Consider the following 72,089-nt stretch of genomic DNA (forward strand, 5'->3'; position numbering starts at 1 on the left):
ACTGACCACCACATAATGACTCTATATACAGACCAATATTACCGCCATAGACTGACCACCACATAATGACTCTATATACACACTATATAAAGACCAATATTACCGCCATAGACTGACCACCACATAATGACTCTATATACACTATATACAGACCAATATTACCACCATAGACTGACCACCACATAATGACTCTATATACAGACCAATATTACCACCATAGACTGACCACCACATAATGACTCTATATACAATCCAATATTACCGCCATAGACTGACCACCACATAAAGACTCTATATACAGACCAATATTACCGCCATAGACTGACCACCACATAATGACTCTATATACACACTATATACAGACCAATATTACCGCCATAGACTGACCACCACATAATGACTCTATATACACACTATATACAGACCAATATTACCACCATAGACTGACCACCACATAATGACTCTATATACACTATATACAGACCAATATTACCGCCATAGACTGACCACCACATAATGACTCTATATACAATCCAATATTACCGCCATAGACTGACCACCACATAAAGACTCTATATACAGACCAATATTACCGACATAGACTGACCGCCACATAATGACTCTATATACAGACCAATATTAGCACCACACCGTAACCGCCACATAATGACACTAAACATTCTATATACAGACCAATATTACTGCCATAGAGTGACCGCCACATAATATAGTTCTGTATATAATACATACATAGTCATTATGTGGCGGTCACTCTATGGCAGTAATATTGGTCTGTATATAGTATGTATAGTGTCATTATGTGGCGGTTATGGTGTGGTGCTAATATTGGTCTGTATATACTGTAGAGTCATTATGCAGTGATCAGTTTATGGTGGTAATATTGGTCTGTATATAGAGTCATTATGTGGCAGTCACTCTATGGCAGTAATGACTGTATATAAACACTATCTACAGACCAATATTACCCCCATAGACTGACCATCAAATAATGACTCTATATACACTATATACAGACCAATATTACCGCTATAGACTGACCACCACATAATGACACTATACATTCTATATACAGACCAATATTACCGCTATAGACTGACCACCGCATAATGACACTATGTATGCATTATATACAGAACTATATTATGTAGTGGTCAGTCTATGGCAGTAATGACTCTATATACACTATATACAGACTAATATTACCACCATACAGTGACCACCACCTTATTTTTTTCTCAATAAAATACACGGTGTTGCCTTAGTGACATCATCATACAATATACACAGGAGCTGCAGCCAATCAGCGGCCTCAGTGGTCACCAGAGAACGGCTGCAGCTCCTATATACAGTCTATTCACTTCTACACCTCTGTTGGACAGTGGAGTCAGCAGTGCTGATACACACACACACACACACTATACAATATATATATTTATATACACACACTAACACATCCATGAAAACACATACAAATCAAAACCATACAGTACACAGACATGTAACACACACTACATTCATCCCTCATACACCTACATTTATACACACTACATACACAGTATACTTACTACCACTAGCAGCATGCTGGGAGTAGTGGTGCATCCACACATGTCCATGCAGCAGCAGCAGCAGGCTGGGATCCTCACACTGCAGCCTGCGGCCCTCTCCTCCATGTCCCGACTGCTGTAATATTACACCATGTGACACAGAGGAAGTCACATGGTGTAGTGAAGCTGGAGGGAGGGGGAGGGGAGGAAGCACACTCCGGAGCAGAGCGTCCTGCAGCCTCTATGTGACCCGATATCAGCCATCAGCTGTAGCCAGGGATCACTGCCAGAGCCTGCAGGACGCTGTCTGTGCACTCCTGCCCCTGACACATACTGTAACTGCCGTAGGGGGCCCCCAGGGCATGGGGGCCCTGGGCATTTGCCCTGTCTGCCCCCCCCTAACGCCGGCCCTGCCCCAGGGGGAATAACCCTAACCCCAGGGGGAATAACCCTAACCCCAGGGTGAATAACTCTAACCTCAGGGGAATAACCCTAACCCCAGGGGGAATAACCCTAACCCCAGGGGGAATAACCCTAACCCCAGGGGGAATAACTCTAACCTCAGGGGAATAACCCTAACCCCAGGGGGGGAATGACCCTAACCCCAGGGGGGGAATGACCCTAACCCCAGGGGGAATAACTCTAACCTCAGGGGGAATAACCCTGACCCCAGGGGGGCTTCTAGTATAAGTGTAAAAAAAAAAAAAAAAAAAGGTGTCATAATAAGAAAAAGCCCCCTCCCCTAATAAAAGTCTGAATCACCCCTCTTTTCCCAGGTTATAAATAAAAGTAAATAAATAAATAAATATATAAATAAACATGTTTGATATCGCCGAGTGCGTAATCGCCCGAACTATAATTAATCACATTCCTGATCTCGTACGGTAAACGGCGTCAGCGCAAAAAAATCCCAAAGTGCAAAATTGCGCATTTTTGGTTGCATCAAATCCAGAAAAATTGTAATAAAAAGCGATCAAAAAGTCGCATATGTGCAATCAAGGTACCGATAGAAAGATCACATCATGGCGCAAAAAATGACACCTGACACAGCCCCATAGACCAAAGGATAAAAGCGCTATAAGCCTGGGAATGGAGCAATTTTAAGGAACGTATATTTGTTAACAATGGTTTGAATTTTTTACAGGCCATCCGATACAATATAAGTTATACATGTTATATATCGTTTTAATCGTAACAACTTGAGGAACATATATAACCAGTCGGTTTTACCCCAGGGCGAACGGCGTAAAAACAAATACGCTCCAAATAAACAAAATGTTGTTTTTTTTTCAATTTCACCACACATTTATTTTTTTCCTGCTTTTGCAGTGTACTTTATGAAAAAATTCATTGCGAAGTACAATTAGTGACGCTAAAAATAAGGGCTCATGCGGGTCTCTAGGTGAAAAATTGCAAGTGCTATGGCCTTTTAAGCACAAGGAGGAAAAAATTAAAATGCAAAAAACAAAATTAGCCCCGTCCTTAAGGGGTTAAAGAGCTGTTCTGGGCTTCTTAGTCATAACTCACCTGGAGGAAGAGGAGGAGTAATTCTTGTAAAAGATACTATCACCGTCACTATTAGAGGGGAATTATTGTTGTCACCGGGGGGTCTGTAGCTATTACAGACACTCATTGGCTGTCACTGTATGGGGGATATATAGCTGTCATTGTTAGGCTGTGTTTACACACACACACACAGATTATCTGACAGATTTTTTAAGACAAAGCCAGGAATGGCTTTGAAAATGACCTGTTCTCTGTTTATAGTCTGTTCCTGGCTTTGGCTTCAAAATCTGTCAGATAAATTGCTAAAGCTTTGACTGTTGGAGCATGATGGGAGTTGTAGTTGCAGGTGGGGTGCCTGAGTTTGACACCTGTGAAATAAGTGATAGCGTGGGTCACCACCATCCCGGCATATACTGATCATTTGTCAGGTCAGGCGACGGGCTTTCGTGGAAGTTGATTTTTATCTTTTCAGCAAATAAGCTCCTGCATTGAACCTCACATGGCGATGGGAGTCCTCAGGTCGACCCCAATACATATCAGTTCCATCCCTGTGAGGAGTACATAACAGGGTGGGGCACATATGTAATAGGTAATGGACGATTTGCCCTAGGTCTTAATTTGTTTGTGAAGATTCGCTCTTGACACACAAACATAATCCTGAGAATATATTATAAGCTCGGTAAGCAGCGATCAGCATTAAGATTCCCTTCTTGGCACGCTACTTTGGGAGGGTCACATTCCTGACACAGCCGTTCTCTCCGACTTCTCTGAAGTTCTTCCAGTCTTCTGTACTTGTATCATTTACAGGAGGAAAAAAAAAAATACTGTTTTCTACATTAACTAAAATTCTGTTAGCAACCTCAGCACCCTTTAATTAGGCTGAACTGCAGTACCAGAGACGACCTATATACAAGGGTGGCGCTGTTTCATACTATATCTAAAATCCCATTTCAATCTGGCTGCTGCTCAACCGGTCACTTGCTAGATGATACTGTGACTCCACTACTGTGGTGGTTGGCCGGTAGAATATAGCTCAGCTGGTTAGGAGGTTGTCGTGACGCCAGTGTTAACTCAGCACACAGGTGTGGTGGTATACCTGCTTGTTGTATGTAGCTGGCTATACCCTTCCTTAATGGTCGGTGACCTGCCCGGTTGTGATGAGTCCCTTTGGCGCTTATCACAGTGTTCCGGAGTTGAGTTAAGACCCACCCGGACTGTCAGTACCACCACCCACACAAAGGGTAAATGACCCAAGGATGGCGTAGCTTGTGTGTAGGTGCTGGTGCAATCATCACCGAGTCCCAGAAGAAAAAGTAAACTTCTACTATCAAGTCTCTGGTAATGCAGGAGAATATGTGACTTTTGAGGTCCAGACTTTTGTTCACTGAATCGGTGCTGAGAGATACTGAGTAGAATAGCAGTGCTGACTTGGTTACGTGCTGAGAACAGTAGAGAGTTCAGAGGAGTTTGTCTTGAGAGTCCCAACCCAATGTGGTAATATTTGTGCCCGTTTTTACTTTTATCGCTATACCTTTTGCCCCGCAGTGTTGGGGTACCTGTCCTATCAGGGGGACACAAGCCCCAGTTTTGGTTACCTGAGTTGAGCTAAGTATCCAAGGGTGTCTGGTGTCACCTGCGCTGCGAGATAGAGTATGTAGGCTTTATGCTGCTTTGCTCTATCCGGATCAGTTTCCCTGCTTTAGGATACTGTCCTGCCCTTTTAGGGATGTTCATGGCGTGGGTTGGGGTGATCCCTGACTTGTCCTCTCTGTAGGTGTTTAGCATTGCATTGTAGGTAGAAGTGTTGCTTTAGAAGAGAAAGTCTCTGTATTCTCCATAAGTGTACACTACAGCTGGTCTGTCCCAGACAGGAAACCTGGCACAGCCAGGCTCCTGGCTAAGCTCAGCAGAGATGCCTGATCTGTGTGTCTTGCTCCTCAGAGAAACAAAAAAAGAACCATCTCCACACTTCCTCTCCCCATGTTACTACTTCCTACAGGGTGTATGTAACAGCGCCTGTGAGTGGAGGAGAAGAGTGTGAGAGAAGAAAGGAGGATAGAGATAGGTAGAAGAAAAGATTCTCTCTCATTGGCGCACAGAGCCATAAGATACAATATAGTAAGCCTTATATGACTACAGCTGTGCAATATATACATAGTGACTAGTGGAAAACGTATGTGGGGATGCCACACTGTTATAACACTTACCCCCACCTATCTGCAGTGCTAAACAAGTGATCAGGGTACTGTCATTTACCTAATATATGAGGGTCTTAATATGAAATACCCCTGTTAATAAGTACTCTGGATCAAGCTGCACATCTGATCTAAATGGATTCTTAATGTTTTATTAACACATAAAAAAAAGTAAAATGTGATGCCAAAAAAATGTCAAACTCACAATAAGAGACAATTCTTTATTTTACAGGATATCATATCAAAAGCAAGATTTTATATAAAAAAAAAAAAACATTAAGGAAAACTCCAGGGGAAAGTAATTTATGGTGTTTTGCCTAGTGCAAGAGCAGAGGGGAGGTGTGTAACACAGATTCTCTCTATAGTATTCTCTGCACTGCCCCCTCTGTACTGGGAATAACACAAGGCATCAGTTTTGCCTATAGGGTTCCATTAAAGTATACCGCCAGTAATTCACTTTAAATCCTCCTAGGTTATGTGGAAATAGTCTAGAATCTAAAAAAAAAAAAAAAAAAAAAAAAAAGGAGTACTCTATGCGATTTATAAGCTTCATGTATTTCAAGAGGACAGATTAGGGAGATACTGCAGCCCTTTACTTTCTCCTCTCCAAGAAAGATACAAGATAGTTACAGACAGATGTCTAGCTGAAATAATATATGTAATGTAATAATGAAGCCCTGTGATTACAGCAGCATCAGCACTCATCCAAGCAGACAGACTCTTCTTTAGGAATCAATGTAAAGAAGAGTTCTGGAGAACAAACAGCTGACCACAAAGCGGAAAGGTCAGTGACCAAGAACCAAAAAAAGCCAAACCCTCTGTACTGTGAGTAGGTAACAAGCACTGCGCACACTATTAGCAAATAATACAGGTTATATGAATGTGTAAAAAGAACCATGAAATGCAGTATCCTTCAAGGTCACCATCACAGGCTTTTGAAGTAAATCCTTCAGAGTCTGGCCACCCACAATGATAAGAAGATGGCAATGGCGGTTAGAATGGAGGCCGATGGAATGGAAGCTGAATTGCAGAGGTCGGTATAACAGCACGAAGGTGTGGTCGTCACCTTTATGCCCGCGTATGTGGTCTCAGATGATTTCAAACAGTTGTCGGGTGATGAGCAAGACTTCTTGTCCAAGGTGGCTGGACCTAAGGGACAGAGATAAGAATGAGTGGAAAATGTGGCAAAAAGTTAGAAGGAAAAAAAAAAAAAAAAGTTTGTTTTTTAAGGTGTCTGACATGGTCAAATATTTCAAAACCTTGGAGGGTTTCATCTCCTTCGCTACCAGTGCTGTGGGTGTTATGCAGCAGATACAGCAGTGTACTCTGCCGGGATCAGGGTGAGGATAGTAAAGCAGAAGGGTACTCGTACTCACGTATAAATAAAGTTTTCTGAGCACCTTCTGTCCAAACAGTTAAGAGAGCCAGGTTGGGTAGTACGAGCACCAGGCAAAGTAGACTTTCCTGGATAACCATGCTAAACCAGTAAGATACTTTGGCTTAACTGCGCTTTGTCTTACTGAGGATCAGTCCTGTGACTTCTTTTGACTGTCCTGAAGCTTTTAGAAGGATCCCTGGCATGGACAAGATGTTCCCTAGAGGACGGTTACCCCTCCTGTGGGTTTAGCAGTGCATCTTCAAAGGAAAAACTGACAACAAAATATCTTGGCTGTGTCTCTCCCTCCAACCGACCCCATTCCTGCTGTATAGATAGGAGCGAGCAACAGACAGCTCTGGTACTAGCTTATACCTCCAAGAACAAAAGGGTCAGAAGGTGAAAAAAGGTCTGTGCGTAGGGGTTTGTATATGCTGGGATTATTGAACTGTTAGGTCCTGGTAATTTGGGACCATGGTTTGGCCTTATGTAGAGGTATCATGGGTAATACTGGTTTTGGCAATACCTTATTTTATTCAGGATCAGTAGGGCAGCATTATTCCGTAAATAAGCAATATGTGGCCATGCTGTAGCTGTATTATTTGTCTCGGTATAGGAGTATTATTGGTAATAGTATACAGGGTTTTGTTTGGTAACAGTCTATGTCCCAGCAGTGCAGTACGCCCACATACACCCAGTAACATAACATGTCACCTTCAGTACCATCCACTCCTCTCCTGTATATGGAGAACTACAAGTCCCAGCATGGCCCAATAGTTGCACAACATCAACACCTGCCAGGATTTGTAGTTTCCTTCTTATACCATGTTTATAAACAGTGGGGAAGATTTATCAAACTGATGTAAAGTGAAACTGGCTCAGTTGCCCCTAGCAACCAATCAGATTCCACCTTTCATTTTCCAAAGAGCCTGTGAGGAATGAAAGGTGGAATCTGATTGGTTGCTAGGGGCAACTGAGCAGGTTTCACTTTACACCATGTTTGATCAATCTCCCCCAGTATTTACAAAAAAAAAAAATTAATCTCACGACCCTTTTAGAGGTGAACGGTCCAAAAACAATTAACATCTGTTTTGATCCCAATATAATAAATTTCATGGCCATAAGAGTTTTATATGTGGGGGATAAGCGGTTTATTGTTTTATATGCACCAGCAGCAATATATTAAAAATAGGTCGACCACCAGACAACCCCTTTAAGTTATACGGGGCCAAGACCCAATGCTTGCACAAGGCCCTCTGCAGTCTGTCTGCCCCATTGGGTGGGGAGGGGCGAGTCACTTGAACCCACAAGACTAAATGCTACAATAGGAAAAAAAAAACAAAAAAAAAAAAAAAAAAACAAAACACAAAATACTCCATTACCTGTTTTGATGGTTTCTGTCAGACATACTTCTAGTAATCCACAGCTTGTTTTAGATGGCAAAAGACAAGTACCATAACCACAAGTATAGCATTGAATAGCATGACCTAAAGGAATACAGAACAAGTGATATATAGCTACTATTATATAACACAAAGAAAAGCAGTTCTCATATCCACATACTGCTATAGAGAGACATGTATATACAGCAGTGTCATCTCCTCATACACTACTATACCATGACATGTATACACAGCAATGTCATCTCCTCATACACCACTACACCATGTATACACAGCACAGTACACACAGCAGTGTCATCTCCTCCTCATACACTACTACGCCATGTATACACAGCACAGTACACACAGCAGTGTCATCTCCTCCTCATACACTACTACACCATGTATACACAGCACAGTACACACAGCAGTGTCATCTCCTCCTCATACACTACTACACCATGTATACACAGCACAGTACACACAGCAGTGTCATCTCCTCCTCATACACTACTACACCATGTATACACAGCACAGTACACACAGCAGTGTCATCTCCTCCTCATACACTACTACACCATGTATACACAGCACAGTACACACAGCAGTGTCATCTCCTCATACACTACTACACCATGTATACACAGCACAGTACACACAGCAGTGTCATCTCCTCCTCACACACTACTACACCATATATACACAGCACAGTACACACAGCAGTGTCATCTCCTCCTCATACACTACTACAGCATGTATACACAGCACAGTACACACAGCAGTGTCATCTCATATACTACTACACCATGTATACACAGCACAGTACACACAGCAGTGTCATCTCCTCCTCATACACTACTACACCATGTATACACAGAACAGTACACACAGCAGTGTCATCTCCTCCTCATACACTACTACACCATGTATACACAGCACAGTACACACAGCAGTGTCATCTCCTCCTCATACACTACTACACCATGTATACACAGCACAGTACACACAGCAGTGTCATCTCCTCCTCATACACTACTACACCATGTATACACAGCACAGCACACACAGCAGTGTCATCTCATATACTACTACACCATGTATACACAGCACAGTACACACAGCAGTGTCATCTCATATACTACTACACCATGTATACACAGCACAGTACACACAGCAGTGTCATCTCCTCCTCATACACTACTACACCATGTATACACAGCACAGTACACACAGCAGTGTCATTTCCTCCTCATACACTACTACACCATGTATACACAGCACAGCACACACAGCAGTGTCATCTCATATACTACTACACCATGTATACACAGCACAGTACACACAGCAGTGTCATCTCATATACTACTACACCATGTATACACAGCACAGTACACACAGCAGTGTCATCTCCTCCTCATACACTACTACACCATGTATACACAGCACAGCACACACAGCAGTGCCATCTCCTCCTCATACACTACTACACCATGTATACACAGCACAGTACACATAGCAGTGTCATCTCCTCATACACTACTACACCATGTATACACAGCACAGTACACACAGCAGTGTCATCTCCTCCTCATACACTAATAAAAATAAAAAAAATTACACACATCGTTATAATAAAGTTGTTACTAAAAACTCCCTGCTTTAGAACTGTAAATCCAAACATATACCATAGTGCTAAACATTACAAGGTAAAGCAAATACTAAAAAAAAAATATATATATATATATATATATATATATATATATATATATATATATATATAGAATGCAATAGAATACATCTAAGCATCATAAATCCTATCCTCCACATCTCCAGTATAATCTAGCTGTGATGTGTATTCCAACACTAACAGTAAGCACATACATATAGCACGAGTACCAGCATCCATATCTATCCATGCACACATACTATTTACCTAAATGGCAGGCCAGTATGGTGAAGAACCCCACAGCAATCCACTTGTTCATGGCTGATCAGTCAGTGTACTGTGCTGCTGCTGGTTGTGTGACTCCTCTCTTCTTGCCCCCTCCACTTCTCCCTCTCTGGGTTTTATACCACAGGTGGTTCATAGGAACTCCCCCTTCCCATTTACTCAGAAGTCCCACAGGCTTCCTCCTCATTCCTGGGAAACCCACTGCCCAGCCCACCATATCTTATACTATATTTCTTTGTCATATACAGATTGTTTCCTTTAGACTATTCTTACTTTTACTCCTTCATGTGGCTGCGGTATTATTTGTCCCATGTATTGGGGTATTATTGGTAATATTCGTATACTATAGGTTACGTTCAGTCCTTGCAGTGCAGCGCGCCCCACCTTCACACAGATACACAGTACATAACATGTCACCTTCAATACCATCCACTCCTCTCCTGTATAGGGAGAACTACAAGTCCCAGCATAACATGTCAGCTGCAGACCATCAAGACCTGCTGGGATTTGTAGATTCCTTCTTAGACCATATTCACATATTTTTATGTCCATTTTATGGCCCTTTTTAGGGAGAGGAGGGGTTCACAAACGAATGAATAGCATCTGTTTTGTTCACAAGGTCAGATTTACCCATATGGCAGGCCAGTATGGTGAAGAATCCCACCGCAATCCACTTGTTCATGGCTGCGTAGTCCCTGTAATGTGCTGCTGGTTCTGTGACTCCGCTCTTCTTGCCCCCACCATTTCTCTTTCTTGGTTTTATACCAACGTTGGTTTATGGAAACTTCTCCACCCCTACTACTCATGAGTCACACAGGCTTTGGGAAATCCACTGCCCAGCCCACTGTATCTTATTCTATATTTTTTTAGGTTATGTAGGAGTTATTATTCCCTTGGACTGTTCTTACTGCTAATCTAACCTTTACTTATACTTACTTCTACTCCTTCAGGTGGCTGCACGAGATAAGGAAAAAGCTTGGCTATTCTATTACAGATAAAGCACCACTCTGATGCATGGGCCGGGTCTGGTACTGCAAGTAAATCCCATCCTAAACTGGAGGTACATATAGATAGCTGCCTATAGTACTTCCACACCCTACATAACCTTTGGCCCTTCAGCTGTTGCAAAACTACAAGCCAAAAGCTTAGCTGTCCAGGCATGATGGGAGTTGTAGTTTTGCAACAGCTGGAAGGCCGGAGGTTCCCCATCCCTGTCCTACATTTTGCTTTGTCATGACTTTGAGTCATTATCACTTCACACGACTTCTAGACTCCTGATGCAAGTCTATGATGTCGCCCAGGTCTCCTAGACATACTGCTCTCTCCCCATTGATCAGTCAGGGACCCAACACTCTTCAACTGCAGGTGACACTGCGTGATGAATAGTTTTAGGCTATGTTCACACATAGTATTTTTGCTCAGTATTTTGGTCCTCATATTGCAACCAAAATCAGGTGTGGATTGAAACACAGAAAGGCTCTGTTCTCACACTGTTGAAATTGAGTGGATGGCCGTCATTTAGTGGCAAATAATTGGTGTTATTTTAAAACATCGGCCGTTGTTATGAAAAAATGGCCGTTATGTCATAAAATGGCGGCCATCCACTAAATTTCAACAGTGCATAAACATAGCCTTTCTGTATGAATGTATGTGACTTCACAGTACATTATATACAGTCACTAATCTTGGTGATTAAGTGAAAGGGGAAGTGCATGTGACAGCTCTATTATTGTCAATGATTTTCTCGCCCTGCCCTTTCTTCTAAAAGTTGTGGAAAACCCCTTTAAATTACCTCCTATAGCCAGCCATTAAAGGGGTTATCAAGCGCTACAAAAACATGGCCACCTTTCCCCCTACTGTTGTCTCCAGGTCAGGTGTGGTTTGCAATTAAGCTTCATTTACTTCAATGGAACTGAGTTTTAAAACCAACACCCAAACTGGAGACAACAGTAGGGGGAAAGTGGCCATGTTTCTGTAGCGCTGGATAACCCCTTTATTGCATACAATTTATTACTGAGTTGAATCTATAAGCAGTATTCCGCATGCTCCAGAGCTCCCCCTAATGGTGACTGCAGGAAAACAGGATTTTACCCTTTTCTTTTCAACCCTTTGCAGGGGATTGTTAGCTGTTTTGTAGATTATACAATTTTACTTTGTGCATTGTTATATTGGAATTTTATGTTCCATATAAAGTCTTATAAAAAAAAAAAATTCCTGTCTAGCTGTATGTGTAAGAGTTGATTATTCAGACCCTTGTGTAATAACAGAGCTGACACACAGCAGACATCTCTGTGTCCTCAGACAGAGCTTATAACTGTGCTCGCACTGAACCCTGACACTGATGTGAATGAAGCTTAATCCCTGTATAATTAAACTTTATGTAACTTTGTAATACATTTTGTGTTTCACTTTTTAACCATTTTCAAGATCTCTGCTTCCTGTCAATCCTGTTCTTTCTATGCCGAGCAGATGGAGGGGTAGTCCAGTGAAAATCTTCTTCTTTCAAATCAACTGGTTTCAGAAAGCTATATAGATTTGTAATTTACTTCTATTTAAAAATCTCCAGTACTCATGACCTGCTGTATGTCCTGCAGGAAATGTTGTTTTCTTTTTAGTCTGACACAGAGCTCTCTGCTGCCACCTCTGTCCATGTCAGGAACTGTCCAGAGCAGGAGAGGTTTTCTATGGGGATTTGCCGCTGCTCTGGACAGTTCCTGACATGGACAGAGGTGGCAGCAGAGAGCAATGTGTCAGACTGGGAAAAATACACCACTTCCTGCAGGACATACAGCAGCTGATAAGTATGGAAAGACTTGAGATTTTTAAATAGAAGTACATTACAACCAGTTGATTTTAAAGAAAAAGATTTTCGCAGGACTATCCTGTAGTCATAGTCTAAGAAGACACAGAGGTCACAGTCACACCCAAGCCCTGATACCGAGAGTGGTCTCATATGAAGACCCCAGTAACATCAATGGCAAATGCAAGGTGGGAACCATATTATATACTTCACACTGGGGGCAGAAGCTTCAACCTTCACCTCTATCCCCTGTTATCTAAACAGACTGCAGACGGATCCATTTTCCATGAACTGATAAATTGTTGCAAAACCTAAGCCAAATCCAACAGAGCTAATATCTACTCTAAACAACATCATATAATAACACTCCGTTCTGGATCTCTGCTGTACCGGAGATACTGGTTAAAGGGACAGAATGGAATAGCTGATATATGGGGTATATGCACTATGGACGTGTAAATCCTTACTGTTATGCATGTGTATAATAAGTATGGATCATTGTAGATTACAGAAAGTACTATGTATGTGGTGTCCCACTGTTAGTGTTTCTTGTATACACCTGTCCAAAAGTTCTCAGGTTCAGTGGTGGCTGAGGTACTTTACAGTTTCCCCACTAGGTGTCAGTGTTTCTTATGTATGTATATGTATTATTGCACAGCTGAAGGAGGTAATGGGTTAAGTTGTTTGTACCATGTGTTATGTGCTGACCACTAGGAGGTGCTCTTTCTTTTCTACCTATCCTATCCTTGCTCTTTTACACTCACCGCTCTGAAGGAGGAGTTCGCTCTGTGTGGGAGAAAGTCAGGTCAGTTCAGACTAGCTTCCAGTGTGAACAGATGCAATTAGAGACCAAGAGTTTTCCTAAAGCAACTACTACTTGTGCTAAGCACTAGTAAGGGAGAGCAGCCACCAAGGAACACCCTAGCCCATGCCAGGAACACGTCTACAAAGTGCAGGACAGACTCCTGAAGCAATATGAGCTGATCCCAGTAGGACAAAGCTACCATAAAGAAGGTCTACGTATCCTACTGCACAGTGCAGATAACTGGGACTCCTCGGAGACCTAACTACACCCAGATAACCATGGCTGGGGCTCATGCTACCTACCTAGGATGGGTTCTACAACACTAGGGGGCAGAAGGCGGTCAGACATAGTCTAAACGTAGAGTATCCCTTTGCTACTAAAGGTTCCAGCAGAGTACAAGGGTACATTGGGCTTAGGGCTCCTTTGGCAAACTCCTCTCCTCTTCTCTCTACCTTCTACAAAACACTACTACTACTATACTACTACTACTTCTACTCTTCTCAAGCACCTACCTCAAGCACTAAGTTAAGCACTTAAGCATGTATCAAGATTACTATTGCCTGTAAGACGTGTACTGTTAGGGTATAAACCCACACACCGTATATGCAGCGTATTTACTACTGCGATACGCAGCAAATACGCAGCAGATTAAATCTAAATAGCTGAACACAGCATCAAATCTTCACCATCACATCTGCTGCGTATTTGCTGCGTATACGGTGTGTGGGTTTATACCCTTAACCTGTAAAAGCTCTACAGTAAAGTTGCTCTATTTTTATATCAAACGCACGGGACTCTGTCTATCTCTGTTCGCACCTGCACCTATACACACACCCGCACACCTTGGGTTATTTTTCCCCCTTCTGTGGGTGGCAGTACCGATATCCCAGGTTGCCCAAGGGACCCACAGCAAACCTGGAAGGTTACCAACCATTTGGGGACACACTACCGGTCATATACAAAGCAGGTACCAACATCACACCTGTGTGCTGGACTAGTACTGGTGTCTCGACAACTACCATCCCTGGCTGAGCTGACAACAAAACCCGACCTCACCATACATGCATACATTACATTACTGATCCTGTACTGACCCGGAGTTACATCCTGTATTATACTCCAGAGCTGCACTCACTATTCTGCTGGTGGGGTCACTGTGTACATACATTACATTACTTATCCTGTACGGATCCTGAGTTACATCCTGTATTATATTCCAGAGCTGCACTTACTATTCTGCTGATGGGGTCACTGTGTACATACATTACATTACTGATCCTGTACTGATCCTGAGTTACATCCTGTATTATACTCCAGAGCTGCACTTACTATTCTGCTCGTGGAGTCACTGTACATACATTACATTACTGATCCTGTACTGATCCTGAGTTACATCCTGTATTATACTTCAGAGCTGCACTCACTATTCTGCTGGTGGAGTCACTGTGTACATACATTACATTACTGATCCTGAATTTTATCCTGTATCATACAATATAACTCCTTTTTGTGCAGAGTTCTATACATTATAGTGATGTGACGGGCAGAGCCGTTCGTGCAGACTGTCTTACAAGTTTTAGGCTATGTTCACACCTGTGTCTCAGATTCCATCACACAGTGCAGTATGCAGCACATATTTCTTCCAGTAGTGACACATCCTATTATAAGTCTATGGTGTCCCTCGAGCACCATTGCTGCCCTTCATGTGACGTATCGGCCAACGCTTAAATTATGTTTTTCTGCAACTACGACAAAACAGAACCCGGAATTCTGAAGGCAGATGTGAACCTGGCCTAAGGCTGATGCTTTTTTTTTTGGCTTGGTTCCCAGGAGACTAATTCCTGAATAATCCTAGCAACACCCCTCCTTTGTATTCTGCCAGCGTTCTGCTTTTAGGTCTCCATTCAATGAAAGTTCGTTTTCTAAGAAAAGCAAAGTAATCATGGCAACGCTTCCCGGGAATGTTATATAAAGAAGGAGAAAAAGACGTCTCATTGTTCTCCAGTTCCTTTTGTCTCGGATATTTATATACAAAGTTAAAAAACACTCCACTTATTTCTGCTCCTAGAACCATGGGACATACAGTGCCTGTACCTGTACAGTTCTAAGCTACCGGTTGCTATGGCTACACTGCCTAACAACTACAATGTAAGATTGTCAGATATGTCCCTAGCAACGAGGTAGAGATAAGTGTGCATGTAGGTTGGAGGAGAAGAGTACATGGCAGAAGTAGAAGGATATTGCCTACTGAGCAGTAACTGAAGTAACTAAAGGGTTAACTGTAAACGTGTGTTCTTTCATGTATATCCCACTGTATGTCAACTGACAAAGAGCCAGTCCCTAAGCTGGGTAACTTACATTTGTCCCTCCTCTGTCTTCCTAGTCTATTGTAAGATAGTGTGTTAGTTTTCTGATTCCTTCCTGCACAATCAGATAGGGGTATAAATTGTGAGGTAGGGCAGGTTTACGGGTGTTCTGCCAGAGTGTTTCCATAGAGAGTATACAGAAAAAAGTTGTTCCTTCAAGGGCCTGGCCTGGAGGCCAGGACTCATTTGTGACTATTTCCTGTTTTTTCGAAGCAATTTTACCCTAGCCATGTTCAGCTAGTGAGCTATGCGGTGAGGCTACTGTAGGCAGGGGAAAATAAAAAATCTTAGCACGCTATCCTCTTCTTCATTCTGACAACTAGACAAGAGAAAACGTCAGTTTCTGTAGAGGCTCTCCCCGACTTCTAACTAGATGGGGCTTTCATTACTGGATCTGTGTCACTTGGTGCCTATGGACAGCAAAAGGCAGAAGGTCATATCCGTGGATGTAGGTACTTCTCACTAAAGCCCCCACAGGTGAGTTCCTAAGGGTCTGCATAGGGCCCACTTCACTCCCTACCCTGCAGGCAGTCCGCTGTCACCACTGCTAGTCAAGCTAAAGCAGTCAGTCAAGTATCCAGAAACTGTATCCAGACATCTTTCAGTAGTGTACCAGTGAGCAGCTGTGAAGTCTAACGCATACCGGCGAGAAGCTGTGACGTATATTCAAAAGTATTCTGTCTCAATTACCCAGCTCATAAAAAGGATCTTTATAAGCTTTATGAGCCAGTAAAGTTATCTACTGTACTTTCACCATATTCCTAGAGAGTGTTATAACGTGTACTGCACCTTTAAGAAGTCAAGTAAACATTTTGCCTGTTTAAGAACTTGCTGGCCTTATACCAACCCAGGCCACTGTGACGAGTGCCTAAGCGGTACCCTAACATCTGCGCTAGCACCTGGATCCCCTGGGTTACCATACATAACAAGAGGGACGCTCTCAGAGACATCCAGATCCATATTCTGGGTCACAGTTGCTGTTACTGTAGGGTTGCAGCACAACCCCATATATATGTAATAGGTGTGGTGCACTACGATCTGCAGGGTGCATCCCCTGTTAGGACCAAAGTCATCATGTAGCCCCGACTTCTTATTGATCAGCATGATTCTTCGAGCCGTGTGGTGAAAGTTTCTAGGAAATGTCAACACAAGTGAAGCTTGTCACAGCGGCTTAGATGGCGTCACACCCCACACCACCTGCAATGACTGGGCTATACGCTCTCCTTTCCTCCCACAATCATGTTTGTTCATGTTTTGCCCCCGCTCCCTCAGCTGACTGTAATATTAGTCATGTTATTACATACTTGTAAATTGTTCAAAAAGGATCCTTTAAATTAGTCTTCTGATCGGGCATTTAAATACTTTTATTGCCCCCTTTACACCCAGTCCTCTTTTATTAAATTCTATGATGTAATTGGCTTTTGCAGCAGCCGCCTGACACTGGTTACTAAAATTTTGTTTACTGTCCGCTTTTCCTTTGGACCTTTGGGAGGAACAGTAAAGGCCCTATTACATGGGCCGATGGTGAGGAGCAAGAGAGCGCTGATCTGACAGGTCGGCGTTTGCTTGCTCGTTGTTCCCTGCTGGCTGCCGGGGCTATTCCACACACAGACAGCAAGCGGGTAAGAGCGTGGAGCCCATAGGAGATAGCGGAGGTCTGCTGCCGCCATTCCTATTAGCTACTACCAGCAGACGTTATCGTTCAGCCGACATTGTGCATACGAATATGGCCGATAATCGCTCAGTGTAATAGGGTCTTAAAGGGGTTATCTACAAAAACATGGCCACTTTCCCCCTACTGTTGTCCCCAGATTTGGTGGGGTTTTGAAACTCAGTTCCATTGAAGTAAATGGAGCTTAATTGCAAACTGCAACTGAACTGGAGACAACAGTAGGGGGAAAAGTGGCCATGTTTTTGTAGCGCTGGATAACCCCTTTCAGGCCGTACTGCAGGGCAGAATGCCTGGAAGGAGGCCAACATGACAGGGTGAGCTGGGACAGGAGATTACATAGGGCAGGGGCGTGAGGTGAGTGGGGGTGAGGTCTGGGTCAAAGGAAAGAGAAGGGAGGAGTGATGGTGGAGGCTAATGGTGCGTTTACACAAACAGATTTATCTGACAGATTCTTGAAGCCAAAGCCAGAAATGGATTTGAGAAGAGAAGAAATCTCAGTGTTTCCTTTATGACTGTTCCCTGTTTATAGTCTATTTCTGGTTTTGGCTTCAAAAATCTCTCAGATAAATCTGTCTGTGTAAACGCATCCTTAGGGTGCGTTTACACAGAGAGATTTATCTAAGGCTAGGTTCACACTGCGTTTTCTGCATCCGTTTAACGCATCCGTTTTTTGCAAAAAACGCATGAAAAACGGATTGCAAAAAACGGATTCATTTGTGTGCATCCGTTTTTCCATTGACTTCCATTATAAAAAAAACAGATCCGTTTTTTTGGGCGGACCAAAAAACGTTGCTGACCCTATTTTTCTGGACATTAAAAAAAACGGATACGTTAAACGGATGCTGAAAACGCAGTGTGAACCTAGCCTAAGAGATTTCTAAAGCCAAAACGTTGGTCGTTTGATAGAATTCTGGCCTATTTTTAACGTTAAGAAGTCATAGCTGAAACGTACGCAATAGCAACGACAAAATGTACACAAGAACTATCGTTCCGTGTAATTGGGCAAACGATTTCAGGTCGTTTTCCATAGCGGTCGTTTGAGAACATTTATCGTTAATCGTCAAAAAATCGCTTGGTGTAATAGTACCCTAATGGTGCGTTTACACAGACAGATTTATCTGACAGATCTTTGAAGCCAAAGCTAGGAACAGACTATAAACAGAGAGCAGGTCATAAAGGTCCTCTTTTCAGATCCATTCCTGGCTTTGGCTTCAAGAATCTGTCAGATAAATCTGTCTGTGTAAATGCACAATTATGGTGTGTTTACACAGAGAGATTTATCTGACAGATTTTGGAAGCCAAAGCCAGGAATGGATTTGAGAAGAGGAGAAATCTCAGGCTTTCCTTTATGACCCATTCCCTGTTTATAGTCTGTTCCTAGCTTTGGCTTCAAAGATCTGTCAGATAAATCTGTCTGTGTAAACGCACCATTAGGGTACTATTACACCAAGCGATTTTTTGACGATTAACGATAAATGTTCTCAAACAACCGCTATGGAAAACGACCTGAAATCATTTGCCCAATTACACAGAACGATAGTTCTTGCGTACGTTTTGTCGTTGCTATTGCGTACGTTTCAGCTATGACTTCTTATTACACCGAATGATGTGCGAAGGTTTTGCGAACAATCAAATGTTAAAAATAGGCCCGAATTCTATTAAATGACCAACGATTTCTCGTTTAATCGTTTTCTGCTATTACACGAAACGATTATCATTTAAATCCGAACGATTTAACGATTTTTTTGAATGATAGTGGTTCCGTGTAATACCACACTTAGCTGTAGGGGGTAAGGACTGGGAAAGTGAGGCTGGTCAGGACTGGGGAGTGGGGAGAGGAGATGGGATTGGTGGGGGGCTGAAAGTTTAGTAAATACAAGGTGGTTGTACTTAAAGAGGATGTACCACCCGGTACATCCTCTTTAAGCTGAACCCACGGATCGAACGGCGCTGTCACAGGGAAGCCGATGCCACGGTCCGTTTTTCCCTTGCACGGCGCCATTCTTGAGGGCAGCCCCCAGTGGGAGGGAATTCCCTCCCCTGTATGATGCGGCTCCCTTAGAATGAATGGAGCCGCGTCATACAGGGGAGGAAATTCCCTCCCATTGGGGGTGGCCCGGCCGACCTCCAGTGCTTGAGCACCGGCCGGTTCCGGTGCATAGAACGGCGCTGTGCAAGGGAACCGGGCCGCGGTCTGAAAAACGGACCACGGCTTCCCCGTGCCGGCGCCGTTCGATCCGTCGGTTCAGCTTAAAGAGGATGTACCTGGTGGGGGGAGTGGGGGGCTGGAGTCAGATTTAGCTTTAGCCAGGAGAAGAATCTCCCACCCTTCCACCCTAGTTTGGGGGGTAATAGGAATGGGGATGGCCTGGTTGGTCACGGTGGTGTTTGGGCCCTTGTCTCAGCAGCCAGGGGAATGTTTCATTGGTGGTGGCGGTTGGGGTCGACAAGTGAGGCTCTGGACTCCCTGCATAGGAAAATCTGTGGGTTGGGGTGGGAATCTGATTGGTTGCTAGGGGCAACTGAGCCAGTTTCCCTTTACACCATGTTTGATAAATCCCCCCCAATGTGCAGCGGAGCTTGGATTCCATGGCCGCACACTTTGCAGAGTTATTTGAGGGTCATTGACTTATTCTCCAATCTACGGCCGAGCCTGTTATTTCAGATATGTTTTGGAGACAGATGACTCATTATATCCAGATAATGTGCGTTCCTTGCCAGCCTCGCCCAGTAAATGGAATGGCCCGAGGCAATAGCCGGCTTATGTTCGTTGCACGTGAAGCCGTTTAGTCTCCCTAGTTAATCCCATGAACGGTATGGATGTCCCTGGAGGGAATATTTACATTCTGTACATACATCACCCATGCATCATTCTCTGAGGCCGGGATTCCATAGAATATGCGTTTTATCTTTTTATTCCTGAAATTTCCGTCCCTCATGGGTAATACAGAGCAAACATGTGGGATGAGTCAATGGTATTATCCAATCAGTACCGATCCTACAAGTATGTGGTATCAAAAGAATACCAAGGTACATCACAGATGTCAAACTCAGGCCCTCCAGCTGTTACAAAACTACAATTCCCATCATGCCTTGACAGACAAAGCTAAAGATTTGTAATTTACTTCTATTAAAAAATCCCGAGCCTTCCCATACTTATCAGGTGCTGTATGTCCTGCAGGAAGTGGTGCATTCTTTCCATTCTCTCTGCTGCTACCTCTGTCCACGTCTGGAACTGTCCAGAGCAGGAGCAAATCCTCATAGAAAACCTCTTCTGCTCTGACAGTCCCTGACATGGACAGAGGTGGCAGCAGAGAGCAGTGTGTCTGACTGGAGGGAATACACCACTTCCTGCAGGACATACAACAGCTGATAAGTACTGGCAGACTTTAGCTTTTTAAATAGAAGTTAAAAAAAAAAACAGCATCTGTTTTGATCCTTTTTTTAAAATGGAAGTTAATGGAAAAACGGATCCAAACAGATTGGACATGTTCTTTTTTTCTCCATATAACGGATACATTAAATGGACTGCGAAAACGCAGTGTGAACCCAGCCTGAGGAGAGCTGTGGGCTAGTGCCACCCCCAATGCCAGTCCTGCCTTTCTCTTGGTTCCGTAATGGGATAATACAAACTGCGAAGGATTGTTATTAAGGAAACGGAACATAGTAATGATAGTAATGGATATAAAGGTGACGCACTTACATAATAGACTTCAAAGACTACATAGGTAATAGAGAGGAAGCACATATAAAAGACAGGAAACAGAGGGAAAATGTTTTTGTTTTTTTGTTTTTTGCCAAGGTTGAATGACAGCTGGGCGTCTCAGGACTGGTGGAAAACAACGAATCTGAGGGTCAAAGTGCAAGCTGCACATCGCCATCGAGAGTCAAATATTCCAGATACGGAAAAGAATGGATTAAAAGGATTTATATTAAAGAAAATTTATTTGTAAGGAAACATCAAGGGGTCATGGGGTTATGACCTCTGTAGTCTGCATCATATAGAACAGTTTGCTGTAGGTGTGACATATTCATTAAAGGGGTACTCCAGTGAGAAAAAAAAATACTTTCAAATCAACTGGTGTCAGAAAGTGCCTGGAGATTTGAAATTTACTTCTATTAAAAAATCTCCAGTCTTCCAGTACTTATCATGCGACATTGTCAGGGCTGCGTCGGCGTCCCGCGCTCCGGACCGCCGCCGCACCCCCTCACCTTGTCCTGCAGCCGCCGGTGTCCACATGCAGGGACCCGGCACTGCTGCCGCTTCGGCCCCTGGGGGCGCCTCCCCTCGCCCCGCTCCAGTCCGCCGCTGTGCCGGCCGGCGCGCACGTCCCCGCCTCCTAGGGCGTGCGAGCCGGCTGTCTCAGAGTTAAAGGGGCAGTCCGCCCCTAATTGGTTCTTGCACATCAAACTCTCCTATAAATTCCAGCCCTGCCCCACTACAGGTGTTGGAGCCTCTACATGCTCCCCATAGCATTTGGCCCAGCTCCCTGTTGTTCTTCACCTCAGTCTTTGTTCCTAGTTCCTGTCCTCTGTCCTGGTCCCTAGCTCCTGTCCGCTGCTTAACCCATTGTTTCCTGAGTTCTGTCTGCCACCTGCGGTTACGCCTACAGACCTCTGCCTGCACTATCTTCTGCCTACTGCTCCTGCCACGCCTCGCCTGCTGTCACTAGCAACCAAGCCAGGGGTAGCAACCTGGGGGTCGCCTGCCGCAGCAAGCCCATCCCGCCTTGCGGCGGGCTCTGGTGAGAACCAGTGGCCCCATAGACTCCGCTCCCTGGTGCGGTTAGTGCCATCGCTAGTGACGGTTCAGTGGATCCACGACTCCAGGCGTTACAGACATGGAGAGAAAGGAGCGGCTGCACATCCCACCTATGGCTGATATTTAACTGCTGTATGTCATAGACATAGATATGCAGCACATACAGCAGATTATAAGTACTGGAAGACTTGACATTTTTTTAATCGAAGTAAATTGCAAATCTCTGGCATCAGTTAATTTGAAAAAAATGTTGTTGTTTTTTTCCCGCTGGAGTTGCCCTTTAATTAGATGCCTGTGACAGGTGTCATACAATGCCACCCATTACAGACTAAGATGGTAGCTGCATAACAGATGTGCTTTTTTACAGGATCCCCTCTTTGGGCCTCCATCTGAAAAGGATTTCGGAAGAAAACTCTCTAAACAGAGGAGAAGAATGTGACCCACCCTAACACTCATGTTTTCCATCATTTAAACTTACAACCTCTGGCGTAACCTGAACAATGGTATTGAAGTGCACCCACGGTACTGTGTCAGCCCATACAGGGACTATAGTACTGATCAGAAATAAGACAAGAAGAATGAAAACAGGCCGGTCGGATGGCGCCTTGCTGATGTATGAAATAAAAGTATAGGTGGACTCTCACCTTTAAAGGGGTTTTCCAGTGCTACAAAAACATGGCCGCTTTCTTTGAGACAACACGACTCTTGTCTCCAGTTCAGGTGTGGTTTGCAATTAAGCTCCATTCACTTCAATGGAACTGAGCAGCAAAACCCCACCCAAGCTGGAGACAAGAGTGGGGCTTCTCTGGAAGAAAGTGGCCATGTTTTTGTAGCGCTGGATAACCCCTTTATGCGTCCAGTGTCGGGGCCCGTAGTTTCATACAGTGTAGAGAAGAAGAAGAAAAAAAAAGAAAAAAAAAAAAAAAAGTACCTTGGTAGATATCCTGGCACTGCCAAAATATCTTTCACCATGAGTGGAGTATAAGAAATAAAATGGCTGATTTATTGGATAAAATCAGTAAATATGTACATAAAATTAGCAATTATACGTTTCGGGAGTTCTCTCTCTCTTCATCAGGTCGCAGTGTTCAGAATAGCAGTGCTGACTAAGTTCAGGTGACAAAACTGGATAAGTTCTGGTAGCAGCTTTAGCCAGTTGCAGGTACAGCAGAGCTGACCTAGTTCTGATAACAGCTATAACCAGTAGTGGGCGGAACAGCAGAGCTGTGTGAGTTCATGTAGTGGCTATAGCCAATAGCCTGAGATACAGCAGTGGTGAGCGAGTTTACATAGTGGCTATAGCCAATCGCTAGATATGAAGCAGAGTCCGCAGGTCGGGTCACAGGGTAATTCTTGCTGAAAACTCGCTCACCCGCACTCCCACTTGAAGTTCCACCCATCACTTAGGCTTCATTATATGCTCGGGCAGGTTCCGTCATCCGCCCAAAGAAATGACATGTCAGCGGAATCCGCCTGACCATAGAATGGAGTCTATGGAGCCGGTGGAGAGGGAAGCAGGAGCACACGGGGACGAGCGGCGGATTCCGCATGGAGTTTTCCCTGAGAATTACTCTGTGGGCATATAACCATACACAGAAGAATCAGCGAGGTGCACGAGGGACAGGCCAAAGCAAAGCCAGGAAACAGGCACTGGACATATACAGAATACAGGAACAGACACCTTTGCAGCAGGTGGGGGACACATGAGAGAGGCATACACCCCTGTAAGTTGCTGCCAGCGCATGTGAGCGGCCTCTAGAGGACAGACCAGGAACTGCGGTCATGGTGGAGACAGCAGGATAGTGACCAGTAGAAGGCCGCAGCAGACAGCACGGAGGTGAAGCAGAGAACGTGTTCCGAAAGGGTTAGAATGTTTGGTGTAAATAGGTATTTTGACTATATTAGTGGCCGCTATAAAAAGTAACGTAATAATATTCCATACAGGCAGAATAAGCACATTAGAAATAACTTCATATAACCGCACAATACAAGCAACAAGCAAACATCCTAAAAAGGAGATCTGAGGAGAAGAATTATCCCGCAAGTCTCAGTATCTGGCCCATAACCAAGACGACTGCCAAGGAGGACTATGGGGAACGTACTAACTTTATCCAATCTCTATAAATCTCATGGGAATGTAAAAACAAAAAACCCCTAAAGGCATTGGCATATACAGAGTAAATGAGCCACTCCGAAAATCAACCACAAATCACGTACAAGCAGTCTGACACTCTTAGCCCCAAGTCGTTTGTAACATTCATGTTTCGGTTTGACGGGTTTAGCTGAACTGCAAAAAAAAAGGTCTGGTTCAGGTACCCAGACTGGACCCTAACCCCATTGAAAACAATGGGGACACAAATGTTTGGGCCCAAAAAGTAACAGTTTTGGGAGATTCATCCCCACAGCTTAATCTCCTGGGGGCCAGACTGTGCTCTGTTGGGGGGGGGGGGGGGGCGTATACTTACCATCCTGGGCTTCCAGCATCTTGTATCTTTGGCTCCTTCATCTGCCATCAGCTGCTGAGGCGAAACACCACTGATTGGCTGAGCAAAGACCCCTGCAGTTTCCGCTCAGCCAATCAGGGGCTGCAGTAGTGTCCTGTCTCAGCAACTGATTGCAGATGAAAGAGCTGAAGATACAAGATGCTGCATGGCAGAAGCCCAGGATGGCAAGTATGAATTCGGAACCCCCTACCTTCAATGGGTAAAGGCTGTGAAAATACATTATGCCTCCCCCCGCCTGTGTTACTCACCCAATCACAGATGTTCCTTATGGAAAAACATGCCATTGTTCACATGAAAAAAAAAAATTATCTTCATAAAACAAGCAAACATTTTGCAGCCTCCTTTTTACATTGTGTGACCATAATCTAATACTTACCAATTACATGGCAAAATTCATTGTGTGATGGAGGCCTTCTATTTTTTCATCGTATTTGACATTCCCCTCATGACCACTAGGCGGCGGTTTAGACTAATGTTTGTAACATCTCTATGTAATGGTGAGATCAGTAGCACGCTGATCTTCTGGTTGGGAGCCCAAAGTTCTGGGCATGATATGGCCCAAAAACTGAAGGTTCTACTGTAAAACTTTAGCAAAATAGATCACAGGACTGTGAAGAACAATGGTGTAAACCTCTGATATAGACAAGAGACCCAGATCATCAATGTATTCAATGAATAATTTATTAACATAGAAAAATTGTGTGACATTACATATTAGCCCCCCACCGCCTCATTGCCGCCTCAGGCTGGTGGTCGGCCATTTATTCAGCGGCTCCTGGAGACGCCTCCTCTTCATATACTGGGGCGGCCGGCTCACAGGGTGCAGGGACGTATTCTAACGTGTCATCAAGATTATCGGGGCCCAGGCGATAATGGCGACTCTTATCTACAGAGACCTGGATGAATAATAATGAACATTCAGGTTATATGTAGTGGTACACCAATCCATATTTTGCCCTCTTCAGACATTGCCCATCTTTTCATAAATCACTACATCACTGTTATGTCATTAGTAAAAATCTCAATAATTCTCATACTTATCAGCTGCTGTATGTCTTGCAGGAAGTGGTGTATTCTCTCTAATTTGACACAGTGCTCTCTGCTGCCACATCTGTCAATGTCTGGAATTGTCCAGGGCAGCAGAAAATCCCCACAGAAATCCTCTCCTGCTCTGGACAGTTCTTGACATGGACATAGGTGGCAGCAGAGAGCACTGTGTCAGACTGGAGAGAATACACCACTTCCTGCAGGACACATAGCAGCTCAGAAGTACTGGAAGACTGGAGATTTTTAAAAAGAAGTAATTTACAAATCTGTATAACTTTCTGACAGCAGTTCATTTGAAAGAAAAAGATTTTTTGCTGGAGTACCCCTTTAAATCTGGTGAAAATATATGTAGGTGAGAACCTCACTTCATTATCAGAGTTCTCAGCTTCTTCCATTTTCCAGTCTGGAATTTCCATCTTAAAAAAAGGAAACAAAATACAATTTTAAAATTCAATTAAAACTGCAAAAGTCTTCAACCTGAGGCTATCCAGTAGAACTACAACTCCCAGCATGCCCAGGCAAATAAGACATGCTTGAAAATCATGACAAAGTTATAAGCTGTCCCTAACTAATACATTGGAATAAATAAAATGGTAACCGTCCCTTTTGTTACAGACAATAATGATTATTTTAGCTACGGGGTTATAATAGAAATCTATCTACAAGCTTTCATTCTTATTGAGGTTTTAGGATTCAGGAAACAATAGGGAACGTATGGACCCCCAGAATTGTAAAGCGCTGCAGAATAGGTTAGCACTATATAAATTACACTATTATAGTTCAATGCTGGTGGCGCTGTTGCATTAGAGTCTATGGGGAAACCTATTAACAGCAGAGTGGTCAACAGTGGTACTGCAGGAGGCACTAACTAGATTGACATCAGGTGGAAGTATCTTTCAGATACGACAAACCCTTTATTAGAAAAATAAAATAAAAAAAGCAAAGGAAAAGCTCTACGATGTTTAATAAAACATGGTTTTCTTTCTATACAAGTAGGAAGAGTTCCCCTTTAAATCATAACATTAGCACACAAATAGAAGGATGACCCAGTATCATTAGTGTCAGGAGTCTCTATGGCAGAGATGATTGGTGTATTAGTCCTTTCCTAACCTTGTAGCCCACCTGAGCAGCACATACCTTCCAGGTCAGCAGTATAATCATCCCTGGAGGGGATTTCTAGCCTTGGATTATTAAGGCGGTCAATAAGGGCGGGCTCCCATATTCAGTTTATGAAGCCAAAGCCTGTACCGGATTTAAGAAGAGGAGACATCTCAGTCTTTCCTTTATACATGGCCTTGATCCAGTCCTGGCTTTGCCCTCAAAAACTGCACCAAAAACCTGATTGTGAGAACACGCCCCACACCAGGGGACGCAGGGATCACACACTTGTAGGGAACCGATGATGGCTTTTTGATACGGTTACAACCTGCGCGACTGGAATGGAGTATACCCGGCGGAATCCGGATATGTGGTCGGCCATATGCAATGTGTATGTGTCAGAGATGCCGCCTTATTACAGGCTGCCGGGCTCTTTGTGTGCTATGGTTGTCTTTTGTTGGTTATTTTTGGCTTCCTTATACAATGGCTGCTATGCAGGTAATACACACAATGGAGCATTATAGCTTTTGTATTATGCTTCTATGAAAAAGTGCATCATGGGAACATCAGAGACCCTGGGGGAGATTTATCAAACATGGTGTAAAGTGAAACAGGCCCAGTTGCCCCTAGCAACCAATCAGATTCCACCTTTCATTCCTCACAGACTGTTTGAAAAATAATAGGTGGAATCTGATTGGTTGCTAGGGGCAACTGAGCCAGTTTCACTTTCCACCATGTTTGATAAATCTCCCCCCTTTGTGCACATGGAGAGGTGTAACCTGAAACTTTTGGGCCCCAGTGCAAAATCAGTCACAGGGCTCCTCAAGTTTATATTACTGTCCTCCTCATACGAGAGACCTTATGGACTCCTCAGGCTTCTAGGCCCAGGTACAAACTCAGGCCCTCCAGCTGTTGCAAAACTACAATTCCCATCATGCCTTGACAGCCAAAGCTAAAGCAGGCCTAGTGGTGCAAATGGGAATAGATAGTAAAATGCAAAAATTAGAAATAACATCATAAAATTGTTACCAACATATAATATGCTAAACATAAAAATGTGATATAAACAACAGATAATTTTCTGATGACGCCTACACATTTCAGCATCCTATGAGTTTATGAAGGGCTGTCCGGAGGTAAGCTGTCCATTATAGGCTGGGCTGCACCTTAAAGGGGTTGTCCAAGCTTAGAATAACAAGGTCGGATTCTTTCAGAAACAGCACCTCTCCTGTCCTCAGTTTGGGTGTGGGGTTTTACAGCTCAGTTGCATTGTAGTGAACTGGGATAAACTGTAATACCACACACAACCTGAGGACAAGTGTGGCACTGTTTTTAGCAAGAGAGTAGGGAATATTGGATAACCTCTTTAAGGGTGTGTTCACATGTACAGTGCGGTGCAGTTTTAAGCAATATAAATGCCTGAAATCTGCAGCATCAAATAGAGAGAAGTACGGTAAGGATTTTTTTTTTACATTATCCTGCCGGTGTGGTGATCCTTGTGATCCATTTTTGAAAACGCCATCCGATTCCCGCGCTTCAAGGTGTTTTCTTCTTGTGCACTGGCCCTGCTCTATGCACTGGAGGGAGACCCAGCGATCCCAGTGTAATGATACCGCGGCCGCCTCTGGGAGGGCTTGTTGGCCTCCACTTCTGTCGCTCTCCACTCAAAGAATTAACATGTCAATTCTTTAAAGGGGTTATTCAGCGCTACAAAAACATGGCCTCTTTTCCCTCTCTCTCGTCTCCAGATTGGGTGGGGTTTTGAAACTCAGTTCCATTGACGTAAATGGAGCTTAATTGCAAACCACACCTGAACTGGAGACAAGAGTAGGGGGAAAAGTGGCCATGTTTTTGTAGAGCTGGATAACCCCTTTAAGCGGAGAGCAGTGGGAGCTAGCCATCCCAAAGAGACACTGCGACGTAGAGCTCCATCACGAAATTCTGCCTATATTACTCAGTATGAACATATCCACACAGGGCCTTCTATATTGAACGTCACAATATTTTCAGCACAAACTCTGTTTACTGTCAGCTCCAAACAGCCTATGGTTGCCTTTACATAGAATTATCTAGTAGATTTTTGAAGCCAAAGCCAGGAACAGACTATAAACAGAGAACAGGTTATAAAGGGAAAATTTTTAGATTTTTCCTCTTTTCAAATCCATTCCTGGCTTTGGCTTCAAAAATCTGTCAGATAAATCTGTCTGTGTAAAGGCACCCAAGAGTAAGCAAAGAAAGTTATTTACCATCTCTCTGCGGTCTCTCATGTTTTCCTTCTGCTTCTTGTACAAACTGTCTACTCTGTTGTCTACACTGCTTCCCTAGTGTACATCCTGTAATGGACTTTCTCTTCCTGCAGTACACTCTAGCAGGGGATTCAGCCAACTATCTCCCTACCACACTGTGGCAGTGTGGGTAAGATCAGAGGATGGTTTTGTGGGAGGCAGATAGAGCTGGCTGAATACTAGGCTAAAGTACAGCAGGAAAGGAAGTTTATTACGGTAATTGAGACAGTAGAGCAGTTGCATCAGAAGCATAGCAAGAAACACTACAGAAAACTAGTCATAACTATATAGGTTTAATTATTACAGTTGAAAATAGTCGTGATTAATTGGAAAAACCTCTTTAAAGTACCAGTTGCAATTTTTTTTTAAAGAATCAACAGGGCTTGTGATCGCAAGTAATTTTGCAATATACTTGCTTTATTTTTTTTAAATCAATGTTATACATATGTCCAAACTGTGCTCCATGCTCCCTCTGTGCTGATATTTGGTCTTTTCTCTGTTCAAAAACAAACAAAAACAGGAAGCCCTAGTCCTTTGCACGCTCACACAGGGAAAGACACCTGTTCATCATGCAGGTTTTCTATCAACTGAGGGCAATGAACTTTTCATAATTATATTCTCAGCTCTGCAGCTTACCAGGAGACAATGCTCTTTGGTATGCAAGAATTCAGTCAGTATAATGTCACTGTATGCTTATGGTGCTGAGTGACAGGAGAGCTGACCATACAATGCAAGAACCCCCTCGGTTCTCTACTACTAAAGGTAGATGTGCAATGAAGCCGTATGTATAACGTTAATTTAATTAAACATAGAAAACATAAAAAAATATATTTTAATTTTCTGTTTATATTTATTTACTACACTTATGTGTATATATAATAGATTTCTGAACTATATATATAGTAGCAAAATTGCTTGCAATCACACACCTGTAGATTTCTTAAAGTGCCACTGTTGTTTAAATGTTTTTTGCAGAAATCAATAGTACAGGTGTTTTTTAAGAAACTTTGTAATTGGGTTTGTTAGGCATTTATCATGAAAAAGCAGTTTGAAGCTCTCCCCGTCTTAATGGTTCTCTTATGGAGAGGGGAGGGGCGGAGGGAGATGAGGCACCAAAACAGGACAACAAAGAGTTAATTTACAGCTACATCACCAGGCTATCTCCGGTGATGTCACTGACCTCTGAATACCGGCTTTCACACAGCTCCCGCTGTGTAATCCTTTGTTCTCTGCTACTGACTAATCTCCCTCCTCCATAGAACAGAGAGGGTCCGACTGATGTAAAAGAGTGGAGATTTCCTGATAATGAGCAGTGGATGACTGAAAGGGGAGGAGGGGGTGGGGAAAGTCTTTTTGAATGCAGATAATGGCATATTTGCCTAATAAACCCAATTACAAAGTTTCTTAAAATCGCCTGGACTATTGATTTCTGCAAAAAAAACACAAAAAAAAACAATGTGACACTGACACTTTCAGGGTGCGTTGACACTTACCGGATCCGCAGCAGATTTTAATTAAATAACTGAACACAGCATCAAATCTGTTGCGGATCCTGTAGGTGTGAACGTATCCTAAAAGAAAATTGCGATAGTGCCTCTTTAAGATCCCAAAACAACGAAAAGTTGTTTATTAATTACTTTCAATGGAAATGGGATAAACTTCATACCAAACTCTTCATGGTCCATATGCTGATCTGGCAGCAAGTTCTTTGCGTGGTGCGCACCTACCCTTAGTGTCCACAAACAGAGAGTGACACCACAGTATGGAGACATGCACATGAATTTATTGAGGTCGTAAGCCTAATGGGTGAGGTCGGATGAGTGACGGTGACAGTCATTAATGGAATGTATGAAATCTTTATGACGTTCTAGAGAACACAACACTTATCCAACAATGAAGATGCTAGACGTTCCTCTATGGTGGTCGCCCACTGTGGCTTCTCTACCGCTGCTACGGTGCTGAGGTTCTCCAACCACGATCCTCTCTGGTGGCTCAGTGGTTAAAAGCACAGACTGTGCGGAGATATTACAGGCTTATGGAGGACACAGAGGTGGCCCCTGGTAGGACAACGAACCCCCAGGAAGGTGCGGAGCAGTGCTAGGACAGGGCCAGACGTTTTGTACAAGAACTGTTCACATTTTAATAGCAGCGTTTGAAATTCTCATCAATTCATTCAATCGCGTTCTCAATCCATTTATTAAAAAAAAAATAAGTAGTCCCGAGAGGTATGAGAGCTGATGGGAGGGCGGCTTGTCTCTCACGTCTGGATTAGCTGCCGGTCACAGGTTACGGGATGGAGGAAGGATACAGCAGGTGCGTCTAACCAGAGGCAGCAGAGTCACGGCCGGGGCTATATACTCCAGGGCATCTGGAAGGCGGTGGCCGGGAGCGGGGTACAGTGTGTGGCTTCAAAGCTGCTTAGGTACTTCTGTGCCTGCGGGGAGAGAAACGAATTATATAGAGACAGGGACAGTTCACACACGATAACTAAGAACTAATAATCGGCTGATTATCGCTCCGTGTAATAGAGACCATGATCAGCTGATCATTTCTTTAGGTCCAGACCTAACATCATCAGCCACCAACCGCACATACTACATGAAATAGTGATGGACGGCCGACAAATGATCAAACAGTTCCCAGCTTCAGAGCAGCCTGTCTGAGCTGACCGCGATGGTCCCGGCCAATGATAGGCCGCTCTGAAGTTGCAGCTACGGCGTCAGGACGTATGCAGAGCACAGGAGGAGACCAGGAGCATGGAGAGGCAATGTATTAACTGTTTGGGCAAGGTCTGCGCAGGCATCACTAACGATATCCATGCAGCCCTTGCTAAACAATTTTCGGTCCATGTAACAGCCCCAATAAACGATCACTGATCTAACATCGGCGCTTATTTACAATATTGATCGGCCCATGTAATAGGATCCCAATTTTGACAATCCAGTTCAGAACTGTGGCATACCTTAAAGATGATAATTTCCTATGATGTCTAAGTAAGCTATTTGTGCCCAAGGCAATGTCCAGCGGTTTTCTCCATCTCTAATTGTCAGTTTTCCCTTAGCTAGAGGGTGAAGACTAACATCCCATATGGCCTTATACAATGGAGATCTTGTCTCTCTCTATATTCATAGAACTCAGCAGCAGTATGGAGGACATTACAGAGCAGTAATGTGAGGCGAGATAGAACACTCAATCTGTGTCTGCCTCTCTATAGACTCATATGGGCATCTGTAACCTGATGTCTGTCTTCTTTCTGAAGATCTATTTAAGAAACTTTCACAATTATTAATAAGGTGTGTGTGCGTGTGCGTGTGCGTGCCTTGGCTGCAAAACTACAACTCCCATCATGCTTTGGCTGTCCAAGCATGATGGGAGTTTTAGTTTTGCAACAGCTGGAGAGCCTGGGTTCCCTGCCCCTGCCCTAGGGAGTCCAGTAAAACATGGATACAACCATAGGCCTTGACCATGCTGGAGTTTCACACATCTCTACAAAAGACCATGTTGTCTCTGGTCACATTCAAACCCACAGCTCCTTGTCATCTAAACCCACAAACACCTGAGAGTGGGTGGAGGGGAGTAACACATGAGGAGACAACACACAGGATTTATCTGCACTCAGAGATAGAGAGAAAAGACAATTTGAAAAGTTGCCAAACTTTGTCTTTCAAAGGCACTGGTGGAATATTAAAAAAAAAAAAACCTGTTGGCAAAGTGGACATATCCTTTAAATGGAACCTGTCACATTGAGAATGCTGTCCAATCCGCAGGCATCTTGTTACAGAACAGAAGGAGCTGAGCAGATTGATATATAGTTCTGTAGGTAAGGTTTCAGGATAACTGGTTATTTACCCATACAAATACCTGCTCATTCTGGTATAAGTAGTCATGTGGGCAGTCCTGACAACTATCTGTATGTGAATGTACAGGTAGTCACTGACTAGGGACACTTACATGTCTATTCTTCATACTGTGGGCTAAGAAGTCAATTGGGTGGTCCTACTAATGATAGACAGCTCTTTCTACCCACACGCTTACACACAGAGCTGTCAATCTCTGAATAGGACCGCCCATTTGACTACTAAGCCCAAAATGAGCAGAGACTTACATGGGTTAACGACAAGTTATCCTAAAGAAAAAAAAACTAGCATTCTCAGTGAGACAGGTTCCCTTTAAGCGATACAGACTGCGGCTAGATGGTGACGCTAAGAGGAGATGTCTAGACTGTTCTATAAAACAAGTGAAACAGGGGACTGTTATCCAGGAGAAGTATTCCGCAGGGTAGTGTGGGAACATATCCATAGGCGTGTTTGCTCCAACAACACAAAGAAGCCGAACATCTATGCTGGCCGATTCACACAGCAAGGAATGTGGAAGAACAGAGCGGAGAGCGGCTCCTCCATAGGAAACAGGTTATACAACAGTAAGAGGGCAGGTAAGGTGAGAACATGCCGCCACCTATACGTACAAGGTATAGCGCCAGCTGCTGTCTTCCTTCTGTGCTCATTTCTTCCCCTAAAGGAAATAAGAAGAGAAGAATCAGTATGTGGTGCACAGGAAGGCTATGTTCACACTACGGGGCGCTGTTGCCAATTTAAACAGCTGTTTTTGTCATAAAAAAAAAAAAATTATTGAAATCAATGCAAATCAATGGCCGTTGTTTAATACGGTCCACTCAATTTATGGCCGTTGTTACTAAACTGTCAAATAATTGACAGTTCACACACTGTGTGGCTGTTATGCCGGCCGTACCGGGCATGAAAATCAATGGGTAATCAGTTACACCCATAGGGCCGGCAGATTTAAAGGGGTTTTAAATAACGTTCCTATTGCCAATAATGCTGTATCGGCCGAAGGAACGTTTTAAAAAAACGGATGTTGTTTGACACCTCAAACAACGGCCGCTGTTTTACATAGTGTGAACATAGCCTAAGGCTGAAAACTCGGACCTCCTGCTCTACTGGACTGAACTTTGTTTCCTATAGAACCTATGACGTTTAGTCTAATCGAACCATGGGGGATCCAGGTGTGGCAGCCCAATACTGACAAGCCTGCTGTCCTATAGTTTACAACACATGCAACCCTTCAGTCTTCTCACACAGCCCCATGTTGTTTAACCCTTTTAGGACCAGACCAGAGCACATTTTTTTTTAAATCTGACCAATTGCCCTTTATGTGGTAAGACCTCTGTGATGCTATAACTTATCCTAGCAATTCTGAGTTTCTCGTGACACATTGTATTTCAGGTTAGTGGTAAATTTTGGCCGATATCCCTACAATTTTCATGTAAAAAATGCCCACATTTTATGAAAAAAATAAATAAAAAAAAAAATGACCAAATTTGCATTTTTGTTAATTTTTATTTTCTGCAGTCATCGTACGGGTTGTTATGAGATAATTTTATGGCTAGCATCATTACACACACAGCAATTGTGGATGTGTGTACTTTATTTATTTCTACATTTATTAATGCATTGGGGGCTATGGGAATTTTGTGTGTTTTATACTTTATATTTTTGTGTGTGTTTTACTTTCCCACCATGGGGACTTCCCTATAGGGATTGCCTGATGACAGGCAGATTACATTGTAGTGCTGATCTGCATTGCACTGTAACCTGCCTCTCATAGGCATTGCTCAGGAGACGTAGCCTTAGGGCTGAACCTCATGAGCTTCCATAGCCATGACACAGGAGTTGTCATAGCAACCATCAGGGTTGTGCAATCTCTTCCACACAGCCTTGATGGTAAGCAGAAGGGACTCCTTCCCCTCTTCTGCACGTTAGGTGCTGTGATCACACTGGGTTAACCGCCAGCATCAGAGCGCAGCGCCGATGCTGATTTTTGCGACGGGTCCCCGGCTATCACTGACAGCTGAGATCTGCGGTGGGATGGCACAGGCGCAGCAACTGTGCATGTTTCATCCCAGGACTTAACTGTACGTACTTGAGCTGTAACTCACCGCAAAAAAGTACGTACAGTTACATCCTCAGTCCTGAAGACGTTAAACAAAGACTCAATAAGCTAGCCATACACATCCGAAAGATGTTTGCCAACCACATAGATCTTCTCTACACCTCCGCTATACACAGGCACAGTCAGCTCAGGAAAATCTGCATGTATTGTCCTAAGGGAAAAGGTTCAGTTGTGGCAATACTACACATCCCATGAGGCTTGCACAGCCAACGCCTTATCTTTATCTGTCCCTGTCCTAGGATCTCTTCATGATTCAACCGTCCTTTATGATGGAACCCGATACTCACCTACAGTCCACGGAAACTGGCCCAAATTCTCTGCTTTATATGACTCTAGGACAGACAGACACCAGTCCTCCTCTACCCCATAGAGACTCAGTACAGAGGCTGCATGAAGACAAGACACAGAGTGATGTTAGTGACAATCCCATGGAGAGGGGACCACACCGCCTTACTGTCAGGGCACAGGACCACGGGTGGCCGGCTCACCTTCTTGTTCAGGGGTGCTGGCTGACAGCCACGTCTTTACTGCTGTCCGGCCTTCCTCAGTCATCACATTGGGGTAACTACAGATACAAAGAAAGTTCTTCAATATCTTTCCTGGCCCATTATTAACTTCTAGACCAGACATGGGGAACCTTCGGCCCTCCAGCTATTGCAAAACTACAACTCCCATCATGCCTGGACAGCCAAAGCGAAGCTTTGGCTGTCCAGGCATGATGGGAATTGTAGTTTAACAACAGTTGGAGGGCCGAAGGTTCCCTATGTCTGGCCTAGACAGTTTGCACCATGCCTATGGTGTCTATGCACCTTCATCTCTCCCGCCCTGCGCATACACATGAACGTCCAGCATGGCCAAATGCTCTTCGAAGAATAAATGGGGTCGGGCAGATGGGCACACTACAACAGGACCCGTATACAGGCTGCCCTGACTCATTGTAAGTCATCAGATCCATATACACACATATGATCAGTAACACACACGGCAGCTTCAGATACACTAGCTGAGATACACTCACCGATGCTGCAGCAGGCTGAGGAGCAGGTCGTTTCCTCGGTTGGACGCGATGTCATCTGGGTTTCTAGAAGAAGGAACAGATGAATGCGGCCGTCCTGCTGCCATCACACTTGCATACAAAACATCCCTCCATATACTCACGTGGTGGTGATGATTTCATCCTTTGTTCTTCTGATCAGTAATACGGGACCCTGATACCTTGGAAAATCAAGAGAGATTAGTTTTCGTTCACTAAGATGAGGTGGAGATACATAATCACTTGTGGCTTTATTCTCGGAATGGGAAATTTTTCGCTGGAGTTGTCAGTACAGGCGATTTTAAGAAACTTTGTAATTGGGTTTATTAGCCGAAAAATGCATTTTTATCATGAAAAAGCAGTTTAAGGGTGCGTTCACACCTACAGGATCTGCAGCAGATTTGATGCTGTGTTCAGTTATTTAAATGAAATTTGCTGCAGAAAATCAGCTGCAGATCCTGTAGGTGTGAACGCACCATAAAGCTCTCCTCTTGTCTTCATTGTTCTCTATGGAGAGGGGAGGGGTGGAGGGAGATGAGGCACCAAAACAGGACAACAAAGAGTTAATTTACAGCTACATCACCGGGCTATCTCCTCTGAAGTCAGCACTGACCTCTCTGACCTCTGAATACTGGCTTTCACACAGCTCCCACTGTGTAATAGTTTGTTCTCTGCTGGCAACTAATCTCCCTCCTCCCCTCTCCATAGAAGAGACAGGGCTCAACTGATGTAAAAGAGTCGAGATTTCCTGATAATGAGCAGTGAATGAGAGAGCTGAAGGGAGGGGGGGGGGGAGGACCTGGGAAAGTCTTTTTGAATGCAGATAATGGAATATTTGCCCAATAAACCCAATTACAACATTTCTTAAAATCGCCTGTGCTATTGATTTCTGCAATTGACCGGCAGGGAGGGAGGATGCAGAGCCGTTACCTGCAGAGCTGCTCCGCATTGTTAAGGTTTAGGTACTTCCGCACAGTTCTGGTTACGAGTCCTCCTATGAACAGAGAGGCAGAGGATGGAACTTCTCATAATTCACATGACAGTCGTGAGCTACATGACTGGATGCTTAGAAGGTCACAAACTATTATAGACATTGATAAGATTTCACATCAAGGGGAAGTTACCATACAGTGACAATGAAGGAGAAGAGGAAGATGATTCCATAAGAGGAAGAACAGACTAAAAGGGGAACCAGCCAATAAGCATGATCTGAGTTCAAATGTAAAAAGTATTTCCTCACTCCAACTTTCTGGCATCACTTTCAAAGCAAGAGGAACAAGGTCATCGAAAGAGGCGTCAAGGACAATGGCGCTGATGTCAGGATAGGACATAACCGCCCACGTGGCTGCAAAATAGAGAAGAGCCATTAACCTTCATTTCATATTCTTAGCAGCCTCCCCCTATCCTGTCCTTCTTCATCATCCAATGGATGATGACTACATCCACAGCCCCCTCTGTCTCATCCATTACCCCTCCTAACGTTCTCTTTCACAATAACCCAGCCCTAGTATCCCGTCTGTCCTGTGTGCTAGCGGCTCCTGTCTCACACCTGTGAAGCCCCCGATAGACCAGGCGTACACAATGATGTCTTGCAGCTTGAAGCCCAATCGGTACACCGCATACTGCACCACTGCGTCCATGGCATTAGCTTCGTTCTGAGGAAAGGGGACACCCTGCGGAGAAAAAGTACAGATTGGTATTCCAAGCAGGCCAGTTATCAGGAATCCCTTTGAGGTTCCCATTGGGGGCTTGTCCGGGATCCTGCCTCTGCCACTGACTGAGCCCTCATCAGAGACCAGGAAGCTGGTAAGGGGTTGGGCAGAGCGATCCGGGACCCGACGCTGGAACCGTGGAGGTAAGTGGACGTCGTTGGCCTCATCCACCTCCTCCCCGGCCATAGCCAGAAAAGCCCCCTGGCCCGGAGTACCCCTTTAAACATATTTTAAGGTTTTGATCATGTTCCTCCCACCTCCATTTAAATAATAATTTAATCTTTGAATTGTTTGCATGCTGATAATATTGAGCAACTTTTATGCCCTAAACCCATTTAGGCGCTGTAGCCAGGAAGAGTGGCACATGCGTGCTGAGAGGTGAAGCTTACTTCCATCATTGTGCGTGCACCTGGCTACGGCACCTGAACAGGTTTAAGATGTAGGATGTGTGTGGCATCAGCGGCGCGTGGACTGGAGGCAGAGACTAAATTATTATTCAGAGGGAGGAGAAGAAACCAAGGATGAGGCGTGCTGGACCGCAGGACGGACAGAGACCTGCAACTACTTCTTGACACTTGGTTACTGTAAGAAAATGTGGAATGCACATTAAGATAAGCTAGAGGTAGCATGTCCACTAGGGTGCTGCAACCTATATATAACACTGTCAGAAACTCAGGTTGGGTCCGAGTGCTGTCCCTTTAAAAGTGTCCCAGAGACATGGGAAAAGTTTGATCAGTATATTTACTGATCAGTGAGGGTCAAAATTTTTTACTTGCCAAAAGTGTCAGTGCCCACTGAAATTACACACAGGACTCCAAATCTTCTGTAGCTTGTGATCTAAACCAGGGATGGAGAACCTTCATCCAGCTGATCTAAACCCTCTATAGCTCACCCATGGGCCAGTTCCACACTATAATAATAATTATGCATCTTTGCATTCACATGTCCTGACCTGACTGTGTGACCCAATGACCTGACTGTGTGACCCGATGACCTGACCTGGCAGCTGTCATCACACCTTTTGCCGGACCTGTCTGTATGTACTGAGGTTTTGGAGGAATCTGCAGACATGACATTCAAGCTAATACAGAGCAAACTGACACATAGGATGCTCCAATGGACCGAGAACCATGGAGGTAAATCAGACAGCGATATAACGGATTGGGGCAATCTTATTCCGATATAATATCCATCAGTATATTTCTACACCAACTCTTGTGACCCCAGCCACTTACCGTACTGCCTGCGAACCCGGGATGATTCCAGCCAAGCACAGAATAACCAGCTGAAAGACAGGAACTAGCATCAGCGGTAGAAGAGAATAAGCAACGGACAAATCCATGTAAATGTCAATGTACAGCGAATTATCCCCACTGACAGGCAAATCCCACAATAAAATAGGCAGATTTTTTTTCCCCATTAATTTACAAGTTCCTTAGCAAAATCAGTGCAGAAATGATGGATTATACCCTGCAGAACACTCCCACTGTATACAGCTGTACAGTATGTAGGGATTATACCCTGCAGAACACTTCCACTGTATACAGCTGTATAGTAAGAAGCTGCAGAACAATCCCACTGTACACAGCTGTACCGTATGATGGGGATTATACCCTGCAGAACACCCTCACTGTATACGGCTGTACAGTATGATGGGGATTATACACTGCAGAACACTCCCACTGTATACAGCCGTACAGTAAGGGGCCGCAGAACACTCCCATTGTATATGGCTGTACAGTATGATGGGGATTATACCCTGCAGAACACTTCCACTGTATACGGCTGTACAGTATGATGGGGATTATACACTGCAGAACACCCTCACTGTATATGGCTGTACAGTACGGTTCTGCAGAACACTCCCACTATATACAACTGTACAGTAAGGGGCTGCAGAACGCTCCCACTGTATACGCCTGTATTGTAAGGAGCGGTCACACACAGAAATGATGGGGATTATATACTGCAGAAGAAACATACAGAATAAGCGCCAGGGTTCTCTCACCTTCCAGTGGAGTGGAGATGCAGCCGACCTCATAGAAGCCAGCGTTGCCCTCGCAGCAGATAACCTGTCCGGATAGAGAGGGATGAGTATATGGAGATCAGACACAGAGAGAAGCGCAGGAAGTCAGGTGCTATTCTCACCAGCTTAGACCCGTTACGGTCACCGCCGCCTCTGCGGTCTACAAACATGGTGTCGATTTCGTTGCCGTCACATGCCAGCAGCTTGGCTCTCTTCCCATTGTACTAGAAGAAAGGGAGGCGCAGGGACGATGACATTACAGGCGTAGAGAGAAGAGCGGATACATAATACTTCTCATGTCATACTCACCTCCTCTACCAGCCGGGCCTGTCCCTGTAATAACATAGGCATGAGCGCCTTCTGTAAGAGATACACCGAGCCGGGGTACAGCATCCGCCTGCCGAACGAGTGAGCGACCACATAACTGTGAGAGGAGAGAAATGACTGATCATACGGCAAGGAGAGAAGTGCGGGGAACACCAGACAGACCCCAATGTGGCATCTATATGGGGAGCAGATGTGGATACAACTGCTACATTACATTCTGACCCCTTTTTTGTGCCATGATCAACTGTTTTTATCAATACCATTTTGGTTTAAGTGGGACTCAGATTTTTCTTTTTTACAATTTTTTTTTCTATTGTCCATTTACATTTTACTTTACTTTTTTTTATATTTACATAAAAAGCAGGGAAAAGTGGTGTAACACTTTTATTAACTTGGGGGGGGGAATTTTTAAAATAATTAAATTGCTTATACCGATCAATGCTACACTATGATCAGTTAGATTGGTGCTCTGCTAGTACACCCTGCCTGAGGTAAACTATTAGTGGATCTACAATAGCGGGCACAGAAGTCTATTAAAGGCCCCCGACTGCCATAGTAACCAATCGGTACCGAGCAAATCTGTTATTTCGCCTCGAATATGCCTTGATCACAGCATTTAAAAAGAGCCATCAGGGACGTCAAAGGCTATTGATCAGAGCTGGTCTCAAGGCAGAGACCTGTTGTGATCAGGAGATATAGCTGGGGAAAGATTGCGGGAGCATCTAAGGCTGGGTTCACACTACGTTTTTGCAATCATTTTTTATTTTTTTTTCCTTCAAAATACAGATGGAAAAAACGGATGCATGTGCATCCGTTTTGATCCATTTTTCCATTGAATAGCATTATGAAAAAAAAGGATCAAAACGTTTTTTTTTGTTTTTTTTTTAACGTACACAAAAACGCAGTCGACCTCATTTTTGTGTCAGTTAAAAAAACAAATCTGTTTTGATCCGTTTTTTTTTTTTTAATAATGGAATTTAATTAAAAAAACAAATCAAAACAGATGCACACACAGTGTGAACCCAGCCTAATCCTCCCTTTTAATATTTCCCTTCTTATTATCTTAGGATAAATATATGTATATCCCAGGCACGTTGCTTTCAGTAATTGTGGATTTACCTACCACATCTGCTGGAAGTTTCCTCCAAGCATCTACTACTCTTTCAGTAAAGTAATATTTTCTCAAGTTGCTTTTGATCTTTCTCCCATATGCAAAACAGGAGTCCGTGGAGCCTCAGTTGAGAGTCTCAAAACACGGGATAGCCAGATATCTCTAGCCTGTTGCCACGGGGTGCCTCCATGATAGGGAGAGCACCACACCACCCTGATAAATAGCCCCTTAAGTCTCACTCGGTTGCGAGTATTGGAACATAAATAGGGAAACACCAGGGTGGCCCCTTTTTGTCAATGTCTAACTCAAGGTGCGAGTATTGTGACATGACAAGGGCTTGCCAAGGCAGGCTTCCATCCACAGACAGCCGTTTCGGGGTTTTTGCCCCTCGTCAGTGTGGAGTAGGATTCTGGCTAGTTGGGGCAATAGCAAATCGACCAACAAAACACAGTTATCACTGAACTCAAGGAGAACAGTGAAAAAAATTCCAATGAAGTACTCAATCAAGAGTCTCCACTGATGCCCCCAAAAATTTAAATATGCAAAACAGGAGTCCGTGGAGCCTCGGTTGCGAGTCTCAAAACACGGGATAGCCAGATATCTCTAGCCTGATCTTTCTCCCAGTAACCTCTCACTGTGTCCTCTTCTTGAGTACAGTTTTTTCTAAAAACACTTCCCTCCTGAACCTTATTTAGTCCTTTAACATACTGAAAGGTTTCGATCATGTCCCCCCCCTTTCTTTCCTGACTATACAGATTCACATCCTTAAGCTGGATTGCAAGTGTGCTGACCCTATAGTTCTCAGAGACCCTAGATCGCTCCATAGACAACACATGATTGTTCAGCCGTGCCAAATGTTCATGACTATTGGCAGATCAGCTGGGTGAATGTCTGATAGTTACTGAAAGTGTACGGCCACATGAGGGGGCAGTCACACGGTTTGTAAATAAGAATAATGTGCTACAGAACGGAGCTCCCAGCATCATCATTCATTATGATAATGAAACGGTTTACATCTTCGCACTACTGTACAGACACAGCTCATCAGTTCAGGAGCACGAAGATTTACACAGTTTCGGTATCATAATGAATGATGTTGCTGGGAGTTTCGAGTTCCGATCTTCCACGGACTGTAATTACGGACCGTGTGAATGCCCTCTAAGTCTTTGCATTCTCCATTACCTGGTTATCTGACAAGGCAGCTTCTGCACCCGCTGTAAGAAACTGTCTGCTGCGCCTCGTGTCCGGGGTTCGGCTTTAAGGAGTGATACCCCTCCCGATAGTCCTGTCTTCTGGTGATCTTTACTGAGAAGAGAGAGAAAATAGTCCAGTGTTACCATCCTCCTCATGAATGAGAATGGCCATCTGCCAGACATGTTATGGAGGCATACCTGCTGGTCTCATCCCATCGGAAATCTACTGGCCAACTGCGGAAGTCAAAGTTGAAATTGGACAACATGTTCTGTGGGTGCAAAAAGGAATATGGGCTCACTCAAACTGCAAGGCTCTGGATGGTAAACCTGCCTAGGTACTCCACAATACATCCAAACCTGTCAGGTCCTAAGGCTGGTGAGTGGGGTCCCAGGGACCTGATGGGTTGCCTTTAAGATGCAAACTAATTCTAACAAAACTTATTTTTTTCCTATGAAGTACTGCCCGACATAAGCCTCCATACCACTGATGTCTTCAATAAGAGTGAATAACTTTATTGGGCTTAAAGGGGTACTCTAATAAAAAAAACAAAAACTTTCAAATGAACTGGTTTCAGAAACCGGCACCGCGGCTGCATGTCAGGCTCCCGACTCCGTTCTCGCTCAGCCAATCAGTGCTGCCGTGCACTGATAGGCTCCCATCGGTCCTGCTCAGCCACACAGGCAGCCACGGCGCCGAGCAGGTAATGTATGCTTTCGGCGGCGGGAGGTTAACTCACTCACTAATCTCAATCCCGCTGCGAGTATGTGCTCTCATAGGGATGAATGGCACTGAATCCGCTGCGGATTTCGCTGCAAATTCCGCTGCGGATCAGGTACGTGTGAAGGCACCCTTAAAGAAATTTTTTTGGTGGCGTTCCCCCTCTAATATGAAATGAAAATATCAACTATAAATAAAAAACCCCTTTTTTACTGGTGCCAAGTGCACTCAGTCTCTTCTATGGTGAAGTATATCTTTTGTATTTAACTTAAACTGGTTGTCCCATCAATGTCACTGGTACCATTAGTCCCCTCGCATTCATATTTACTTTAATGGAGACTGACTAAGCACCCCTACTGACCCCAGGGGTCCTCTTGATCAGTCCTCCACTAACTGGACTTCAGGATTTAGTAAGTTGGATTTTTTTTCCTTGCCAACAGCGACCACTTCTCCCCATATAGCCATGAGTGACTGTGATGATGACCGGTCACATGATCTCCCCATATAGCCATGAGTGACTGTGATGATGACCGGTCACATGATCTCCCCATATAGCCATGAGTGACTGTGATGATGACCGGTCACATGATCTCCCCATATAGCCATGAGTGACTGTGATGATGACCGGTCACATGATCTCCCCATATAGCCATGAGTGACTGTGATGATGACCAGTCACATGATCTCCCCATATAGCCATGAGTGACTGTGATGATGACCGGTCACATGATCTCCCCATATAGCCATGAGTGACTGTGATGACCAGTCATATGATCTCCCCATATAGCCATGAGTGACTGTGACGATGACCGGTCACATGATCTCCCCATATAGCCATGAGTGACTGATGACGACTGATCACATGATCTCCCCATATAGCCATGAATGACTGTGATGACCAGTCACATGATCTCCCCATATAGCCATGAGTGACTGTGATGACCGGTCACATGATCTCCCCGTATAGCCATGAGTGACTGTGACGATGACCGGTCACATGATCTCCCCGTATAGCCATGAGTGACTGTGATGACCAGTCATATGATCTCCCCATATAGCCATGAGTGACTGTGATGATGACTGATCACATGATCTCCCCCCCTCATGAGCAGTTGTGATCATGACTGGTCACATGACCCTCCCCATCACCCCGCAGCCCTTACCTTGTTCTCTGGACAATCATCCATTTTGGTTCTCTGTAAAATGCTGATAAACTGAATATACTGAGAATTGCTCCATCGGCCCAAACCTAAGAAGAGCAAAAGTCAGAACTGATCCGTGACCGATCCTCTAAATTATTTTCCAACAAATCACTGCCAAGTTACTGGGAAAAAGATTCTAGAAATAATCTAAACTCCTCAACAATAGAAACTGCAGCCAACAAGGGGGATGAAAAAAAACGGATTGCAGAAACGAAGTGTGAACCCAGCCTTACTGTTACAATTTCAATGTTGAGGAGTGTCATGAGCCAGCGGCCATTTTATCTGCTCTAGTTCCGTCCTCGGGGTGCCGGTAATTACAATCTACTAACAGGGAAACATTCCAGAAATCGGAGAAGGCACGTGAGCAGCATGACGTATAACACGGGGGGGGGGGGGGGGGTCAAACTCCTGGCCCTCCTGCTGCTGCAAAACTACTACTCCCATTATGCTAAAACAGGGACAGGGAACCTCCAGCCCTTCACTTTGGCTGTCCAGGCATGATGGGAATTGTAGTTTGGCAGCAGCTGGAGGGCCTTGAGTATGACACCTGTGCTATATATGTATGTAGAGAGTGGGGACTCACCTGCCAATAGATACAGCTATGTCATTCTATACCCCTCCCCCCCAATACACAGCTACAGTCAATATACTTTGTAGAGTTTATAAGGGTCTCACCTCTTAAACATGCTATTCCCGCCAGCAGGAACATAAGGGTTAAGCCGTACTGTGTTAGAGGGATCAGCCGCATTGCAGTGATATACCCTGCAGGTCAGAACACAAGCATCATAGTACACTATATACACTATATACACTACAGATCAAGGGGGAGATTTATCAAACATGGTGTAAAGTGAAGCTGTCTCAGTCGCCCCTAGCAACCAATCAGATTCCACCTTTCATTCCTCACAGACTCGTTGGAAAATGTAAGGTGGAATCTGATTGGTTGCTAGGGGCAACTGAGCCAGTCTCACTTTACACCATGTTTGATAAATCTCCCTCCAAGTCTTCACCAGGACATCACATGGTCTCTCCACCAGGTCCATAGTCCTCTGCACTGATGACATGGACTCCGGGGGGCAGGAGATCAGTCAGAGAACATCAGGAGAAACAGGAAACTATGGCAGGGATGGGGAACCTTCAGCTGTGGAAAAACTACAAGTCCCATCATGCCTGGACAGGTCAGCTTTAGCTTGATGGGATGATGGGAGTTGTAGTTTTTGATAGGTTCCCCATCTCTGCTCTAGGCACTGGCGGGGTCAGTGGTCAGGAGATAGCTGTACCTACCTTTTCTGTACATATAGAAGGCAGTGATGGGGGAGGAGTAGTAAGAAATGGTCCACAGGACGGATACCTGGAAGACAGGGAAGGAAGGGGTTAACAAGGTGACTGTGCACACAGGAGACGCCCTCTTCTCGTTGCTACAAACATTACACGGCTCCCAGTGTGTATTCCCCGGTCTATGGAACATGGCAGCCGGCAGTGTTCTCAGGTTCCAGAGTCTCCAGACCTCTACGATCGCCCGGGCAGATCTCCCCTCGCAGAAGGTCAATCATTGGTTCTACTTTCCAAGTGCTCAGAATCCATGGAGGATCTGGTGACCTGTTCAGGGAATCTCTACTTCCTGTAGACACGATGAATCGCTCACTGATACACATAGGGGAGTTAGCGGGAGGTCAGGTGATCACTGATGCACATAGGGAAGTTAGCGGGAGGTCAGGTGATCACTGATACACATAGGGAAGTTAGCGGGAGGTCAGGTGATCACTGATACACATAGGGAAGTTAGCGGGAGGTCAGGCGATCACTGATGCACATAGGGAAGTTAGCGGGAGGTCAGGCGATCACTGATGCACATAGGGAAGTTAGCGGGAGGTCAGGTGATCACTTATACACATAGGGAAGTTAGCGGGAGGTCAGATGATCACTGATACACATAGGGAAGTTAGCGGGAGGTCAGGTGATCACTGATACACATAGGGAAGTTAGCGGGAGGTCAGATGATCACTGATACACATAGGGAAGTTAGCGGGAGGTCAGGTGATCACTGATACACATAGGGAAGTTAGCGGGAGGTCAGGTGATCACTGATGCACACAGGGAAGTTAGCGGGAGGTCAGGTGATCACTGATGCACATAGGGAAGTTAGCGGGAGGTCAGGTGATCACTGATGCACATAGGGAAGTTAGCAGGAGGTCAGGTGATCACTGATGCACATAGGGAAGTTAGCGGGAGGTCAGGTGATCACTGATACACATAGGGAAGTTTGCAGGAGGTCAGGTGATCACTGATGCACATAGGGAAGTTAGCAGGAGGTCAGGTGATCACTGATGCACATAGGGAAGTTAGCGGGAGGTCAGGTGATCACTGATGCACATAGGGAAGTTAGCGGGAGGTCAGGTGATCACTGATACACATAGGGAAGTTAGCGGGAGGTCAGGTGATCACTGATGCACACAGGGAAGTTAGCGGGAGGTCAGGTGATCACTGCTGCCCCCTCACAGCCGGCTATGGCAGACCATGTAATAGACGGCTGCACCAGGTCCCCCAGCAGGGGGTCTTCTATCTAATACAGGGGGGCCCCCTCTATAATACGCTGACAAAGACAACCAAAGCAATCTAATAAGTACAACACCGGTCTACAGACGATATCCAGGACTCACCCATGCCAGGATGCTGTCTGTGTGTTTCTCCAAAGCTTTTGGTTGGTAGAAGGATTCCTGCAAGGAAGAAAACACCGGAAGATCATTATATCTTGTGGACGGGGAAAACGGTGGCGTCTCCACAACCACACGGCGATGATCAGGTCCCAGGACGTGAAAATCTTTTTCTTTCAAACCAACTGCTTTCAGAAAGTTATATAGATTTATAATTTACTTCTATTAAAAAAATCTCCAGTCTTCCAGTACTTATCAGCTGCTGTATGTCCTGCAGGAAGTGGTGTATTCTTTCCAGTCTGACACAGTGCTCTCTGCTGCCACCTCTGTCCGTGTCAGGAACTCTATCCCCCTGTATAACGGCACAGCAGAGAGCTCTATCCCCCTGTATAACGGCACAGCAGGGAGCTCCATCCCTCTGTATAACGGCAGGGAGCTCCATCCCCCTGTATAACGGCAGGGAGCTCCATCCCCCTGTATAACGGCAGGGAGCTCCATCCCCCTGTATAACGGCAGGGAGCTCCATCCCCCTGTATAACGGCAGGGAGCTCCATCCCCCTGTATAACGGCAGGGAGCTCCATCCCCCTGTATAACGGCAGGGAGCTCCATCCCCCTGTATAACGGCAGGGAGCTCCATCCCCCTGTATAACGGCAGGGAGCTCCATCCCCCTGTATAACGGCAGGGAGCTCCATCCCCCTGTATAACGGCAGGGAGCTCCATCCCCCTGTATAACGGCAGGGAGCTCCATCCCCCTGTATAACGGCAGGGAGCTCCATCCCCCTGTATAACGGCAGGGAGCTCCATCCCCCTGTATAACGGCAGGGAGCTCCATCCCCCTGTATAACGGCAGGGAGCTCCATCCCCCTGTATAACGGCAGGGAGCTCCATCCCCCTGTATAACGGCAGGGAGCTCCATCCCCCTGTATAACGGCAGGGAGCTCCATCCCCCTGTATAACGGCAGGGAGCTCCATCCCCCTGTATAACGGCAGGGAGCTCCATCCCCCTGTATAACGGCAGGGAGCTCCATCCCCCTGTATAACGGCAGGGAGCTCCATCCCCCTGTATAACGGCAGGGAGCTCCATCCCCCTGTATAACGGCAGGGAGCTCCATCCCCCTGTATAACGGCAGGGAGCTCCATCCCCCTGTATAACGGCAGGGAGCTCCATCCCCCTGTATAACGGCAGGGAGCTCCATCCCCCTGTATAACGGCAGGGAGCTCCATCCCCCTGTATAACGGCAGGGAGCTCCATCCCCCTGTATAACGGCAGGGAGCTCCATCCCCCTGTATAACGGCAGGGAGCTCCATCCCCCTGTATAACGGCAGGGAGCTCCATCCCCCTGTATAACGGCAGGGAGCTCTATCCCCCTGTATAACAGCAGGGAGCTCTATCCCCCTGTATAACAGCAGGGAGCTCTATCCCCCTGTATAACGGCAGGGAGCTCTATCCCCCTGTATAACGGCAGGGAGCTCTATCCCCCTGTATAACGGCAGGGAGCTCTATCCCCCCTGTATAACAGCAGGGAGCTCTATCCCCCTGTATAACAGAGCTCTCTAGCTCTTAGCACTCCAGCAGCTGCTACACTACATCTCCCAGCATGCCCCGCCGGTCCCGCTCTATTACAGCCTGCTGGGAGTTGTGGTTTGGCGGCTGGAGGACACGGCATGGGCGGGCCTGGCAGCCATGTGGCCCCGTATATACCGCCATATGCGACCTCTTACCCAGGAGCTCTCGGCGTCTCCTTCCTGCAGGGGGCGGCCTCTCCCGATCGCCACCCGCCCGTTTACCCGGTAAACCCGATAGAGCCGAGGGCCCCGAATACACAGATAGAGCAGCCCGAAGCCCCGGATCCATCTCCGCATGATGCCCTCACCACCGGCCGCCATGTTCCCCTCTGACAGCCCGGCCGGGACCGTTAGGCGGAGAACGGAGGGAAGAAGCGGCGCCCGGACGTGACCGACAACAGCCTGACCCAATCAGCGAACACCAACAATGGAAGGGGCGTGGCACTCAGTGACAGCAGGGCGGAGTCTAACTCCCTTGAGTGGACATGTGATTGGCTGACTGCAGAGATAGGCGGGGCTGAATAGGGACGTGACCTTAGGATCTGTCGCTTAGCAACTGCAGAGCTAATCGAACGTCCATAACATACGGAAGTGAGCATCGGATTGGACAGGACAGGTATGGGGGGCGGGGAAAAGTGCCGTGCAGTCTATTTCCTTTTGATGTCTTAGCAACCGCGATAACATAATGCCATGTGACCGGAAGTGTATCTAGATAGCCGCCATTTTTTCCGTTATCATATCTGTATTGTTTACCATTAGGGAAGTCATGTGTGACGCATTTTTTATTTTTTTATTTAAAAAAAAAAAAATTTTGTTGGATTTTTTTTTTTTTTTCATTTTTTTTCAGCCCAGGCCTTTTCTGAGCCTTATAAACAAAGCCATTTATTTTCACCTTTTTAGCCTCCTATGCCAAGAGCCATGACTTTTATTTTTCTGTCAGTGTGTGAGAGCCTGGGAGGAATCTGATAACTTTGTGTTGTGTTTTATTCATATTTATGTGGAAGGGAATGAAAAAAACAGCATTCTGACATCTTTTTGTGTTTAGCACAGGGATGGGGAACCTTCGGCTCTCCATCTGTTGCCAAACTACAACTCCCATCATGCTCCGGCAGTTGTTGAGTGCCCAGGCATGATGGGAATTGTAGTTTTGCAACAGCTGGAGGGCCGGAGGTTCCCCATCCCTGGTGTATTTCATTATGGCATATAATGTTAACCTTGAAGGGGTACTCCAGCGTGGGGGCACTTTTGCCCTAGGACCGGGGAAGAGGTGGCCGAGGGAAAAGACGTCCACTCACCTCCCCGGTTCCAGCGGCGGGTCCCGCATCGCTCCGGTGTCTGGTTCCCGGCCGCTTCCGGGTGTCCGACGCGGCCCGAGACATGATGGCTGAGTGGACCTGAGACGTCACGTCTCGGGCCCGCGGCAGACACACGGAAGCGGCCGGGAACCGGAGCGCCCGAATACGGGACCCGCCGCTGGAACCGGGGAGGTGAGTGAACGTCTTTTCCCTCAGCCACCTCGTCCCCGGTCCCAGGGCAAAAGTGCCCCCATGCTGGAGTACCCCTTTAATCTGTAGGTCTGTATTGTTATAGTGATGCTGACTATGTTGAAGGAGAAGGCCGGCAAACTATTTTATTAAAGTATTGTATTGCCCCCCAAAAGTTATACAAATCACCAATATACACTTATTACGGGAAATGCTAATAAAGTGCTTTTTCCCTGCACTTACTACTGCATCAAGGCTTCACTTCCTGGATAACATGGTGATGTCACTTCCTGGATAACATGGTGATGTCACTTCCTGGATAACATGGGGATGTCATTTCCTGGATAACATGGTGATGTCACTTCCTGGATAACATGGTGATGTCACATCCTGGATAACATGGTTATGTCACGACCCGACTCCCAGAGCTGTGCGGGCTGTGGCTGCTGGAGAGGATGACGGCAGAGGGATGCTCAGTGTCCCTCTGCCATCATCCTCTCCAGCAGCCACAGCCCGCACAGCTCTGGGAGTCGGGTCGTGACATCACCATGTTATCCAGGATGTGACATCACCATGTTATCCAGGAAGTGACATCACCATGTTATCCAGGATGTGATATCACCATGTTATCCATGAAGTGACATCACCATGTTATCCAGGATGTGATATCACCATGTTATCCAGGAAGTGACATCACCATGTTATCCAGGAAGTGAAGCCTTGATGCAGTAGTAAGTACAGGGAAAAAAGCCCTTTATAAGCATTTCCCATAATAAGTGTATATTAATGATTTGTATAACTTTTGGGGGACAATACAATACTTTATTAAAAAAATTTAGTCGGACTTCTTTAAGTTTCCCCCCCCCACCATTTCATAGATAAAAAATACCCCCTGTATAAGGTGATTTTTATTTTGGGACAAGTTGTATTTTATAATATAAATTAATAATGTATAAGTTGGCGATAATTTGGGGTTGCTGTGGAAACGTCCCAGTTGTAGGGACAGTTCAGACCATGCGACTAAGGGTCCTTTTAAACAGAGCGATTTATCTGACAGATTATTGAAGCCAATGCCAGGAATGGTTTTGAAAAGAGGAGAAACCTCAGTCTTTCCTTTAACCCTTTCATGCCCAGGACATAACTATGTCCTAGGTCGGGTAGTGGGGGTCAGAGAGGGGTCGCGCTGCTATTAGTAGCCGGGGACTACGACAGTTAACCGCAGCGGTTTATTCGCCACACTCACTATTTAGCCATTTAGATGCAGCTGTCAAAGGTGACAGCTGCATTTAAATGGCTATTTCTCCCGATCATTGGTGCTTTCGTAGATGGATCGCCCCCTTGCGATGCGTTCGCAGAGGAGTGATCTGTTCAACTTACCCAGCCGGGCCTCAGTGTCGGAATGATGCTGATCCCACCTTTGTAATTGACAGATCTGGTCTGTAGCAGCCCAGAGTAATACAGCACTAATCTAATAGATCAGTGCTGTATTATGTATACTACACTGATCTATGTGATAGTGGTACCTCGGTTCTCGAACTTAATTGGTTCTCAAAGGCATACATAACCGAGCAGTGTCTTCCCTTAGAAAATAATGTAAATGTGTATAATTGGTTCCAGCACCCACCAATAATTACCTATTACCCATATATTACATTGTATAGTGCCCAGTTTAATCTCTACATTACAGAACAGAGCAGCACTATATTCTACAGTACAGAACAGCACTATATACTGTACAAGACATTATACACAAGAAACATTCAACAAAACCAGCAATTATAGTACAGCAGTCACCAACTCCTCACTCATCCTTTACTGTATAGTGCCCCCCCCCCATCCCAGCACTGTAACGGATGGGAGATGGTGGTGCACTGACTGTACTACTACTGTACTCTATATGCACTCCAGCAATCTTATACAGTGCAGGATGGGAGATGGTAATGCACTGACTGTACTACTACTGTACTGTATATGAACTCCAGCAATCTTATACAGTACTGTACTGTATGTGAAGCCTCAACAGTGCGAAACTCACCAGGTACCCACGATCCATGCTCGTAAAAACATTCAGATACCGAGTACTTTAAGACTAGGGGCCCAAAAAAGGGCTTGAGAACAGAGCAAGAGTTTGAGAACCAAAGCAAACTTTCCTTGAAAATACAGCTTGAGTTTCAAACAGTTTAAGAACCGAGGTACCACTGTAGTTGTATTAGTTGTATTCTAATTACTGTGGGAAAAAAAAGTTTTTTTCATTAGTAAAAAAACGAAAGGGAAAATTAGCCGGTCATCTGATATTAGCCCGGTCATAAAGGGGTTAAGGAGAAGTCTGTCAAAGGGGAGGAGGGCATAAAAAAACAAGGTTAAAGTGACTCTGTACCCAAAATCTACCCCCCCCCCCCCCAAACTGCTTGTACTTTCGGATAGCTGCTTTTAATCCAGGATCTGTCCTGGGCTCCGTTTGGCAGGTGATGCAGTTATTGTCCTAAAAAACAAACGCCCGTGGCCTATTTGTGTGTGCATTTGGCTGGCACAACCTCTCCGTCTCTCCTCGCCACCCTCTTCGTCATTAGGAATGCTCCAGGCAGATTGTCTCCTATTCATCACCTGTGTAAGCCCGGCACATGGGCTGGATAGTTAAGGCACCTGTGTAATGTTCTGACAGGTGAGGAATAGGAGAAAATGTTCTAGGGGCATTCCTAATGATGTAGAGGGTGGGGAGGAAGGATGGAGGGGTGTTGCAATCCTAGGACACAGACACTCTAGGCCACGCCAATTTTACACAGGGCTGCCAGTTTAAAAGTTGTTTTTTAGGACAATAACTGCATCACCTGCCGAATGGACCCTAGGAAAGATCTTGGATTAAAAGCAGCTATCCGAAGGTACAAGTGGTTTTTGGCGGTCAGATTGTGGGTACAGAGTCGCTTTAACCCCTAGACAACCCTGGGAGTACCCGTACGTCCAGCGGTCTCCTAGGGGTGTTCAGAGCGGGGCCACGCGTCCATAGTCACAGAGGGGCGATCCTTACATCCGGCACCGGCCAGGGTCTGCGCCGTAATGGCGCTGATCCTGGCTCGGCACTCGATTGCTTTCGGCAGCAGCAGCCGGAAGCAATCCAGTGCCTATCTCATTGATCTATGCAGTATAACTATACTGCATAGATCTCAATGAGAGATCAATGTGTATATACTAGAAGTCCCACAGGGGGAATAACCCTAACCCCAGGGGGAACAACTTTAATTCCAGGGGTAATAACCCTAACCCCAGGGGGTATAACCCTAACCCCAGGGGTAATAACCCTAACCTAAGGGGGAATAACCCTAACCCCAGGGGGACTTCTAGTATAGGTGTAAAATAAAAAGTGTTGTTATTAATTTAAAAAAAACACTCCCCTAATAAAAGTTTGAATCACCCCACTTTTCCTATGTTATAAATAAAAATAAATAAATAAACATGTTTGGTATCGCCGCATGCGTACTCGCCCAAACTATTAGTTTATCACATTCCTGATCTCGCACGGTAAACAACGTAAGCGCAAAAAAGTCCCAAAGTGCAAAATTACTCATTTTTGGTCACATCAGATCCAGAAAAATTGTGATAAAAAAGCAATCAAAACGTTGCATATACGCAATCAAAGTACCGATAAAAAGAACACATCATGCCGCAAAAAATGACACCTCACTTCCCCATAGACCAAAGGATAAAAGCGCTATAAGCCTAGGAATAGAGAGATTTTAAGGAACAAATATTTGTTAACAATGGTTTGAATTTTTTAAAAGCCATTAATAAAATAAAAGTTATCGTTGCAAAAAATGACACCTCACACAGCCCCATAGACCAAAGGATAAAAGCTCGGCAGGGTTCCAGGTGTTGGCACACCACCCATCTGATGCTGATGAATAGTGTTGGGCGGATTAGAGCAGCTGTGTGCCAGAGCTGTGATGCTGCCATACACAGGGAGGCTCAGCAGGAAGCAGACAGCACTGTACACTGTGTAGTGGCCAAGCTGGGTTACTGCAGCACAGCACCTACTAAGCTGCAGTAACCCAACTTGGCTACTACACGATGTACGGAGCTGTCTTGACAGGTCGCCAACATATACGAGCCTTGGACAGCATAATTGTAATGTAAATTTGGCCAACTTTTAATTAATATGATTTTCTTTATGGTTAAAGGGGTACTCCAGCAAAAAACCTTTTCTTTCAAATCAACTGGTTTACTGGTTTCAGAAAGTTATATAGACTTGTAATTTACTTCTATGTATAAATCTCCAGTCTTTCCGTACTTATCAGGATGTGCGTGAAACAGCTGTAATAGCTTGTGCTGATGAGTGGTTGGCGTCCCTGCTGGAATGTTAAAGTTTTCGTATGGAATAAAGCTTGCGTTAAAAAACACAGTGAGTGCCCTCCAGTTTTCTTCTTTACATTGGATATTTAGTGACGAGTGACTATATATTTACAAGGAGCACCCCGTTCAGCATTTCTTGTATGCAACCCCAACTTGCGCTCCAGTAGAAGCCGTGCCAAAAAGGTAGTGCCGGTACTGTTTCTTATGTGTATATAGCAGTATATAGCATTGGTTACCTCTCTGCCCCGTTTATGAAAGAATTTTGTGGTTGTAGTTTTTGGTTGAGAAGTTGCTCGGTACTATAATTCCCAGAATGCATTGCTTTCCCTCAGTTCTTCATGACAGTCCTCCCACCTTGCCTACTCCTCTCCCACAGCACTCCTACTAGTTCCCTGCCCAAAGCTGTTGCAGAAAATCTCAGTTCACTTCAGACTATTACACAGCAAGGCTGCAGCACCTGCTGCTTCATTTAGTACGAGGCAGCATGTTGTAACAATCATAACTGATTGTCACCTAAATGTCCCAATAAATATTATATATATGTATATGTATCTGTGTGTATGACAGGGAGAAGGTGATATAGGCTGGAGGGGCTGGTCAGACATGGTGACATCATTCGGGGGATGGAGCTAGAGCTCAGAGACAAGATCCAGCTATACTTTCTGTGACGTCAGAAGCGTTTTCTGCTAAGAGACGGAGGGGCCATTGTGTAGTTCTTCTCTATTCACCATCATGTCTGGGGGAAATAATGCAAAAGCACACTAGGCGAGTACTGTGAGTGACAACACTATACTAGAAAGGTATATATATTTTTATTCATATACAATTTCCCAATACTGGAGTGCCCCTTTAAAGGCAAGTGTCATTCAGAATACTTTCCTTTAAGATGGCATTCATTTTCAAATACACCACAATAAAAGCAAACATTGATAGTTAAAACACACTTTATTATTGGTTACCATTGAATCAGCTCTTATAAATGTCACATTATGACAGCCAGCAAACAAAATGGCCGCCCCTGTTACTCACAGTTACACAGCGTTGAGCCTATCCATTTATATTTTCAGTAGAACAAACAATATTGTAAATAAGTATGTAAAGAGGGTTGTGATCAGGAAAAAAGGGTCTGCCTCTCCTTGAAACAGCGCCACTGTCATTCATTGGTTAAGTCTGGTATTGCAGCTCAGTCCCATTGGGCCGTTTCTGAATAAAATATTGAATCCTTTTTTCTCATTTTATGCAAACTCTATAAGGAATCAATATTTAGTTGTTTGTCCTTCAACAAGCAAGATTATCAGGGTTCTCTAATGTAACCTCTCATTTACCCAGCTTGGCTCTAGACCTGAACACTGACTACAATGACTCCAGCTATACACAATGGGGGAGAATTACTAAGAAGTTTAATGTGTGCGATGATTCTAATGTGGGTTGGTGTTTTTTTTTTGTTCTAATATCTTGTGCCCTATGAGAGTAAATACATCTAAGGGTCCATTTACACAGAAAGATTATCTGCCAAAGATTAAAAGCCAAAGCCAGGAATGGATTTGAAAAGAGGAGAAATCTCAGGCTTTCCTACCTGATCTCTGTTTATAGTCTGTTTCTGGCTTTGGCTTCAAATCTTTGGCAGATAATCTGTCAGATAATCTTTCTGTGTAAATGAACCCTAAGACCAAAAATGGATGAAAAATCCAATTATTCACCTAAAAATAGGCACAAAGCCCTTGATTGATTGATTTCCCCCCTATGTGTATTCCCATCTCATTCATAAGTAATATAACACATAAATGAATAGGAAAAAGAGAACACTATGATATGACTCTAATGAATAAAGATGAGCGGGACTCCAGCACGCTTGATTCGGATCACTCGGCATTTGAATACTCATGGCTGAAGTAGTTGGATTCAGCCCTAGGAGCCCCAGGGAGTCTGAGGAAACATGGATAATATGGCCTATGGCTGTTTCTATGTTTTCCAGGACCAAGTGCTGAATCCAACTTCTTCAACCATCGGTATTCAAATGCCGAGAGATCCGCCTCAAGCATGCTCAAGTCCCGCTCATCTCTAGTAATAAATATGATATCATTTAAATGTAGAGGCTGTAGCTGGTAAAAATATCATATATAAAGAAAGGGTATTTGTTCAAATTAGGTAGTTACTAGAGATGAGCGAACCTGGAGTCAATCCGAACCGGATCGTTCGGCATTTGATTAGCGGTGGCTGCTGAAGTTGGATAAAGCCCTAAGGCTATGTGGAAATCATGGATATAGTCACTGGCTGTATCCATGTTTTCCAGAAAACCTTAGAGCTTTATCCAAGTTCAGCAGCCACTACTAATCAAATGCCGAACGTTGAAGGGTAACTCCGGCCAAATCTAACACTCCCAGGGCGAATAAATTAAACAATCTATACTTACATGTCCCTGTGCGTCTGCCGCACCGTGCCACCACTCATGGACCCCTTCCGGCTTCCTGCAGCTTCTGGTCCTGTCATGTCCCAGCTCTGATATGCCTGCTCATCCAGCCAGTGATGGGGCGGGACATCTCTGGCATCACTGACTGGCTGAGCGGGTACTTCTCGCCAGGACGTGACGATGCAGGAAGCCAGGAGACACTGAAGACCAGAGGTGGATAGTGCGCTGGTGACGCTGTGCTGTGGTGTGATGGGGAAGCATAGATTCTTTATTATGTTCTCCCGAGGAGTTTTAGATTTTACTGGAGTTCTCCTTCAAAGGGCTAATCCTCCAAAAAACAGCTTCATTCTTGTCCTCAGGTTGTGCGTGGTATACAACTCCATTAACTTCAATGGAGCGAAGCTACAATAGCACTCACTAACTAAGTTTTTTTTTCTTATCTTGGAGAACCCCATCAACTATTGACTTTTATTCTAATAAAAAAACAAAACAAAACCAAAAAAACCTTTGATGTAAAAAGGTTCAGGAAAATGTGTAGTCTACAATATTCAATGTCCTGAAGTTAGAAGCCATCTTGTGCTACATGTCTGAGGGGATTCCCGGGCATAGGACTGGTACCCCCCCCCCCCCCCCCTCTCCTGTCCATTAGAGCCCTATGTCCTATAACACATATGGGAAGGAAATCATAGAACAGGCCCTTTAATTCATCTACAGCAGGCATGTCCAAACTTTTTTTGAAGAGTGCCAAATTTGATGAAGTGAACATGTGCGAGGGCCGACCATTTTACATGCTACATGCTATATGCTTTATAACACAGGCAGATAATAGCAAGCTGGATACCTGGGGGGCCGTAAAAGTTCGGAACGCGGGCCGCAAATGGCCCCCCGGATGGACTTTGGACATGCCTGATCTACAGTATATCCCAGGTGCTTTCCACTGTAACAGAACATTGCAGAGATAGGAAACACCCTAACAAACCCTGAGCTGTGATGTATGAGGCCTGTACAGATCTTCTGAGGTTGTCCACCATATCCAAGTATCTTTTTTATTGCTTTGGATTGTGATAAAATAAAGGGGTTGTCTAGGATTCCCTGTCCTCATGCTGCCTGTGGTATTAGAATAAAAAAGGTAAAGAATAGAAGAATAAAAAAAAAAAAAAAAAAAAAATTCTCTGACAGCAAGATCTTAAAGGGTTTGACCATGATTAGGAAAAACATGGCTGCTTTCTTCTGGAAACAGCGCCACTCTTGTCCTCTGCTTGTGTGTGATATTGCTGCTAAGTTCCATTGAAATAAATGGAAGCAAGTTATGATACTACATGCAACCTGAGGGCATAGGTGGCGCTGTTTTTAGCAGATATGCTATCTAACCTTGGTGATACATCGAAGCAAGCCCATTAGTAAGTCGATCAGAAAGTTTAATTATATAGCTTTATAAGCTTTACTACATAAAACCAGAGAAACACCCATAAGACTGATGCCACATGTGATGTTTTTGATTAAGTTTTTTGAGCCCGAACAGAAGGTGAATGAAGAAGGTCTGGGAAGTATGCAGGGAGGAAGAAGACTTCTCCATCTTAATGGATCCACTTCAGGCTTTGGCTTACATGACATCTACCAGTGTTGTGTGCCTATACTTGCAATCGGAACCATTCATTACAATAGATTAGATCGAGTCTATTAGTGACTACATTTATTATATATAGATTTTTCTTTTTCTAAATTGCATTAGAAACTGCAGTGTGTTCCGCCACCCTAAATAGAAAGCGACAGTGGGATAAAAAAATGGGTAAATGTGCTTTTCCAGCTGGTGGGATCTTCTATCTGCTGTACATATAGATCAATATGATGTCCAACTTAGAGCCTCAGCCGTCATCCATCAGGGGGGTGCAGGGGCAGTGGCCGAGCACCTGAATCAGTCCTATGTTCTGTCCATAAGAAGCCTATACAGAGACGTGGAAGCCTTCAGGATGTAACGTAGAGCAGGAAGACGCTGAGCAGTCCTATAACAGCCAGGTGGGGGGCCTGAGCCGTGAAGCCTGCGTTGCAGTAATTCGTGTTGCAGCAGGTGTTGTTGATGAACATAAATCGGAGTGCTGACTGGCCTGCCAGGGTTTGGTTGCAGCTCGCTTGCTCAATGCATCCAAGCTTGAAGAACGAAATCGAGCCTCCTGTTTTTGGGAAAAAAAGAAAAGATTGTTGAGCGTTTCTCCATAGGATTTAGTAATCCAGAAAAAGGGCTATCTTTTCTGGACTGATAAGAAAATCAACCACACAAGTCTGGAGAACAAGAAATGGCTGCACCACTCTCACCCATGTTTGATACTAGAGCTTCTCAGCTACATTAAAAAAACAACATCAGAAGTTAGCATATCATTTGATAAAACCATATTGCCTCATGTACCATGTGCAGGTCTTCTGATACACAGAAGTTCCTAATCTAACAACGGCGCAGTGTCAGTCGGCAACCACCAGCACCGCAAAGCAATGTGGTGCAATGTTATTACATAAGCAAAGTGAGACAAATTCCCAATATACACTAATTATGGGAAATGGAGGGTAATAGCCCTATATGTGCATTATCCCTAATTAATGCACATTAGGAATTTGTCTAACTTTGCTTATGTAATATTAAAAATAGATTTTGAGTTCTCCTTTAAGAACCCGTGACATACTGGTACATCATTGCGTTTTTAAGGGTGCATAGAGAGGGCCTGAGCCCACTCTCTACCCGGCAGATTCCAGCTGCTATCCTTTCTGACAATGGCATTTAAACATTAGAAATGCCTTTCACTGGTGGTGCAGTGAATTGATCGACTTCACGTGATACAATTGCAGGAAGACAATTAATTCTAGAGGCAGTCCAAGACCTCTGCTAGGCCTCAGATGCTTCCGTAGCTCAGCAATTGCTGCCGGTTGCCTTCAGCAGTGCTGAGAGCATCAATCAGTGCAGTACATATGTACTGCGTTGATCTCTTTGAGCAATCATGGTGTTTCCCATAGAAGTTCCCTACAAAAGTGTATTTTTATTATTATTATTATTATTATTATTATTATTATTAGCTATTTTCAATATAAATCAATCCATCCCATAATAAAAGTTTAAATCACACCCCTTGTGCATTTTTTTTATAAACATATTTGGTATCGCCATATGCGTAATCGTAAGTGCAAGAGTGTAAAATTGCTGATGAATTGCTGACAGAAAAAATAGAATAAAAAAGTCGCATATATGCAAGTTTGGTACCAATAAAATTACAGATCAGGGTGCAAAAATGGATGGTTTAGTTTAGATGGTTAAATTAGGAGCATCAGCATGATCACTGATGTCGGTCTATAGTAGTGGGTGTCTATCAGCTTAGACCCAACAATCGCTATTGACCTCGGCATCTATGTCAATAAACATTTGGGAACAGAGTTATCTCTGATCCCGGCTGCTGACAGTCTGATCATATAGAAAGTCATTGGTAAGCCATTATTGTGAACATACATACATACATACCCAATGTATAGTTGGAGACTCCACAGAATGAGCCGTCCTGGCATTCAGAAGTGTAGGATGTGGTGAGGAAACAGGTGTTTAGGAACTTGAATTGACAGGCGTTGCATAGTCTTTGTACCGTCTGACCTTGTCCTAAAAAAGAATATATGTATAAAATGAGAAATTAGACATAGTTACAGAATGGGTTATAGCCGTGCCTAGACACCGAGTTGAATAGCACAATAGGGCAGGGGGTCGAGAGGGCCGCCGGGTCCTCATCATTATGTGCTTGGGGTTGTCTCATATGGATAATCCTTGTGCATATGACATATTGGGGAAAATTTACATCAAAGAGAAGAGTCCCTAATCTTCAGGACCCCCACTATGTGCCGGAGAGAAGAGGTTCCCTAGATACAGTGGGGAAAATAAGTATTTGATTCTCTGCCGATTTTGCAAGTTTTCCCACCTACAAAGAATGGAGAGGTGTGTAATTTTAATCATAGGTACACCTCACCTGTGAGAGACAGAATCTAAAAAAAAAAATCAGAAAATCACATTGTATAATTTTTAAAGTATTACTTTGTTTTTTATTGCATTAAATAAGTAGTTAATACAATTTAAAAAAAAAAAAAAATGACAGAGCTCAGAGGTTTCCTGGAGTTCTTGACCAGGTTTGCACACACTGCAGCAGATATTTTGTCTTACTCCTCCATGAGGATCTTCTCCTGATCTTTCAGGTTTTGGGGCTGTCACTGGGTAACATTGAGTTTCCATTCCCTCCATAGATTTTCTATTAGATCTGTTTTAGGTCATTGTCATGCTGGAAGACCCAGCCACGACCCTCTTTAATGCTCTCATTGAGGGAAGGGGGTTGTTGGCCAAAACTCTTGCAATGCATGGCCCCATCCATCCTCCCTTCTATACTGTGCAGATGCCCTGTCCCTTTTGCAGAAAAACACCCCCAAAGTATGACGTTTCCACCCCCATGTTTTACAGTTAGGACTGTGTTCTTGGTGTTTTGCTCATCCTTTTTCTTCCTCCAAACACATTAGGTGTAGTTGATACCAAAAAGTTCTCATCTGACCCCATGACCTTCTCCCATGCCCCCTCTAAATCATCCAAATGGTCATTTGCAAACTTCAAATGGCCTGGACATGTATTGGGGTGAGCGGGGGACCTTGTGTGCCCTGCAGGATTTTTATGCAAGACAGCGTAGTGTGTTACTAACAGTAATTTTTAAAAATGTGGCCCAAGCTCTCTTAAGGTCATTGTCCAGGTCCTCCCGTGTAGTTCTGGGCTGATTCCTGGGCTTTTTAAAAATCATCCTCTCCACACGAGAAGAGATCTTGCTTGAAGCCCCAGAGGAAAGAAGATTATGTTTCTTCCATTTTCTAATAATTGCGGCAACAGTTGTAGCCTTCTCACCAAGGTGCTTGCCAATTGTTCTGTAGTTCATCCCAGCTTTGTGCAGATCTACAATTTTGTCCCCGGTGTTCTAAGACAGCTCTTTGATCTTGGCCATGGTGGCGAGGTTGGAGTGTGATAGAGTGTGTGGACTTGGTAGGTGATCAGATACTTATTTCATGCAATAAAATGCTAAATAATTATGTTAAAATCAAACAATATCAGGGATCCCTATCATGTTAACAGGTGCCCCTGGTCATGTACAGTTAGCAGCAATGCACCGGTCCACTGGTCCAGCAAATGCAGTACTGAATCTGAATTGGCCATCGAATCCGAAACATCCCGATATAAATTCTATGAGGTTCCTTTATGTCTGATACCTTTTTACAAGGGTTCTCAAAGATAACATTGGATCTCTTACATAGACATATGGCTAAAGATGCCCCATCAGTTGAAACATAGGATTGGCACCAGAGAGCGAGTCCATCCAAACCCAGGAGGCCAACTTCTGCAGCCACTAGTAAACAGATGCTGCACGTATGTATTTGGATGGACTTGAGTGTGATTGAGATTCGCTCATCTCTAATTGGCACCAAACACATCACCAATAACACCAAAAGCACAAAATCTCTTATGGGGCCAGTATGAGTACCAGGAGCTGGATTATCCACGTCATGGCCTTCCAAGTAGTATAAGTGGCCGATCTTTTATCTTGTGTGTTTCCCATGATGTCACTTTGTGGTCACAGACAGAGCAGATTGCTTCAGTATCTAACGCTGTAGCGGGTGCACTATTGTGGTTTGTTGTTGCAGAGTCGCACACAAATCTGTCATTCATCTATCTGATGGGGACGTTACCACTAATGGCAGTCACACCCAGCGGAGGACGTGTATTGATGGAAATTATCAGGGGGCACACACAGGATCATGTTGTTGGATAGCAATAAAAATACTGAGGTTGATTATTGTTTTGTACAAACTTCTTTATGGTAGCCCGACATGTTGTGTTTTTTTTCCATTGTAATCTCCTCAGCGTCTCCTTACATCACCAGACACATGGAAGTGACAAACATCATCAATGTACAACTCCTAAAAAATGACAGCACCTCCCAATATCTCACTTCATTCCCTCTACCACACAATCCCAGGGGAGGTGAGAGATGAGGAGTTGTTGTTACTTTTCACAATGTTTTTCACATTTTCGGAGCACAAATGAATTTTTGTTTTTGCCTGGCCAAAAAAAAACAAAAAATTTTTTTGTAAACTTTTGTGATTCTCCTGTATAGTGGTGTCTGCAGAATACCTGATCTCGTGTATGAGACTGAATATAATCCTGGGAATTGTTGGGAGGGTCCTGCGGAGCATGAAATGTTCTTTGGTCCTCGGCAGGATGTGATTCCATAAATATTATGGAAATCTTAAATTTTTTGGGCACTTAATTTTGAATTTTCTTGCAGGACTATTAGTGACTTTCTAGTTTTTTGTTTGGAATATGTGTTGAGTGCGGCTTTCTATATACATGTATTTGTTTTGGCTGTATAGGCATATGTCATTTCTTTATGTAAGCCTTGCCTGGATTATTTGATTTGTTTTGTTTTGATTGCTTTACATTTTTGTACACTATTTTAGGGATATAAGGGGAATTTATCAATGTTTTTGTCTAGGTTTTGGTGTAAAATTTACAGAAATGTTTGAGCAATCGCTTATTTATTTAAAAATGTGCTCAAAAATTTTAGAGCATTGCACTAAATCTTAGAGCGTTTAGTCAAAATTTGCTAATTTTTTTTACCCTTTTTTAAATAGATATTTTTATACGTTTTTCATTTCTTATCATTAGATAAATTGATCATATGGGTTATTGAAGATGATCGCTCTCTTCTTATGGTTGCTATTAGAAATGAATACATTCTGTTTATATCTTTTTGAGTCTATTCACAAGTACAGGATCTGCTGCAGATTTTATGCTGCGTAAAATTATTTAGTTACATCAGATCTGCTGCAGATCCCGTTCATGTAAAAGTATCCTTAGGGGAGATCAAGTGCTTACAGTATATTTATTTATTCTCATGCATTGTATGTGATGTTGTCACTATGTTATGTTATACTATGTATTTTTTTATTCTATATGTAAAATTATACATTGATGTAATGCAGTTTAAAGCCAAAGCCTGGAAAAGGGGAGAAAAAAATAATTCATTTATGCGATGGTACCTTTGCTTTAAACCTACATGTCCCCTATCCACAGTATAGGGGATAAGTATGGGATTTCAGTGGGTCCGACCTTCTCTAGAGCAGCGCCCACTGCTCCTTTGTTATGACTGGACCCACATGTTGGCACATGACCTGCAGCTCTATTCATTCTCTATAGAGCCACCGGAGAGAGTTGAGTACAATACTCAGCTCTTTTTGGCGGCTCCATGGAGAATGAATGAAGCAGCGGGTCACGTGCCAACATGTGGGTCCAGTCCAGCTACTCTAGAGATCCCTGGGAGGCACGAGGTCGGACCCACCAGCTTCTCACACCTTTTCTGTGGTGTGGGGACAATTAAGGTTCAAATGGAAAACCCCTGTAATGTTTTCTTTATACATGCCCGCCATTCATGATCCATTACTAGTCTAAACTTCAATACACACATTCACAGTTTTGCTGTGTTTCTTGAGTTACATACTTACAGCCTCATTGAGTATGTGGACTATATCTTCTGAATTGACTGTCTGGACAGAATAAATTTGGCTATAATTACGAAACACAACAAAACTGTGTATGTGTGAATACAGCCTATAGCTGGAGCTAGTTATCCAACATAACATTACTACTCAATACCTAGTGTACACCCTGAACAAGCTTTGTGCCAATATTAAGAAAGCAGAAATTGACGGGAGATTCTAAACTTGTGAATGCAGCTCTAAACTATGATATAGGCTGCCACTTGTGCCCATTGGTTTGCCTGTGCCTGAGCACCCGAGGCTGTAGCCAGGTAGACACACCACTGGACCCTTGCACTGATGGTATACAATAATGGTTTCCATACTAGCTACCAAACTTGACCATGGATTTTGACTTGTTCCATATTTAAGACGCCTACCATCTTACCACTAACTGGTCTAGGAAAATAAAATGTATATAGGAAACTTTATATGATATAAAATATATGGCTACATACCCGGAACTACACCAATGGCCAGGATACACAGCAGCAAGTAGAGGGCCATCCTCTTGTACTGAAATGGTCACAAATCCTTGTGTTTGGGACGTATTTGTGGATATTGAGCCTTGTATGTAGTATGGTAGTTTGGTGGCTGTTGTCCGGAGTTGGGCATACACTGTGGGGTTGCGGGCTATGGAGGGGGCATTATATAGGGGGGCCTTCTTTACTCCTGGAGTTTCAGGGTGGGGCTTTAGTTTCAGTGGTAAATGCAAGGAGTGGGAGGAAGGGAAGCCAGTGTGTACATACTTGTGGTATGGGATTGGCATATTTATGTTACACTTAATGGTCAAGCGTCATTGATGCCAATTACCTAAATACTACGCACTTCTATTTACTGTAGTCTTAAAAGGACAAGAATAAGGGATATTTTCAGGGTAATATCAGGTTACTCCTTTATAGCACCCTGTCATCTACAAGGCTGTGGTTTCGGGATGTCAAACTACTGACCCCCCCAGCTCCATCTTAAACTACAACTCCTTTGGTAATACATATACTTTAGTATCAGGCTTTCATCACCTATACAAGTAAATAGTCATCGAGCTATGCATTCAATACATTCATTATACAATATTAGTAATGTATACTATTTAATATTTTTTTAATTCGAGTCGGTAAATTTCTTCCGTCTTTGACTCCACCCAGAACTCACTCCGACACCACAGCCCTGGTTATCTAAACCTCTGCTCACCTAGATTTACCTGTAGCAGATCAATGTAAGATTAGATAGATTTCTCCTTCAACGAGAAAGTCCAGCCATATAACCATGAGGTATCGCTGCATACTCTTTAGAGAGCTCTACTGCCATCACTATCTCAAAGACGCTTGGTGTGAGAGTGGGTGATGGAACACCCAACATCTACACCTATAGTCTATGTCAAGGATGGGGAACCTCTGTCCCTTCAGCTGTTGCAAAAATACAATTGCCATCAAGCCTGGACAGCCAAAGCTTTAGGTTTGACTATCTAGGCATGATGGGAATTGTAGTTTTGCAACAGCTGGAAGGATGAAAGTTTCCCACCCCTGGTGTATGTCATAGTCACATACCTTAGGTAGCTTTGGACCCATAATGATCCAAGAAAGTCCTGTGCTCAACCCAGTCTGAGACTAACTTGATGTCTTCTACATTTTTTGTCTATGTGGGACCATAAATCTCTCATTTCCCTTTATTTAAGCAAATTCCCACCACTTCTGGGCACAGGTCCAAACATGCTTGATTTCTATGTCATACCTTATTACTCTATTACAGCATTAAAACTTTGGCTGTTCAGGCATGATGGGAATTGTAGTTTTGCAACAGCTGGAGAACCGCATGTTTCCCATCCATGGTATAGATGCTGTGTGACCCCCGTAACATAATTTATATTAATACGCACGTCACTGTGAGAGCATCATATTGAGACTACAACCAGGGTTGGTTTAGGAGGAGTGGCTAGAATAGTAAGGCAGGGGTTTACATATGAGAAATATGGCGTGTTATTTGCTTCTATCGGTAGATGAGGCTCCTGAATACAGTAAACCTTCACTTTGCCATCCAAAGGCCATCCAAAGATATATAGATGTAGTGTATCCTTGCATATTTTGCCAACATGTGTTTTTTTAAAGGGGTTGATCATACTAATCTATATGAACTATTAGAAAATATGGATGTTATAAAGGGGTCCAGTGGTGACAACAACTGATCATGGCGGTACATGATAATCTGATTGTTGGGGACTTGTTGCAAACAAGAATAGTCACTTTGACCAACGTAACAACCACTGTTCCCAAGCAACCATTTAGTTTCTTTCCCAATGTCTAAAGTTATTTTCCATTGTATAAAGTCTCTATGCTTGAGTCACCCATTCCCCGAGGGTGTTAATGTTTGTGTAGCCATATATATGTGTCGGTGAGTGTGTCACACAGTTGTTTTGGAGTCGGGGACAATGAAACGACTGAGGTTACAGTTCTTGTTTGTTATATTGGTTTTGCATTAAAGGTAATTAAGAAGGCGGGGAACGAGGATTTGTATATTTTGGCAATTGTTCTAATTATGTTCCTAGTATTTTGTGCGTAAATATTTGGAAATTTGAGTAGATTATTTTGTAATAAAAAAAAAAAATCACGAGAAGCTTGATGGGTTTATAGATTGTGTATTCAGAGGACACAGCCCAAGGTAAAGGGATTTTTTTTGGGGGGGAGATTTTAGGCTTGTCCGGTGGCACATTGAACTATACACTAGTGGAATTGGTCTATGGAAAACCTTCCCTGTTTATGGCCCTGTTACCATCAATGAACAGCCTTTGTCTACTGCAGTGAACAGTCGCCATCTTTTTCTTAACATGCTTGCTATATTTGAATAATTGGAGGCGGTCAAAGCATTTGAGCAGCCATAATCTTTCGCTCATGGTAAAACGGGTGGGCTTTAGTGATGGCTTTATTTCCTGAGTCATTTTCTTGTATTCATCTTAAAGGGGTTATCCAGAGCTACAAAAACATGGCCACTTTTCCCCTCTCTTGTCTCCAGAATGGGTGGAGTGTCAAGCTCAGTTCCATTGAAGTAAATGCAAACCACACCTGAACTGGAGAGAAGAGAGGGGGAAAAGTGGCCATGTTTTTGTAGCGCTGGATAACCCCTTTAAGAGCTAGGCTAAGGATGAATAGATGTTTCCATCCCACAGAGGGAGACGTCAGGGATGGTCCTTGTCACCGATACTTTTCACAGTGGCAATAGAACTCTGATGTTTGTTGATGGGATGTTCTGTATATTCTTTATTTTATGTGGATAGAAGATAACTAGCTGATCTTGGGGGTCTGACTTTTGGATTCCAACTGATTACGAGAATAGAGCTCATACAGCATGTCATCCGGTGCATGATCAGCTTGGCCACCACTTCATTCACTCTTTTAGAAATACAGTGGTACCTTCGATTACAAGCATAATTCGTGCCGGGACTGCGCTTGTAATCCAAATCACTCTTATACCAAAGGAAATTTTCCCAAAAGAAATCGTAGAAATGCAAACAATTGGTTCCACACCCCAAAAATAATGATTAATTATTCTGAAAAACATGTAAAATTAATGAAACAAACATTCAGAAAGAGCAGAATATGTGATATTATAAGTTACTGTACAGTAATGGAGAGGATGGGAAACACAAGGGCTGACAGAGACTACAGGGAGCATGAACGTATGACCAGGGCAGATGTGGGCACATACATGCAGCACTCTCTGTCTGGGGAGAGAGGGGTTACAGCTATGAAGAGATTACCTCCACAGTCCTGTCCTCTGATGTAAGCCCCAGCCTGAAGTGGATCTGCTGTGATTTGGAAGGTGAGTATAGTACAGTCCTGGGTCCTAGTACAGGGCTGTAGACCCCGAAATGCAGACTATGCCCCTCCCCCACTCGCCCTCCCACCCAGTACAGTGAGCTCTTAAACCAAAACGCTGGGAGACATCGGACCAGGAGCCGTGGAGGATCAGGATAGGTAAGTATAGCTTCATTTTTATGTTTAACACCGCCAGCTAAATTTAATTTTTTTTTAAATTGTCGTTATAACTTTTGAAATGTACACTCACCGGCCACTTTATTAGGTACACCATGCTAGTAACGGGTTGGACCCCCTTTTGCCTTCAGAACTGCCTCAATTCTTCGTGGCATAGATACAGCAAGTTGCGCGAAGCATTCCTCAGAGATTTTGGTCCATATTGACATGATGACATCACACAGTTGCCGCAGATTTGTCGGCTGCACATCCATGATGCCAATCTCCCGTTCCACCACATCCCAAATATGCTCTATTGGATTGAGATCTGGTGACTGTGGAGGCCATTGGAGTACAGTGAACTCATTGTCATGTTCAAGAAACCAGTCTGAGATGATTCTAGCTTTATGACATGGCGAATTATCCTGCTGAAAGTAGCCATCAGATGTTGGGTACATTGTGGTCATAAAGGGATGGACATGGTCAGCAACAATACTCAGGTAGGCTGTGGCGTTGCAACGATGCTCAATTGGTACCAAGGGGCCCAAAGAGTGCCAAGAAAATATTCCCCACACCATGACACCACCACCACCAGCCTGAACCGTTGATACAAGGCAGGATGGATCCATGCTTTCATGTTGTTGACGCCAAATTCTGACCCTACCATCCGAATGTCGCAGCAGAAATCGAGACTCATCAGACCAGGCAACGTTTTTTCCAATCTTCTACTGTCCAATTTCGATGAGCTTGTGCAAATTGTAGCCTCAGTTTCCTGTTCTTAGCTGAAAGGAGTGGCACCCGGTGTGGTCTTCTGCTGCTGTAGCCCATCTGCCTCAAAGTTCGACGTACTGTGCGTTCAGAGATGCTCTTCTGCCTACCTTGGTTGTAACGGTTGGCTATTTGAGTCACTGTTGCCTTTCTATCAGCTCGAACCAGTCTGCCCATTCTCCTCTGACCTCTGGCATCAACAAGGCATTTCCGCCCACAGAACTGCCGCTCACTGGATGTTTTTTCTTTTTCGGACCATTCTCTGTAAACCCTAGAGATGGTTGTGCGTGAAAATCCCAGTAGATCAGCAGTTTCTGAAATACTCAGACCAGCCCTTCTGGCATCAACAACCATGCCACGTTCAAAGGCACTCAAATCACCTTTCTTCCCCATACTGATGCTCGGTTTGAACTGCAGGAGATTGTCTTGACCATGTCTACTTGCCGCCATATGATTGGCTGATTAGAAATTAAGTGGTAACGTACAGTTGGACAGGTGTACCTAATAAAGTGGCCGGTAAATGTAAATCAACAGGGGACGTGAAATAAAACAAGTTTGCAATTTCCATTCTTTTTTTTTTTTTTTTTTTAGTTTCCATGCTTTAAAACAAAGCTATATTTATCTGCGGCCAGGTCCAGTCTCCTGAAGCTTTTTAGTCTTGTGCTAGTTAAAAAAAAGAGACTAAACTAAAAAAGTCCCGGCCAGTACAGAGAGTCACGGCCTTCTCTGTGAACGCATATGACTTGGGAAACACTGGACTTCCTGTGTTTAGACTCTTTTAAAGAAAGAGTGTCAAAAAACAGGAAGTGCCGTATTTTCCATGATAACTAAAAAAAAATAATAATGAATGTATATTGCAAACTTGCTTTATATCACATCTACTGCTGATTTACATTTTAAGGCTAGGTTCACACTATGTAACTGTGCGGCTGTATTTGCGGCTGTAATTGTGCGGCGGTATTTTTGGTGGTTCATGCGTACGCTGGAAAGTATACGATATACGGCTGCACAGTGCACACTATGTATGAATCTACGGCCCTATCGTAAACGGACCCGTAAAAAATGAACAAGACCATTGTTTGCGGCTGGAAATGCGGCCGTGGATTGACAGTCGGTCCTTACGGAGTACTTCAAAAATAGCCGGCAATGATGCCGAATGCCGATGCCTCTAATAGTTAATATATTAAATTAATAAAACACATTTTCTTTGTAATAAAGTCCCTTTCGTTGTTCAATAATTTAATTCTAACGAATCCATCATTTTGCAATTAAATATACTGTTAAAATAAATATATATATAAATAAATGTATATTTATATATATATTTATTTTTTGACAGTATATTTAATTGCACAATGATGGATTCGTTAGAAATAAATTATTGAACAACAAAACTGATTTTATTTCAACGAAAATGTGTTTTATTAATTAAATATTAATTAGTACAGGAAGTTCCAGTAAGCCGTTAATTCATATTGCCGGCAATAGAGCATTCTGTACTAATCATCACTTTACTTTAATTAAAACATCAAATGTTTCTTCTAATTATATTATCACAATAGCATTATTAAAAGAAACATTTAGAATTATATGTGCGCTCAGCTGATTGGCTGTTCGGCTGAGCGCACATATAATTAGCGGGTCCGCAGCACAGTGACTTCATTGTGCTGCGGACCAGCGAAGAGGACACATCGGGGTGAGTATAGAGCTCTCCCCACCCCCTCCCCAGCACTGCACCCCTCCCAGCAAGGAAGGGGGGTCACTTAACCCCTTCCTTGCTGGGATGGGTGCAGTCTGACATCAGTCTGGCCCCCAAGGGGTTAAGGGGGATGCAATACATCCTCCCTTAACCCCTTGGGGGCCAGACTGTAAGCAGCGATCTGTAAAGATGCTGCATACTGTAAGGAGCACAACACCGCTCACAATGATGGGTGTTGTGCTCCTGTTTGTGTGTTTTTTTTGTGTGTTTCTCCCTTTTTGTTTTTCAGATATCGGTATCCTGGGGATTACGTCGGATTTCGTGGACTACGTCGATGACCAGCGTTTGTTTGTTGTTTTTTTTAATAAAATGGTCAATGAGGGGTGTGGGGGTGTTTTTATTTGAATAAAAACATTTTTTAATGTGTCTTGTCTTTATTTCTTTACTTTATAGACTTAGTAGTGGAAGCCGTCTAATAGACGGAATCCATTACTAAGTTGGGTCCCCCCTATTTTTATAACCAGCCGGGTTAAAAACCAAACGACAGCAGCCTGGTAACACCAGGGTGGGAAGAGCCATTGTTTTAGTCCCTCCCCAGCCTAAATCTTACCAGCCTGCTGCCCCCCGGTCCAGGAGCGCCAATTTTGACGCTCCGGGACCACTGGCACCCGGCTCTTCCCAGTACCCCTGGTGGCATTGGGTACTGGGGTAATAATAGGGGGTTAGTGTTAGCCATTTTATACCGGCTAACACTAGGCCCCAACTTAGTAATGGATTCCGTCTATTAGACGGCTTCCACTACTAAGTCTATAAAGTAAAGAAATAAAGACAAGACACAAGTTAAAAAAATGTTTTATTCAAATAAAAACACCCCCACACCCCTCATTGACCATTTTATTAAAAAAAAACAACCGCTGGTCATCGACGTAGTCCACGGAATCCGACGTAATCCCCAGGATACCGATATCTGAAAAACAAAAAGGGAGAAACACACAAAAAACA

At 44.1% G+C, this 72,089-nt stretch overlaps 2 protein-coding genes and 1 long non-coding RNA gene across 4 annotated transcripts; all 3 read right to left on the minus strand.

Annotated features, from left to right (window-relative positions):
* Window positions 1–5,473: 5,473 nt before the first annotated feature.
* On the minus strand, window positions 5,474–10,691 carry LOC138765710 (prostate stem cell antigen-like). Of its 2 annotated transcripts, none has more exons than XM_069942716.1 (3): window positions 10,605–10,691; window positions 8,024–8,128; window positions 5,474–6,415 (listed from the first exon to the last, which is right to left on the minus strand). In XM_069942716.1, the coding sequence occupies exons 1-3, from the start codon at window positions 10,654–10,656 to the stop codon at window positions 6,216–6,218; spliced, it is 357 nt and encodes a 118-aa protein (XP_069798817.1). In that variant the 5' UTR covers window positions 10,657–10,691; the 3' UTR covers window positions 5,474–6,215. The 2 variants fall into 2 exon arrangements, with proteins under 2 accessions (XP_069798817.1, XP_069798816.1); XM_069942715.1 differs by lacking the exon at window positions 10,605–10,691 and adding an exon at window positions 9,957–10,072.
* Window positions 10,692–25,546: 14,855 nt separating this feature from the next.
* On the minus strand, window positions 25,547–27,151 carry LOC138765711 (uncharacterized). The gene is made up of 3 exons (XR_011358626.1): window positions 27,068–27,151; window positions 26,296–26,346; window positions 25,547–25,779 (listed from the first exon to the last, which is right to left on the minus strand). It is a non-coding gene; the product is annotated as an uncharacterized lncRNA (long non-coding RNA).
* A 3,923-nt stretch (window positions 27,152–31,074) lies between these two features.
* On the minus strand, window positions 31,075–49,251 carry ABHD16A (abhydrolase domain containing 16A, phospholipase). Its single transcript, XM_069943741.1, has 20 exons — window positions 48,984–49,251; window positions 47,266–47,322; window positions 45,890–45,956; window positions 45,281–45,367; window positions 44,567–44,652; window positions 42,884–42,954; window positions 42,675–42,797; window positions 40,364–40,478; window positions 40,177–40,278; window positions 40,037–40,100; window positions 39,264–39,313; window positions 37,866–37,989; window positions 37,557–37,661; window positions 37,247–37,310; window positions 36,442–36,498; window positions 36,302–36,364; window positions 35,772–35,848; window positions 35,571–35,669; window positions 33,779–33,825; window positions 31,075–31,747 (listed from the first exon to the last, which is right to left on the minus strand). Exons 1-20 carry the CDS (start codon window positions 49,146–49,148, stop codon window positions 31,664–31,666), a joined length of 1,707 nt encoding a protein of 568 aa, XP_069799842.1. The 5' UTR covers window positions 49,149–49,251; the 3' UTR covers window positions 31,075–31,663.
* Between the last annotated feature and the right edge of the window lie 22,838 nt (window positions 49,252–72,089).

The sequence above is a fragment of the Dendropsophus ebraccatus genome, chromosome 10, assembly GCF_027789765.1.
Source record: "Dendropsophus ebraccatus isolate aDenEbr1 chromosome 10, aDenEbr1.pat, whole genome shotgun sequence".
In the NCBI taxonomy this organism is placed as follows: Eukaryota; Metazoa; Chordata; class Amphibia; order Anura; family Hylidae; genus Dendropsophus; species Dendropsophus ebraccatus.

What these genes read in the sequence shown, in the direction of transcription:
- ABHD16A (XM_069943741.1), bottom strand. Translation starts at nt 49,148, where the DNA reads ATGGCGGCCGGTGGTGAGGGCATCATGCGGAGATGGATCCGGGGCTTC. An exon ending in CAGCACCCCTGAACAAGAAG is followed by an intron (nt 35,670 to 35,771) that starts GTGAGCCGGCCA and finishes GTCTTCATGCAG; the next exon opens with CCTCTGTACTGAGTCTCTAT. An exon ending in AGCAGCTGGCGCTATACCTT is followed by an intron (nt 31,748 to 33,778) that starts GTACGTATAGGT and finishes CTCTCCCCGCAG; the next exon opens with GCACAGAAGTACCTAAGCAG.
- LOC138765710 (XM_069942716.1), bottom strand. Translation starts at nt 10,656, where the DNA reads ATGAACAAGTGGATTGCGGTGGGATTCTTCACCATACTGGCCTGCCAT. An exon ending in CATACTGGCCTGCCATATGG is followed by an intron (nt 8,129 to 10,604) that starts GTAAATCTGACC and finishes GTATTCCTTTAG; the next exon opens with GTCATGCTATTCAATGCTAT. An exon ending in GACAGAAACCATCAAAACAG is followed by an intron (nt 6,416 to 8,023) that starts GTAATGGAGTAT and finishes TCTGTCCCTTAG; the next exon opens with GTCCAGCCACCTTGGACAAG.